Here is a 71,523-nt window from a genome sequence, read left to right as displayed (position 1 = left end):
GCACTGTGCCATGGTCTGCTCCTCTTCTTTTCGGGGCCTGTGGCTGTATGAGAGAGAATAAAAACAATGGGGCATGCATCCTGACTCACCACGGACCACCCCTCCCAGGTCTCTGCCACACTCTTGAATCTTTAACCTTGTGTCTCGGTCCTTTTCAAAGGTAGAGAATCGCTGTGATTCAAGATGGAGTTTGTCATGGTCTGGGCCTGCAACTGTAAGAGACAGGATAACAAACAGGAGGTCAGCCATGCTCACTCACCACCGGACCACCCTGCCCAGGTCTCCGCCACACTCTTAAATCCTTACGTTTGTAGCCGTGTTCTTGCAGAAGGTAGAGAATCTCTGGGTGCTTGAGGATGGCAGTGCACCCTGCTCTGCTCCGGTTCCATCTCTCCTTGCAGCTTTAAATGCAGGCAATTGGAAAAATAAAGGCAATAGAGACCATCCGTTCACGAAGGACACTCCTGCCCAGGTTTCGGCCACCCTCTTGAATCCTTAACTTTCTGTGTCTTCGTAGAAGGGAGAGAATCTCTGGATTTCTGGCTGAGGATGGCACTGTGCCATGGTCTGCTCCTCTCCTTTTCGGGGCCTGTGGCTGTATGAGAGAGAATAAAACCAATGGGGCATGCACCCTGACTCACCATGGCCACCCCTGCCCAGGTCTCTGCCACACTCTTGAATCCTTGCCTTTGTGTCCACGTTCTTGTAGAAGGTAGAGAATCTCTGGGTGCTTGAGGATGGCAGTGCACCCTGCTCTGCTCCGGTTCCCATCTCTCCTTGCAGCTCTAAATGGCAGGCAATTGGAAAAATAAAGGCATTAGAGACCATCCGTCACGAAGGACACCCCTGCCCAGGTTTGGCCACACTCTTGAATCCTTAACTTTCTGTGTCTTCGTAGAAGGTAGAGAATCTCTGGATTTCTGGCTGAGTATTGCACTGTGCCATGTCTGCTCCTCTCCTTTTCGGGGCCTGTGGCTGTATGAGAGAGAATAAAACCAATGGGGCATGCACCCTGACTCACCACGGACCACCCCTGCCCAGGTCTCTGCCATACTCTTGAATCCTTGCATTTGTGTCCATGTTCTTGTAGAAGGTAGAGAATCTCTGGGTGCTTGAGGATGGCAGTGCACCCTGCTCTGCTCCGGTTCCCATCTCTCCTTGCAGCTCTAAATGGCAGGCAATTGGGAAATAATAAAGGCATTAGAGACCATTGATCACGATAGATAGCCCTGCCAGGTTTCGGCCACACTCTTGAATCCTTAACTTTCTGTGTCTTCGTAGAAGGTAGAGAAGCTCTGGATTTCTGGCTGAGGATGGCACTGTGCCATGGTCTGCTCCTCTCCTTTTCGGGGCCTGTGGCTGTATGAGAGAGAATAAAACCAATGGGGCATGCACCCTGACTCACCACGGACCACCCCTGCCCAGGTCACTGCCACAATCTTGAATCCTTAACTTTGTGGCCGTGTTCTCGCACAAGGTAGAGAATCTCTGGGTGCTTGAGGATGGCAGTGCACCCTGCTCTGCTCCGGTTCCCATCTCTCCTTGCAGCTCTAAATGGCAGGCAATTGGGAAAAAATAAAGGCATTAGAGACCATCCGTCACGAAGGACACGCCTGCCCAGGTTTCGACCACCCTCTTGAATCCTTAACTTTCTGTGTCTTCGTAGAAGGTAGAGAATCTCTGGATTTCTGGCTGAGGATGGCACTGTGCCATGGTCTGCTCCTCTCCTTTTCGGGGCCTGTGGCTGTATGAGAGAGAATAAAACCAATGGGGCATGCACCCTGACTCACCACGGACCACCCCTGCCCAGGTCTCTGCCACACTCTTGAATCCTTGCATTTGTGTCTATGTTCTTGTAGAAGGTAGAGAATCTCTGGGTGCTTGAGGATGGCAGTGCACCCTGCTCTGCTCCGGTTCCCATCTCTCCTTGCAGCTCTAAATTGCAGGCAATTGGGAAAAAACATAGGCATTAGAGACCCTCCGTTCACGATGGACACTCCTGCCCAGGTTTCGGCCACACTCTTGAATCCTTAACTTTCTGTGTCTTCGTAGAAGGTAGAGAATCTCTGGATTTCTGGCTGAGGATGGCACTGTGCCATGGTCTGCTCCTCTCCTTTTCGGGGCCTGTGGCTGTATGAGAGAGAATAAAACCAATGGGGCATGCACCCTGACTCACCACGGACCACCCCTGCCCAGGTCTCTGCCACACTCTTGAATCCTTACGTTTGTGGCCGTGTGTTCTTGCAGAAGGTAGAGAATCTCTGGGTGCTTGAGGATGGCAGTGCACCCTGCTCTGCTCCGGTTCCCATCTCTCCTTGCAGCTCTAAATGGCAGGCAATTGGGAAAAAATAAAGGCATTAGAGACCATCCGTTCACGAAGGACACCCCTGCCCAGGTTTCGGCCACACTCTTGAATCCTTAACTTTCTGTGTCTTCGTAGAAGGTAGAGAATCTCTGGATTTCTGGCTGAGGATGGCACTGTGCCATGGTCTGCTCCTCTCCTTTTCGGGGCCTGTGGCTGTATGAGAGAGGATAAAACCAATGGGGCATGCACCCTGACTCACCACGGCCAACCATGCCCAGGTCTCTGCCACAATCTTGAATCCTTGCCTTTGTGTCCGCGTTCTCGCAGAAGGTAGACAATCTCTGGGTGCTTGAGGATGGCAGTGCACCCTGCTCTGCTCCGGTTCCCATCTCTCCTTGCAGCTCTAAATGGCAGGCAATTGGGAAAAAATAAAGGCATTAGAGACCATCCGTCACGAAGGACACGCCTGCCCAGGTTTCGGCCAACCTCTTGAATCCTTAACTTTCTGTGTCTTCGTAGAAGGTAGAGAAGCTCTGGATTTCTGGCTGAGTATTGCACTGTGCCATGGTCTGCTCCTCTCCTTTTCGGGGCCTGTGGCTGTATGAGAGAGAAGAAAAACAATGGGGCATGCACCCTGACTCACCACGGACCACCCCTGCCCAGGTCTCTGCCACACTCTTGAATCCTTGCATTTGTGTCCATGTTCTTGTAGAAGGTAGAGAATCTCTGGGTGCTTGAGGATGGCAGTGCACCCTGCTCTGCTCCGGTTCCCATCTCTCCTTGCAGCTCTAAATGGCAGGCAATTGGGAAAAAACTTAGGCATTAGAGACCATCCGTCACGAAGGACACGCCTGCCCAGGTTTCGACCACACTCTTGAATCCTTAACTTTCTGTGTCTTCGTAGAAGGTAGAGAATCTCTGGATTTCTGGCTGAGGATGGCACTGTGCCATGGTCTGCTCCTCTCCTTTTCGGGGCCTGTGGCTGTATGAGAGAGAATAAAACCAATGGGGCATGCACCCTGACTCACCACGGACCACCCCTGCCCAGGTCACTGCCACACTCTTGAATCCTTACCTTTGTGGCCGTGTTCTCGCACAAGGTAGACAATCTCTGGGTGCTTGAGGATGGCAGTGCACCCTGCTCTGCTCCGGTTCCCATCTCTCCTTGCAGCTCTAAATGGCAGGCAATTGGGAAAAAATAAAGGCATTAGAGACCATCCGTCTCGAAGGACACCCCTGCCCAGGTTTCTGCCACCCTCTTGAATCCTTAACTTTCTGTGTCTTCGTAGAAGGTAGAGAAGCTCGGGATTTCTGGCTGAGGATGGCACTGTGCCATGGTCTGCTCCTCTCCTTTTCGGGGCCTGTGGCTGTATGAGAGAGAATAAAACCAATGGGGCATGCACCCTGACTCACCACGGACCACCCCTCCCAGGTCTCTGCCACACTCTTCAATCTTTAACCTTGTGTCTCGGTCCTTTTCAAAGGTAGAGAAGCGCTGTGATTCAAGATGGGAGTTTGTCATGGTCTGGGCCTGCAACTGTAAGAGACAGGATAACAAACAGGAGGTCAGCCATGCTCACTCACCACGGACCACCCCTGCCCAGGTCTCTGCCACACTCTTGAATCCCTAACTTGGTGCCAGTGTTCTTATGGAAGGTAGAGAATCTCTGGGTGCTTGAGGATGGCAGTGCACCCTGCTCTGCTCCGGTTCCCATCTCTCCTTGCAGCTCTAAATGGCAGGCAATTGGGAAAAAATAAAGGCATTAGAGACCATCCGTTCACGAAGGATACCCCTGCCTAGGTTTTCGCCACACTCTTGAATCCTTAACTTTCTGCGTCTTCGTAGAAGGTAGAGAATCTCTGGATTTCTGGCTGAGGATGGCACTGTGCCATGGTCTGCTCCTCTTCTTTTCGGGGCCTGTGGCTGTATGAGAGAGAATAAAAACAATGGGGCATGCATCCTGACTCACCACGGACCACCCCTCCCAGGTCTCTGCCACACTCTTGAATCTTTAACCTTGTGTCTCGGTCCTTTTCAAAGGTAGAGAATCGCTGTGATTCAAGATGGGAGTTTGTCATGGTCTGGGCCTGCAACTGTAAGAGACAGGATAACAAACAGGAGGTCAGCCATGCTCACTCACCACGGACCACCCCTGCCCAGGTCTCCGCCACACTCTTAAATCCTTACGTTTGTAGCCGTGTTCTTGCAGAAGGTAGAGAATCTCTGGGTGCTTGAGGATGGCAGTGCACCCTGCTCTGCTCCGGTTCCCATCTCTCCTTGCAGCTTTAAATGGCAGGCAATTGGGAAAAATAAAGGCATTAGAGACCATCCGTTCACGAAGGACACTCCTGCCCAGGTTTCGGCCACCCTCTTGAATCCTTAACTTTCTGTGTCTTCGTAGAAGGGAGAGAATCTCTGGATTTCTGGCTGAGGATGGCACTGTGCCATGGTCTGCTCCTCTCCTTTTCGGGGCCTGTGGCTGTATGAGAGAGAATAAAACCAATGGGGCATGCACCCTGACTCACCATGGCCACCCCTGCCCAGGTCTCTGCCACACTCTTGAATCCTTGCCTTTGTGTCCACGTTCTTGTAGAAGGTAGAGAATCTCTGGGTGCTTGAGGATGGCAGTGCACCCTGCTCTGCTCCGGTTCCCATCTCTCCTTGCAGCTCTAAATGGCAGGCAATTGGGAAAAAATAAAGGCATTAGAGACCATCCGTCACGAAGGACACCCCTGCCCAGGTTTTGGCCACACTCTTGAATCCTTAACTTTCTGTGTCTTCGTAGAAGGTAGAGAATCTCTGGATTTCTGGCTGAGTATTGCACTGTGCCATGTCTGCTCCTCTCCTTTTCGGGGCCTGTGGCTGTATGAGAGAGAATAAAACCAATGGGGCATGCACCCTGACTCACCACGGACCACCCCTGCCCAGGTCTCTGCCATACTCTTGAATCCTTGCATTTGTGTCCATGTTCTTGTAGGAGGTAGAGAATCTCTGGGTGCTTGAGGATGGCAGTGCACCCTGCTCTGCTCCGGTTCCCATCTCTCCTTGCAGCTCTAAATGGCAGGCAATTGGGAAATAATAAAGGCATTAGAGACCATTGATCACGATAGATAGCCCTGCCCAGGTTTCGGCCACACTCTTGAATCCTTAACTTTCTGTGTCTTCGTAGAAGGTAGAGAAGCTCTGGATTTCTGGCTGAGGATGGCACTGTGCCATGGTCTGCTCCTCTCCTTTTCGGGGCCTGTGGCTGTATGAGAGAGAATAAAACCAATGGGGCATGCACCCTGACTCACCACGGACCACCCCTGCCCAGGTCACTGCCACAATCTTGAATCCTTAACTTTGTGGCCGTGTTCTCGCACAAGGTAGAGAATCTCTGGGTGCTTGAGGATGGCAGTGCACCCTGCTCTGCTCCGGTTCCCATCTCTCCTTGCAGCTCTAAATGGCAGGCAATTGGGAAAAAATAAAGGCATTAGAGACCATCCGTCACGAAGGACACGCCTGCCCAGGTTTCGACCACCCTCTTGAATCCTTAACTTTCTGTGTCTTCGTAGAAGGTAGAGAATCTCTGGATTTCTGGCTGAGGATGGCACTGTGCCATGGTCTGCTCCTCTCCTTTTCGGGGCCTGTGGCTGTATGAGAGAGAATAAAACCAATGGGGCATGCACCCTGACTCACCACGGACCACCCCTGCCCAGGTCTCTGCCACACTCTTGAATCCTTGCATTTGTGTCTATGTTCTTGTAGAAGGTAGAGAATCTCTGGGTGCTTGAGGATGGCAGTGCACCCTGCTCTGCTCCGGTTCCCATCTCTCCTTGCAGCTCTAAATTGCAGGCAATTGGGAAAAAACATAGGCATTAGAGACCCTCCGTTCACGATGGACACTCCTGCCCAGGTTTCGGCCACACTCTTGAATCCTTAACTTTCTGTGTCTTCGTAGAAGGTAGAGAATCTCTGGATTTCTGGCTGAGGATGGCACTGTGCCATGGTCTGCTCCTCTCCTTTTCGGGGCCTGTGGCTGTATGAGAGAGAATAAAACCAATGGGGCATGCACCCTGACTCACCACGGACCACCCCTGCCCAGGTCTCTGCCACACTCTTGAATCCTTACGTTTGTGGCCGTGTGTTCTTGCAGAAGGTAGAGAATCTCTGGGTGCTTGAGGATGGCAGTGCACCCTGCTCTGCTCCGGTTCCCATCTCTCCTTGCAGCTCTAAATGGCAGGCAATTGGGAAAAAATAAAGGCATTAGAGACCATCCGTTCACGAAGGACACCCCTGCCCAGGTTTCGGCCACCCTCTTGAATCCTTAACTTTCTGTGTCTTCGTAGAAGGTAGAGAATCTCTGGATTTCTGGCTGAGGATGGCACTGTGCCATGGTCTGCTCCTCTCCTTTTCGGGGCCTGTGGCTGTATGAGAGAGGATAAAACCAATGGGGCATGCACCCTGACTCACCACGGCCAACCATGCCCAGGTCTCTGCCACAATCTTGAATCCTTGCCTTTGTGTCCGCGTTCTCGCAGAAGGTAGACAATCTCTGGGTGCTTGAGGATGGCAGTGCACCCTGCTCTGCTCCGGTTCCCATCTCTCCTTGCAGCTCTAAATGGCAGGCAATTGGGAAAAAATAAAGGCATTAGAGACCATCCGTCACGAAGGACACGCCTGCCCAGGTTTCGGCCAACCTCTTGAATCCTTAACTTTCTGTGTCTTCGTAGAAGGTAGAGAAGCTCTGGATTTCTGGCTGAGTATTGCACTGTGCCATGGTCTGCTCCTCTCCTTTTCGGGGCCTGTGGCTGTATGAGAGAGAAGAAAAACAATGGGGCATGCACCCTGACTCACCACGGACCACCCCTGCCCAGGTCTCTGCCACACTCTTGAATCCTTGCATTTGTGTCCATGTTCTTGTAGAAGGTAGAGAATCTCTGGGTGCTTGAGGATGGCAGTGCACCCTGCTCTGCTCCGGTTCCCATCTCTCCTTGCAGCTCTAAATGGCAGGCAATTGGGAAAAAACTTAGGCATTAGAGACCATCCGTCACGAAGGACACGCCTGCCCAGGTTTCGACCACACTCTTGAATCCTTAACTTTCTGTGTCTTCGTAGAAGGTAGAGAATCTCTGGATTTCTGGCTGAGGATGGCACTGTGCCATGGTCTGCTCCTCTCCTTTTCGGGGCCTGTGGCTGTATGAGAGAGAATAAAACCAATGGGGCATGCACCCTGACTCACCACGGACCACCCCTGCCCAGGTCACTGCCACACTCTTGAATCCTTACCTTTGTGGCCGTGTTCTCGCACAAGGTAGACAATCTCTGGGTGCTTGAGGATGGCAGTGCACCCTGCTCTGCTCCGGTTCCCATCTCTCCTTGCAGCTCTAAATGGCAGGCAATTGGGAAAAAATAAAGGCATTAGAGACCATCCGTCTCGAAGGACACCCCTGCCCAGGTTTCTGCCACCCTCTTGAATCCTTAACTTTCTGTGTCTTCGTAGAAGGTAGAGAAGCTCGGGATTTCTGGCTGAGGATGGCACTGTGCCATGGTCTGCTCCTCTCCTTTTCGGGGCCTGTGGCTGTATGAGAGAGAATAAAACCAATGGGGCATGCACCCTGACTCACCACGGACCACCCCTCCCAGGTCTCTGCCACACTCTTCAATCTTTAACCTTGTGTCTCGGTCCTTTTCAAAGGTAGAGAAGCGCTGTGATTCAAGATGGGAGTTTGTCATGGTCTGGGCCTGCAACTGTAAGAGACAGGATAACAAACAGGAGGTCAGCCATGCTCACTCACCACGGACCACCCCTGCCCAGGTCTCTGCCACACTCTTGAATCCCTAACTTGGTGCCAGTGTTCTTATGGAAGGTAGAGAATCTCTGGGTGCTTGAGGATGGCAGTGCACCCTGCTCTGCTCCGGTTCCCATCTCTCCTTGCAGCTCTAAATGGCAGGCAATTGGGAAAAAATAAAGGCATTAGAGACCATCCGTTCACGAAGGATACCCCTGCCTAGGTTTTCGCCACACTCTTGAATCCTTAACTTTCTGCGTCTTCGTAGAAGGTAGAGAATCTCTGGATTTCTGGCTGAGGATGGCACTGTGCCATGGTCTGCTCCTCTTCTTTTCGGGGCCTGTGGCTGTATGAGAGAGAATAAAAACAATGGGGCATGCATCCTGACTCACCACGGACCACCCCTCCCAGGTCTCTGCCACACTCTTGAATCTTTAACCTTGTGTCTCGGTCCTTTTCAAAGGTAGAGAATCGCTGTGATTCAAGATGGGAGTTTGTCATGGTCTGGGCCTGCAACTGTAAGAGACAGGATAACAAACAGGAGGTCAGCCATGCTCACTCACCACGGACCACCCCTGCCCAGGTCTCCGCCACACTCTTAAATCCTTACGTTTGTAGCCGTGTTCTTGCAGAAGGTAGAGAATCTCTGGGTGCTTGAGGATGGCAGTGCACCCTGCTCTGCTCCGGTTCCCATCTCTCCTTGCAGCTTTAAATGGCAGGCAATTGGGAAAAATAAAGGCATTAGAGACCATCCGTTCACGAAGGACACTCCTGCCCAGGTTTCGGCCACCCTCTTGAATCCTTAACTTTCTGTGTCTTCGTAGAAGGGAGAGAATCTCTGGATTTCTGGCTGAGGATGGCACTGTGCCATGGTCTGCTCCTCTCCTTTTCGGGGCCTGTGGCTGTATGAGAGAGAATAAAACCAATGGGGCATGCACCCTGACTCACCATGGCCACCCCTGCCCAGGTCTCTGCCACACTCTTGAATCCTTGCCTTTGTGTCCACGTTCTTGTAGAAGGTAGAGAATCTCTGGGTGCTTGAGGATGGCAGTGCACCCTGCTCTGCTCCGGTTCCCATCTCTCCTTGCAGCTCTAAATGGCAGGCAATTGGGAAAAAATAAAGGCATTAGAGACCATCCGTCACGAAGGACACCCCTGCCCAGGTTTTGGCCACACTCTTGAATCCTTAACTTTCTGTGTCTTCGTAGAAGGTAGAGAATCTCTGGATTTCTGGCTGAGTATTGCACTGTGCCATGTCTGCTCCTCTCCTTTTCGGGGCCTGTGGCTGTATGAGAGAGAATAAAACCAATGGGGCATGCACCCTGACTCACCACGGACCACCCCTGCCCAGGTCTCTGCCATACTCTTGAATCCTTGCATTTGTGTCCATGTTCTTGTAGAAGGTAGAGAATCTCTGGGTGCTTGAGGATGGCAGTGCACCCTGCTCTGCTCCGGTTCCCATCTCTCCTTGCAGCTCTAAATGGCAGGCAATTGGGAAATAATAAAGGCATTAGAGACCATTGATCACGATAGATAGCCCTGCCCAGGTTTCGGCCACACTCTTGAATCCTTAACTTTCTGTGTCTTCGTAGAAGGTAGAGAAGCTCTGGATTTCTGGCTGAGGATGGCACTGTGCCATGGTCTGCTCCTCTCCTTTTCGGGGCCTGTGGCTGTATGAGAGAGAATAAAACCAATGGGGCATGCACCCTGACTCACCACGGACCACCCCTGCCCAGGTCACTGCCACAATCTTGAATCCTTAACTTTGTGGCCGTGTTCTCGCACAAGGTAGAGAATCTCTGGGTGCTTGAGGATGGCAGTGCACCCTGCTCTGCTCCGGTTCCCATCTCTCCTTGCAGCTCTAAATGGCAGGCAATTGGGAAAAAATAAAGGCATTAGAGACCATCCGTCACGAAGGACACGCCTGCCCAGGTTTCGACCACCCTCTTGAATCCTTAACTTTCTGTGTCTTCGTAGAAGGTAGAGAATCTCTGGATTTCTGGCTGAGGATGGCACTGTGCCATGGTCTGCTCCTCTCCTTTTCGGGGCCTGTGGCTGTATGAGAGAGAATAAAACCAATGGGGCATGCACCCTGACTCACCACGGACCACCCCTGCCCAGGTCTCTGCCACACTCTTGAATCCTTGCATTTGTGTCTATGTTCTTGTAGAAGGTAGAGAATCTCTGGGTGCTTGAGGATGGCAGTGCACCCTGCTCTGCTCCGGTTCCCATCTCTCCTTGCAGCTCTAAATTGCAGGCAATTGGGAAAAAACATAGGCATTAGAGACCCTCCGTTCACGATGGACACTCCTGCCCAGGTTTCGGCCACACTCTTGAATCCTTAACTTTCTGTGTCTTCGTAGAAGGTAGAGAATCTCTGGATTTCTGGCTGAGGATGGCACTGTGCCATGGTCTGCTCCTCTCCTTTTCGGGGCCTGTGGCTGTATGAGAGAGAATAAAACCAATGGGGCATGCACCCTGACTCACCACGGACCACCCCTGCCCAGGTCTCTGCCACACTCTTGAATCCTTACGTTTGTGGCCGTGTGTTCTTGCAGAAGGTAGAGAATCTCTGGGTGCTTGAGGATGGCAGTGCACCCTGCTCTGCTCCGGTTCCCATCTCTCCTTGCAGCTCTAAATGGCAGGCAATTGGGAAAAAATAAAGGCATTAGAGACCATCCGTTCACGAAGGACACCCCTGCCCAGGTTTCGGCCACCCTCTTGAATCCTTAACTTTCTGTGTCTTCGTAGAAGGTAGAGAATCTCTGGATTTCTGGCTGAGGATGGCACTGTGCCATGGTCTGCTCCTCTCCTTTTCGGGGCCTGTGGCTGTATGAGAGAGGATAAAACCAATGGGGCATGCACCCTGACTCACCACGGCCAACCATGCCCAGGTCTCTGCCACAATCTTGAATCCTTGCCTTTGTGTCCGCGTTCTCGCAGAAGGTAGACAATCTCTGGGTGCTTGAGGATGGCAGTGCACCCTGCTCTGCTCCGGTTCCCATCTCTCCTTGCAGCTCTAAATGGCAGGCAATTGGGAAAAAATAAAGGCATTAGAGACCATCCGTCACGAAGGACACGCCTGCCCAGGTTTCGGCCAACCTCTTGAATCCTTAACTTTCTGTGTCTTCGTAGAAGGTAGAGAAGCTCTGGATTTCTGGCTGAGTATTGCACTGTGCCATGGTCTGCTCCTCTCCTTTTCGGGGCCTGTGGCTGTATGAGAGAGAATAAAACCAATGGGGCATGCACCCTGACTCACCACGGACCACCCCTGCCCAGGTCTCTGCCACACTCTTGAATCCTTGCATTTGTGTCCATGTTCTTGTAGAAGGTAGAGAATCTCTGGGTGCTTGAGGATGGCAGTGCACCCTGCTCTGCTCCGGTTCCCATCTCTCCTTGCAGCTCTAAATTGCAGGCAATTGGGAAAAAACTTAGGCATTAGAGACCATCCGTCACGAAGGACACGCCTGCCCAGGTTTCGACCACACTCTTGAATCCTTAACTTTCTGTGTCTTCGTAGAAGGGAGAGAAGCTCTGGATTTCTGGCTGAGGATGGCACTGTGCCATGGTCTGCTCCTCTCCTTTTCGGGGCCTGTGGCTGTATGAGAGAGAATAAAACCAATGGGGCATGCACCCTGACTCACCACGGACCACCCCTGCCCAGGTCACTGCCACACTCTTGAATCCTTACCTTTGTGGCCGTGTTCTCGCACAAGGTAGACAATCTCTGGGTGCTTGAGGATGGCAGTGCACCCTGCTCTGCTCCGGTTCCCATCTCTCCTTGCAGCTCTAAATGGCAGGCAATTGGGAAAAAACATAGGCATTAGAGACCATCCGTTCACGACGGACACCCCTGCCCAGGTTTCTGCCACCCTCTTGAATCCTTAACTTTCTGTGTCTTCGTAGAAGGTAGAGAAGCTCGGGATTTCTGGCTGAGGATGGCACTGTGCCATGGTCTGCTCCTCTCCTTTTCGGGGCCTGTGGCTGTATGAGAGAGAATAAAACCAATGGGGCATGCACCCTGACTCACCACGGACCACCCCTGCCCAGGTCACTGCCACAATCTTGAATCCTTAACTTTGTGGCCGTGTTCTCGCACAAGGTAGAGAATCTCTGGGTGCTTGAGGATGGCAGTGCACCCTGCTCTGCTCCGGTACCCATCTCTCCTTGCAGCTCTAAATTGCAGGCAATTGGGAAAAAACATAGGCATTAGAGACCATCCGTCACGAAGGACACGCCTGCCCAGGTTTCGACCACACTCTTGAATCCTTAACTTTCTGTGTCTTCGTAGAAGGGAGAGAAGCTCTGGATTTCTGGCTGAGGATGGCACTGTGCCATGGTCTGCTCCTCTCCTTTTCGGGGCCTGTGGCTGTATGAGAGAGAATAAAAACAATGGGGCATGCACCCTGACTCACCACGGACCACCCCTGCCCAGGTCTCTGCCACACTCTTGAATCCTTACCTTTGTGGTCGTGTTCTCGCACAAGGTAGACAATCTCTGGGTGCTTGAGGATGGCAGTGCACCCTGCTCTGCTCCGGTTCCCATCTGTCCTTGCAGCTCTAAATGGCAGGCAATTGGGAAATAATAAAGGCATTAGAGACCATTGATCACGATAGATAGCCCTGCCCAGGTTTCGGCCACCCTCTTGAATCCTTAACTTTCTGTGTCTTCGTAGAAGGTAGAGAATCTCTGGATTTCTGGCTGAGGATGGCACTGTGCCATGGTCTGCTCCTCTCCTTTTCGGGGCCTGTGGCTGTATGAGAGAGAATAAAACCAATGGGGCATGCCCCCTGACTCACCACGGACCACCCCTCCCAGGTCTCTGCCACACTCTTGAATCTTTAACCTTGTGTCTCGGTCCTTTTCAAAGGTAGAGAATCGCTGTGATTCAAGATGGGAGTTTGTCATGGTCTGGGCCTGCAACTGTAAGAGACAGGATAACAAACAGGAGGTCAGCCATGCTCACTCACCACGGACCACCCCTGCCCAGGTCTCTGCCACACTCTTGAATCCCTAACTTGGTGCCAGTGTTCTTATTGAAGGTAGAGAATCTCTGGGTGCTTGAGGATGGCAGTGCACCCTGCTCTGCTCCGGTTCCCATCTCTCCTTGCAGCTCTAAATGGCAGGCAATTGGGAAAAAACATAGGCATTAGAGACCATCCGTCTCGAAGGACACCCCTGCCCAGGTTTCGGCCACACTCTTGAATCCTTAACTTTCTGTGTCTTCGTATAAGGGAGAGAATCTCTGGATTTCTGGCTGAGGATGGCACTGTGCATCGTCCGCTCCTCTCCTTTTCGGGGCCTGTGGCTGTATGAGAGAGGATAACAGCAATGGGGCATGCACCCTGACTCACCATGGCCACCCCTGCCCAGGTCTCTGCCACACTCTTGAATCCTTGCCTTTGTGTTCGTGTTCTTGTAGAAGGTAGAGAATCTCTGGGTGCTTGAGGATGGCAGTGCACCCTGCTCTGCTCCGGTTCCCATCTCTCCTTGCAGCTCTAAATGGCAGGCAATTGGGAAAAAATAAAGGCATTAGAGACCATCCGTTCACGAAGGACACGCCTGCCCAGGTTTCGACCACCCTCTTGAATCCTTAACTTTCTGTGTCTTCGTATAAGGTAGAGAATCTCTGGATTTCTGGCTGAGGATGGCACTGTGCCATGGTCTGCTCCTCTCCTTTTCGGGGCCTGTGGCTGTATGAGAGAGAAGAAAAACAATGGGGCATGCACCCTGACTCACCACGGACCACCCCTGCCCAGGTCTCTGCCACACTCTTGAATCCCTAACTTTTTGTCTGCGTCCTTTTCAAAGGTAGAGAATCGCTGTGATTCAAGATGGGAGTTTGTCATGGTCTGGGCCTGCAACTGTAAGAGACAGGATAACAAACAGGAGGTCAGCCATGCTCACTCACCACGGACCACCCCTGCCCAGGTCTCTGCCACCCTCTTGAATCCTTAACTTGGTGCCAGTGTTCTTATGGAAGGTAGAGAATCTCTGGGTGCTTGAGGATGGCAGTGCACCCTGCTCTGCTCCGGTTCCCATCTCTCCTTGCAGCTCTAAATGGCAGGCAATTGGGAAAAAATAAAGGCATTAGAGACCATCCGTTCACGAAGGACACCCCTGCCCAGCTTTCGGCCACACTCTTGAATCCTTAACTTTCTGTGTCTTCGTAGAAGGTAGAGAAGCTCTGGATTTCTGGCTGAGGATGGCACTGTGCCATGGTCTGCTCCTCTCCTTTTCGGGGCCTGTGGCTGTATGAGAGAGAATAAAACCAATGGGGCATGCACCCTGACTCACCATGGCCACCCCTGCCCAGGTCTCTGCCACACTCTTGAATCCTTGCCTTTGTGTCCGCGTTCTTGTAGAAGGTAGAGAATCTCTGGGTGCTTGAGGATGGCAGTGCACCCTGCTCTGCTCCGGTTCCCATCTCTCCTTGCAGCTCTAAATGGCAGGCAATTGGGAAATAATAAAGGCATTAGAGACCATTGATCACGATAGATAGCCCTGCCCAGGTTTCGGCCACACTCTTGAATCCTTAACTTTCTGTGTCTTCGTAGAAGGTAGAGAATCTCTGGATTTCTGGCTGAGGATGGCACTGTGCCATGGTCTGCTCCTCTCCTTTTCGGGGCCTGTGGCTGTATGAGAGAGAATAAAACCAATGGGGCATGCACCCTGACTCACCACGGACCACCCCTGCCCAGGTCTCTGCCATACTCTTGAATCCTTACCTTTGTGGCCATGTTCTCGCATAAGGTAGAGAATCTCTGGGTGCTTGAGGATGGCAGTGTACCCTGCTCTGCTCCGGTTCCCATCTCTCCTTGCAGCTCTAAATGGCAGGCAATTGGGAAAAAATAAAGGCATTAGAGACCATCCGTCTCAAAAGACACCCCTGCCCAGGTTTCGGCCACACTCTTGAATCCTTAACTTTCTGTGTCTTCGTAGAAGGTAGAGAAGCTCTGGATTTCTGGCTGAGGATGGCACTGTGCCATGGTCTGCTCCTCTCCTTTTCGGGGCCTGTGGCTGTATGAGAGAGAATAAAACCAATGGGGCATGCACCCTGACTCACCACGGACCACCCCTGCCCAGGTCTCTGCCACACTCTTGAATCCTTGCCTTTGTGTCCGCGTTCTTCTGGAAGGTAGACAATCTCTGCGTGCTTGAGGATGGCAGTGCACCCTGCTCTGCTCCGGTTCCCATCTCTCCTTGCAGCTCTAAATGGCAGGCAATTGGGAAAAAATAAAGGCATTAGGGACCATCCGTTCACGAAGGACACGCCTGCCCAGGTTTCGGCCACCCTCTTGAATCCTTAACTTTCTGTGTCTTCGTAGAAGGTAGAGAATTTCTGGATTTCTGGCTGACGATGGCACTGTGCCATGGTCTGCTCCTCTCCTTTTCGGGGCCTGTGGCTGTATGAGAGAGAATAAAACCAATGGGGCATGCACCCTGACTCACCACGGACCACCCCTGCCCAGGTCTCTGCCACACTCTTGAATCCTTGCATTTGTGTCCATGTTCTTGTAGAAGGTAGAGAATCTCTGGGTGCTTGAGGATGGCAGTGCACCCTGCTCTGCTCCGGTTCCCATCTCTCCTTGCAGCTCTAAATGGCAGGCAATTGGGAAAAAATAAACGCATTACAGACCATCATTCATGAAGGACACGTGTGACCAGGTTTCGGCCACCCTCTTGAATCCTTAACTTTCTGTGTCTTCGTAGAAGGTAGAGAATCTCTGGATTTCTGGCTGAGGATGGCACTGTGCCATGGTCTGCTCCTCTCCTTTTCGGGGCCTGTGGCTGTATGAGAGAGAATAAAACCAATGGGGCATGCACCCTGACTCACCACGGACCACCCCTGCCCAGGTCTCTGCCACACTCTTGAATCCTTACCTTTGTGTCCATGTTCTCGCACAAGGTAGAGAATCTCTGGGTGCTTGAGGATGGCAGTGCACCCTGCTCTGCTCCGGTTCCCATCTCTCCTTGCAGCTCTAAATGGCAGGCAATTGGGAAATAATAAAGGCATTAGAGACCATTGATCACGATAGATAGCCCTGCCCAGGTTTCGGCCACACTCTTGAATCCTTAACTTTCTGTGTCTTCGTAGAAGGGAGAGAAGCTCTGGATTTCTGGCTGAGGATGGCACTGTGCCATGGTCTGCTCCTCTCCTTTTCGGGGCCTGTGGCTGTATGAGAGAGGATAAAACCAATGGGGCATGCACCCTGACTCACCACGGCCAACCATGTCCAGGTCTCTGCCACAATCTTGAATCCTTGCATTTGTGTCCGCGTTCTTGTAGAATGTAGAGAATCTCTGGGTGCTTGAGGATGGCAGTGCACCCTGCTCTGCTCCGGTTCCCATCTCTCCTTGCAGCTCTAAATGGCAGGCAATTGGGAAAAAATAAAGGCATTAGAGACCATCCGTCACGAAGGACACCCCTGCCCAGGTTTTGGCCACACTCTTGAATCCTTAACTTTCTGTGTCTTCGTAGAAGGTAGAGAAGCTCTGGATTTCTGGCTGAGTATTGCACTGTGCCATGTCTGCTCCTCTCCTTTTCGGGGCCTGTGGCTGTATGAGAGAGAATAAAACCAATGGGGCATGCACCCTGACTCACCACGGACCACCCCTGCCCAGGTCTCTGCCATACTCTTGAATCCTTGCATTTGTGTCCATGTTCTTGTAGAAGGTAGAGAATCTCTGGGTGCTTGAGGATGGCAGTGCACCCTGCTCTGCTCCGGTTCCCATCTCTCCTTGCAGCTCTAAATGGCAGGCAATTGGGAAATAATAAAGGCATTAGAGACCATTGATCACGATAGATAGCCCTGCCCAGGTTTCGGCCACACTCTTGAATCCTTAACTTTCTGTGTCTTCGTAGAAGGTAGAGAAGCTCTGGATTTCTGGCTGAGGATGGCACTGTGCCATGGTCTGCTCCTCTCCTTTTCGGGGCCTGTGGCTGTATGAGAGAGAATAAAACCAATGGGGCATGCACCCTGACTCACCACGGACCACCCCTGCCCAGGTCTCCGCCACACTCTTGAATCCTTACCTTTGTGGCCGTGTTCTCGCACAAGGTAGAGAATCTCTGGGTGCTTGAGGATGGCAGTGCACCCTGCTCTGCTCCGGTTCCCATCTCTCCTTGCAGCTCTAAATGGCAGGCAATTGGGAAAAAATAAAGGCATTAGAGACCATCCGTCACGAAGGACACGCCTGCCCAGGTTTCGACCACCCTCTTGAATCCTTAACTTTCTGTGTCTTCGTAGAAGGTAGAGAAGCTCGGAATTTCTGGCTGAGGATGGCACTGTGCCATGGTCTGCTCCTCTCCTTTTCGGGGCCTGTGGCTGTATGAGAGAGAATAAAACCAATGGGGCATGCACCCTGACTCACCACGGACCACCCCTGCCCAGGTCTCTGCCACACTCTTGAATCCTTGCATTTGTGTCTATGTTCTTGTAGAAGGTAGAGAATCTCTGGGTGCTTGAGGATGGCAGTGCACCCTGCTCTGCTCCGGTTCCCATCTCTCCTTGCAGCTCTAAATTGCAGGCAATTGGGAAAAAACATAGGCATTAGAGACCCTCCGTTCACGATGGACACTCCTGCCCAGGTTTCGGCCACCCTCTTGAATCCTTAACTTTCTGTGTCTTCGTAGAAGGTAGAGAATCTCTGGATTTCTGGCTGACGATGGCACTGTGCCATGGTCTGCTCCTCTCCTTTTCGGGGCCTGTGGCTGTATGAGAGAGAATAAAACCAATGGGGCATGCACCCTGACTCACCACGGACCACCCCTGCCCAGGTCTCTGCCACACTCTTGAATCCTTACGTTTGTGGCCGTGTTCTTGCAGAAGGTAGAGAATCTCTGGGTGCTTGAGGATGGCAGTGCACCCTGCTCTGCTCCGGTTCCCATCTGTCCTTGCAGCTCTAAATTGCAGGCAATTGGGAAAAAACATAGGCATTAGAGACCATTGATCACGAAGGACACCCCTGCCCAGGTTTCGGCCACACTCTTGAATCCTTAACTTTCTGTGTCTTCGTAGAAGGGAGAGAAGCTCTGGATTTCTGGCTGAGGATGGCACTGTGCCATGGTCTGCTCCTCTCCTTTTCGGGGCCTGTGGCTGTATGAGAGAGAATAAAAACAATGGGGCATGCACCCTGACTCACCACGGACCACCCCTGCCCAGGTCTCTGCCACACTCTTGAATCCTTACCTTTGTGTCCATGTTCTTGTAGAAGGCATAGAATCTCTGGGTGCTTGAGGATGGCAGTGCACCCTGCTCTGCTCCGGTTCCCATCTCTCCTTGCAGCTCTAAATGGCAGGCAATTGGGAAAAAACATAGGCATTAGAGACCATCCGTCACGATGGACACCCCGGCCGAGGTTTCGGCCACACTCTTGAATCCTTAACTTTCTGTGTCTTCGTAGAAGGTAGAGAATCTCTGGATTTCTGGCTGAGGATGGCACTGTGCCATGGTCTGCTCCTCTCCTTTTCGGGGCCTGTGGCTGTATGAGAGAGAATAAAACCAATGGGGCATGCCCCCTGACTCACCACGGACCACCCCTGCCCAGGTCTCTGCCACACTCTTGAATCCTTGCATTTGTGTCCATGTTCTTGTAGAAGGTAGAGAATCTCTGGGTGCTTGAGGATGGCAGTGCACCCTGCTCTGCTCCGGTTCCCATCTCTCCTTGCAGCTCTAAATGGCAGGCAATTGGGAAAAAACATAGGCATTAGAGACCATCCGTCACGAAGGACACCCCTGCCGAGGTTTCGGCCACCCTCTTGAATCCTTAACTTTCTGTGTCTTCGTAGAAGGTAGAGAATCTCTGGATTTCTGGCTGAGTATTGCACTGTGCCATGGTCTGCTCCTCTCCTTTTCGGGGCCTGTGGCTGTATGAGAGAGAATAAAACCAATGGGGCATGCACCCTGACTCACCACGGACCACCCCTCCCAGGTCTCTGCCACACTCTTCAATCTTTAACCTTGTGTCTCGGTCCTTTTCAAAGGTAGAGAATCGCTGTGATTCAAGATGGGAGTTTGTCATGGTCTGGGCCTGCAACTGTAAGAGACAGGATAACAAACAGGAGGTCAGCCATGCTCACTCACCACGGACCACCCCTGCCCAGGTCTCTGCCACACTCTTGAATCCCTAACTTGGTGCCAGTGTTCTTATGGAAGGTAGAGAATCTCTGGGTGCTTGAGGATGGCAGTGCACCCTGCTCTGCTCCGGTTCCGATCTCTCCTTGCAGCTCTAAATGGCAGGCAATTGGGAAAAAATAAAGGCATTAGAGACCATCCGTTCACGAAGGATACCCCTGCCTAGGTTTTCGCCACACTCTTGAATCCTTAACTTTCTGCGTCTTCGTAGAAGGTAGAGAATCTCTGGATTTCTGGCTGAAGATGGCACTGTGCCATGGTCTGCTCCTCTTCTTTTCGGGGCCTGTGGCTGTATGAGAGAGAATAAAAACAATGGGGCATGCATCCTGACTCACCACGGACCACCCCTCCCAGGTCTCTGCCACACTCTTGAATCTTTAACCTTGTGTCTCGGTCCTTTTCAAAGGTAGAGAATCGCTGTGATTCAAGATGGGAGTTTGTCATGGTCTGGGCCTGCAACTGTAAGAGACAGGATAACAAACAGGAGGTCAGCCATGCTCACTCACCACGGACCACCCCTGCCCAGGTCTCCGCCACACTCTTAAATCCTTACGTTTGTAGCCGTGTTCTTGCAGAAGGTAGAGAATCTCTGGGTGCTTGAGGATGGCAGTGCACCCTGCTCTGCTCCGGTTCCCATCTCTCCTTGCAGCTCTAAATGGCAGGCAATTGGGAAAAAATGAAGGCATTAGAGGCCATCCGTTCACGAAGGACACCCCTGCCCAGGTTTCGACCACCCTCTTGCATCCTTAACTTTCTGTGTCTTCGTAGAAGGGAGAGAAGCTCTGGATTTCTGGCTGAGGATGGCACTGTGCCATGGTCTGCTCCTCTCCTTTTCGGGGCCTGTGGCTGTATGAGAGAGGATAAAACCAATGGGGCATGCACCCTGACTCACCACGGCCAACCATGTCCAGGTCTCTGCCACAATCTTGAATCCTTGCATTTGTGTCCGCGTTCTTGTAGAATGTAGAGAATCTCTGGGTGCTTGAGGATGGCAGTGCACCCTGCTCTGCTCCGGTTCCCATCTCTCCTTGCAGCTCTAAATGGCAGGCAATTGGGAAAAAATAAAGGCATTAGAGACCATCCGTCACGAAGGACACCCCTGCCCAGGTTTTGGCCACACTCTTGAATCCTTAACTTTCTGTGTCTTCGTAGAAGGTAGAGAAGCTCTGGATTTCTGGCTGAGTATTGCACTGTGCCATGTCTGCTCCTCTCCTTTTCGGGGCCTGTGGCTGTATGAGGGAGAATAAAACCAATGGGGCATGCACCCTGACTCACCACGGACCACCCCTGCCCAGGTCTCTGCCATACTCTTGAATCCTTGCATTTGTGTCCATGTTCTTGTAGAAGGTAGAGAATCTCTGGGTGCTTGAGGATGGCAGTGCACCCTGCTCTGCTCCGGTTCCCATCTCTCCTTGCAGCTCTAAATGGCAGGCAATTGGGAAATAATAAAGGCATTAGAGACCATTGATCACGATAGATAGCCCTGCCCAGGTTTCGGCCACACTCTTGAATCCTTAACTTTCTGTGTCTTCGTAGAAGGTAGAGAAGCTCTGGATTTCTGGCTGAGGATGGCACTGTGCCATGGTCTGCTCCTCTCCTTTTCGGGGCCTGTGGCTGTATGAGAGAGAATAAAACCAATGGGGCATGCACCCTGACTCACCACGGACCACCCCTGCCCAGGTCTCTGCCACCCTCTTGAATCCTTAACTTGGTGCCAGTGTTCTTATGGAAGGTAGAGAATCTCTGGGTGCTTGAGGATGGCAGTGCACCCTGCTCTGCTCCGGTTCCCATCTCTCCTTGCAGCTCTAAATGGCAGGCAATTGGGAAAAAATAAAGGCATTAGAGACCATCCGTCACGAAGGACACGCCTGCCCAGGTTTCGACCACCCTCTTGAATCCTTAACTTTCTGTGTCTTCGTAGAAGGTAGAGAATCTCTGGATTTCTGGCTGAGGATGGCACTGTGCCATGGTCTGCTCCTCTCCTTTTCGGGGCCTGTGGCTGTATGAGAGAGAATAAAACCAATGGGGCATGCACCCTGACTCACCACGGACCACCCCTGCCCAGGTCTCTGCCACACTCTTGAATCCTTGCATTTGTGTCTATGTTCTTGTAGAAGGTAGAGAATCTCTGGGTGCTTGAGGATGGCAGTGCACCCTGCTCTGCTCCGGTTCCCATCTCTCCTTGCAGCTCTAAATTGCAGGCAATTGGGAAAAAACATAGGCATTAGAGACCCTCCGTTCACGATGGACACTCCTGCCCAGGTTTCGGCCACCCTCTTGAATCCTTAACTTTCTGTGTCTTCGTAGAAGGTAGAGAATCTCTGGATTTCTGGCTGAGGATGGCACTGTGCCATGGTCTGCTCCTCTCCTTTTCGGGGCCTGTGGCTGTATGAGAGAGAATAAAAACAATGGGGCATGCACCCTGACTCACCACGGACCACCCCTGCCCAGGTCTCTGCCACACTCTTGAATCCTTACGTTTGTGGCCGTGTTCTTGCAGAAGGTAGAGAATCTCTGGGTGCTTGAGGATGGCAGTGCACCCTGCTCTGCTCCGGTTCCCATCTCTCCTTGCAGCTCTAAATGGCAGGCAATTGGGAAAAAATAAAGGCATTAGAGACCATCCGTTCACGAAGGACACCCCTGCCCAGGTTTCGGCCACCCTCTTGAATCCTTAACTTTCTGTGTCTTCGTAGAAGGTAGAGAATCTCTGGATTTCTGGCTGAGGATGGCACTGTGCCATGGTCTGCTCCTCTCCTTTTCGGGGCCTGTGGCTGTATGAGAGAGGATAAAACCAATGGGGCATGCACCCTGACTCACCACGGCCAACCATGCCCAGGTCTCTGCCACAATCTTGAATCCTTGCCTTTGTGTCCGCGTTCTTGTAGAAGGTAGAGAATCTCTGGGTGCTTGAGGATGGCAGTGCACCCTGCTCTGCTCCGGTTCCCATCTCTCCTTGCAGCTCTAAATGGCAGGCAATTGGGAAAAAATAAAGGCATTAGAGACCATCCGTCACGAAGGACACCCCTGCCGAGGTTTCGGCCACACTCTTGAATCCTTAACTTTCTGTGTCTTCGTAGAAGGTAGAGAATCTCTGGATTTCTGGCTGAGTATTGCACTGTGCCATGGTCTGCTCCTCTCCTTTTCGGGGCCTGTGGCTGTATGAGAGAGAATAAAACCAATGGGGCATGCACCCTGACTCACCACGGACCACCCCTCCCAGGTCTCTGCCACACTCTTGAATCTTTAACCTTGTGTCTCGGTCCTTTTCAAAGGTAGAGAATCGCTGTGATTCAAGATGGGAGTTTGTCATGGTCTGGGCCTGCAACTGTAAGAGACAGGATAACAAACAGGAGGTCAGCCATGCTCACTCACCACGGACCACCCCTGCCCAGGTCTCTGCCACACTCTTGAATCCCTAACTTGGTGCCAGTGTTCTTATGGAAGGTAGAGAATCTCTGGGTGCTTGAGGATGGCAGTGCACCCTGCTCTGCTCCGGTTCCCATCTCTCCTTGCAGCTCTAAATGGCAGGCAATTGGGAAAAAATAAAGGCATTAGAGACCATCCGTTCACGAAGGATACCCCTGCCTAGGTTTTCGCCACACTCTTGAATCCTTAACTTTCTGCGTCTTCGTAGAAGGTAGAGAATCTCTGGATTTCTGGCTGAGGATGGCACTGTGCCATGGTCTGCTCCTCTTCTTTTCGGGGCCTGTGGCTGTATGAGAGAGGATAAAACCAATGGGGCATGCACCCTGACTCACCACGGCCAACCATGCCCAGGTCTCTGCCACACTCTTGAATCTTTAACCTTGTGTCTCGGTCCTTTTCAAAGGTAGAGAATCGCTGTGATTCAAGATGGGAGTTTGTCATGGTCTGGGCCTGCAACTGTAAGAGACAGGATAACAAACAGGAGGTCAGCCATGCTCACTCACCACGGACCAACCCTGCCCAGGTCTCCGCCACAATCTTAAATCCTTACGTTTGTAGCCGTGTTCTTGCAGAAGGTAGAGAATCTCTGGGTGCTTGAGGATGGCAGTGCACCCTGCTCTGCTCCGGTTCCCATCTCTCCTTGCAGCTTTAAATGGCAGGCAATTGGGAAAAATAAAGGCATTAGAGACCATCCGTTCACGAAGGACACTCCTGCCCAGGTTTCGGCCACCCTCTTGAATCCTTAACTTTCTGTGTCTTCGTAGAAGGGAGAGAATCTCTGGATTTCTGGCTGAGGATGGCACTGTGCCATGGTCTGCTCCTCTCCTTTTCGGGGCCTGTGGCTGTATGAGAGAGAATAAAACCAATGGGGCATGCACCCTAAATCACCATAGCCACCCCTGCCCAGGTCTCTGCCACACTCTTGAATCCTTGCCTTTGTGTCCACGTTCTTGTAGAAGGTAGAGAATCTCTGGGTGCTTGAGGATGGCAGTGCACCCTGCTCTGCTCCGGTTCCCATCTCTCCTTGCAGCTCTAAATGGCAGGCAATTGGGAAAAAATGAAGGCATTAGAGGCCATCCGTTCACGAAGGACACCCCTGCCCAGGTTTCGACCACCCTCTTGCATCCTTAACTTTCTGTGTCTTCGTAGAAGGTAGAGAAGCTCTGGATTTCTGGCTGAGGATGGCACTGTGCCATGGTCTGCTCCTCTCCTTTTCGGGGCCTGTGGCTGTATGAGAGAGGATAAAACCAATGGGGCATGCACCCTGACTCACCACGGACCACCCCTGCCCAGGTCTCTGCCATACTCTTGAATCCTTGCATTTGTGTCCATGTTCTTGTAGAAGGTAGAGAATCTCTGGGTGCTTGAGGATGGCAGTGCACCCTGCTCTGCTCCGGTTCCCATCTCTCCTTGCAGCTCTAAATGGCAGGCAATTGGGAAATAATAAAGGCATTAGAGACCATTGATCACGATAGATAGCCCTGCCCAGGTTTCGGCCACACTCTTGAATCCTTAACTTTCTGTGTCTTCGTAGAAGGTAGAGAAGCTCTGGATTTCTGGCTGAGGATGGCACTGTGCCATGGTCTGCTCCTCTCCTTTTCGGGGCCTGTGGCTGTATGAGAGAGAATAAAACCAATGGGGCATGCACCCTGACTCACCACGGACCACCCCTGCCCAGGTCTCTGCCACCCTCTTGAATCCTTAACTTGGTGCCAGTGTTCTTATGGAAGGTAGAGAATCTCTGGGTGCTTGAGGATGGCAGTGCACCCTGCTCTGCTCCGGTTCCCATCTCTCCTTGCAGCTCTAAATGGCAGGCAATTGGGAAAAAATAAAGGCATTAGAGACCATCCGTCACGAAGGACACGCCTGCCCAGGTTTCGACCACCCTCTTGAATCCTTAACTTTCTGTGTCTTCGTAGAAGGTAGAGAATCTCTGGATTTCTGGCTGAGGATGGCACTGTGCCATGGTCTGCTCCTCTCCTTTTCGGGGCCTGTGGCTATATGAGAGAGAATAAAACCAATGGGGCATGCACCCTGACTCACCACGGACCACCCCTGCCCAGGTCTCTGCCACACTCTTGAATCCTTGCATTTGTGTCTATGTTCTTGTAGAAGGTAGAGAATCTCTGGGTGCTTGAGGATGGCAGTGCACCCTGCTCTGCTCCGGTTCCCATCTCTCCTTGCAGCTCTAAATTGCAGGCAATTGGGAAAAAACATAGGCATTAGAGACCCTCCGTTCACGATGGACACTCCTGCCCAGGTTTCGGCCACCCTCTTGAATCCTTAACTTTCTGTGTCTTCGTAGAAGGTAGAGAATCTCTGGATTTCTGGCTGAGGATGGCACTGTGCCATGGTCTGCTCCTCTCCTTTTCGGGGCCTGTGGCTGTATGAGAGAGAATAAAACCAATGGGGCATGCACCCTGACTCACCACGGACCACCCCTGCCCAGGTCTCTGCCACACTCTTGAATCCTTACGTTTGTGGCCGTGTTCTTGCAGAAGGTAGAGAATCTCTGGGTGCTTGAGGATGGCAGTGCACCCTGCTCTGCTCCGGTTCCCATCTCTCCTTGCAGCTCTAAATGGCAGGCAATTGGGAAAAAATAAAGGCATTAGAGACCATCCGTTCACGAAGGACACCCCTGCCCAGGTTTCGGCCACCCTCTTGAATCCTTAACTTTCTGTGTCTTCGTAGAAGGTAGAGAATCTCTGGATTTCTGGCTGAGGATGGCACTGTGCCATGGTCTGCTCCTCTCCTTTTCGGGGCCTGTGGCTGTATGAGAGAGGATAAAACCAATGGGGCATGCACCCTGACTCACCACGGCCAACCATGCCCAGGTCTCTGCCACAATCTTGAATCCTTGCCTTTGTGTCCGCGTTCTTGTAGAAGGTAGAGAATCTCTGGGTGCTTGAGGATGGCAGTGCACCCTGCTCTGCTCCGGTTCCCATCTCTCCTTGCAGCTCTAAATGGCAGGCAATTGGGAAAAAATAAAGGCATTAGAGACCATCCGTCACGAAGGACACCCCTGCCGAGGTTTCGGCCACACTCTTGAATCCTTAACTTTCTGTGTCTTCGTAGAAGGTAGAGAATCTCTGGATTTCTGGCTGAGTATTGCACTGTGCCATGGTCTGCTCCTCTCCTTTTCGGGGCCTGTGGCTGTATGAGAGAGAATAAAACAATGGGGCATGCACCCTGACTCACCACGGACCACCCCTCCCAGGTCTCTGCCACACTCTTCAATCTTTAACCTTGTGTCTCGGTCCTTTTCAAAGGTAGAGAATCGCTGTGATTCAAGATGGGAGTTTGTCATGGTCTGGGCCTGCAACTGTAAGAGACAGGATAACAAACAGGAGGTCAGCCATGCTCACTCACCACGGACCACCCCTGCCCAGGTCTCTGCCACACTCTTGAATCCCTAACTTGGTGCCAGTGTTCTTATGGAAGATAGAGAATCTCTGGGTGCTTGAGGATGGCAGTGCACCCTGCTCTGCTCCGGTTCCCATCTCTCCTTGCAGCTCTAAATGGCAGGCAATTGGGAAATAATAAAGGCATTAGAGACCATCCGTTCACGAAGGATACCCCTGCCTAGGTTTTCGCCACACTCTTGAATCCTTAACTTTCTGCGTCTTCGTAGAAGGTAGAGAATCTCTGGATTTCTGGCTGAGGATGGCACTGTGCCATGGTCTGCTCCTCTTCTTTTCGGGGCCTGTGGCTGTATGAGAGAGAATAAAACCAATGGGGCATGCACCCTGACTCACCACGGCCAACCATGCCCAGGTCTCTGCCACACTCTTGAATCTTTAACCTTGTGTCTCGGTCCTTTTCAAAGGTAGAGAATCGCTGTGATTCAAGATGGGAGTTTGTCATGGTCTGGGCCTGCAACTGTAAAAGACAGGATAACAAACAGGAGGTCAGCCATGCTCACTCACCACGGACCAACCCTGCCCAGGTCTCCGCCACACTCTTAAATCCTTACGTTTGTAGCCGTGTTCTTGCAGAAGGTAGAGAATCTCTGGGTGCTTGAGGATGGCAGTGCACCCTGCTCTGCTCCGGTTCCCATCTCTCCTTGCAGCTTTAAATGGCAGGCAATTGGGAAAAATAAAGGCATTAGAGACCATCCGTTCACGAAGGACACTCCTGCCCAGGTTTCGGCCACCCTCTTGAATCCTTAACTTTCTGTGTCTTCGTAGAAGGGAGAGAATCTCTGGATTTCTGGCTGAGGATGGCACTGTGCCATGGTCTGCTCCTCTCCTTTTCGGGGCCTGTGGCTGTATGAGAGAGAATAAAACCAATGGGGCATGCACCCTAAATCACCATGGCCACCCCTGCCCAGGTCTCTGCCACACTCTTGAATCCTTGCCTTTGTGTCCACGTTCTTGTAGAAGGTAGAGAATCTCTGGGTGCTTGAGGATGGCAGTGCACCCTGCTCTGCTCCGGTTCCCATCTCTCCTTGCAGCTCTAAATGGCAGGCAATTGGGAAAAAATGAAGGCATTAGAGGCCATCCGTTCACGAAGGACACCCCTGCCCAGGTTTCGACCACCCTCTTGCATCCTTAACTTTCTGTGTCTTCGTAGAAGGGAGAGAAGCTCTGGATTTCTGGCTGAGGATGGCACTGTGCCATGGTCTGCTCCTCTCCTTTTCGGGGCCTGTGGCTGTATGAGAGAGGATAAAACCAATGGGGCATGCACCCTGACTCACCACGGCCAACCATGTCCAGGTCTCTGCCACAATCTTGAATCCTTGCCTTTGTGTCCGCGTTCTTGTAGAATGTAGAGAATCTCTGGGTGCTTGAGGATGGCAGTGCACCCTGCTCTGCTCCGGTTCCCATCTCTCCTTGCAGCTCTAAATGGCAGGCAATTGGGAAAAAATAAAGGCATTAGAGACCATCCGTCACGAAGGACACCCCTGCCCAGGTTTTGGCCACACTCTTGAATCCTTAACTTTCTGTGTCTTCGTAGAAGGTAGAGAATCTCTGGATTTCTGGCTGAGGATGGCACTGTGCCATGGTCTGCTCCTCTCCTTTTCGGGGCCTGTGGCTGTATGAGAGAGAATAAAACCAATGGGGCATGCACCCTGACTCACCACGGACCACCCCTGCCCAGGTCTCTGCCATACTCTTGAATCCTTGCATTTGTGTCCATGTTCTTGTAGAAGGTAGAGAATCTCTGGGTGCTTGAGGATGGCAGTGCACCCTGCTCTGCTCCGGTTCCCATCTCTCCTTGCAGCTCTAAATGGCAGGCAATTGGGAAAAAATAAAGGCATTAGAGACCATCCGTCACGAAGGACACGCCTGCCCAGGTTTCGACCACCCTCTTGAATCCTTAACTTTCTGTGTCTTCGTAGAAGGTAGAGAAGCTCTGGATTTCTGGCTGAGGATGGCACTGTGCCATGGTCTGCTCCTCTCCTTTTCGGGGCCTGTGGCTGTATGAGAGAGAATAAAACCAATGGGGCATGCACCCTGACTCACCACGGACCACCCCTGCCCAGGTCTCTGCCACACTCTTGAATCCTTGCATTTGTGTCTATGTTCTTGTAGAAGGTAGAGAATCTCTGGGTGCTTGAGGATGGCAGTGCACCCTGCTCTGCTCCGGTTCCCATCTCTCCTTGCAGCTCTAAATTGCAGGCAATTGGGAAAAAACATAGGCATTAGAGACCCTCCGTTCACGATGGACACTCCTGCCCAGGTTTCGGCCACACTCTTGAATCCTTAACTTTCTGTGTCTTCGTAGAAGGTAGAGAATCTCTGGATTTCTGGCTGAGGATGGCACTGTGCCATGGTCTGCTCCTCTCCTTTTCGGGGCCTGTGGCTGTATGAGAGAGAAGAAAAACAATGGGGCATGCACCCTGACTCACCACGGACCACCCCTGCCCAGGTCTCTGCCACACTCTTGAATCCTTACGTTTGTGGCCGTGTTCTTGCAGAAGGTAGAGAATCTCTGGGTGCTTGAGGATGGCAGTGCACCCTGCTCTGCTCCGGTTCCCATCTCTCCTTGCAGCTCTAAATGGCAGGCAATTGGGAAAAAATAAAGGCATTAGAGACCATCCGTTCACGAAGGATACCCCTGCCTAGGTTTTCGCCACACTCTTGAATCCTTAACTTTCTGCGTCTTCGTAGAAGGTAGAGAATCTCTGGATTTCTGGCTGAGGATGGCACTGTGCCATGGTCTGCTCCTCTTCTTTTCGGGGCCTGTGGCTGTATGAGAGAGGATAAAACCAATGGGGCATGCACCCTGACTCACCACGGCCAACCATGCCCAGGTCTCTGCCACACTCTTGAATCTTTAACCTTGTGTCTCGGTCCTTTTCAAAGGTAGAGAATCGCTGTGATTCAAGATGGGAGTTTGTCATGGTCTGGGCCTGCAACTGTAAGAGACAGGATAACAAACAGGAGGTCAGCCATGCTCACTCACCACGGACCAACCCTGCCCAGGTCTCCGCCACACTCTTAAATCCTTACGTTTGTAGCCGTGTTCTTGCAGAAGGTAGAGAATCTCTGGGTGCTTGAGGATGGCAGTGCACCCTGCTCTGCTCCGGTTCCCATCTCTCCTTGCAGCTTTAAATGGCAGGCAATTGGGAAAAATAAAGGCATTAGAGACCATCCGTTCACGAAGGACACTCCTGCCCAGGTTTCGGCCACCCTCTTGAATCCTTAACTTTCTGTGTCTTCGTAGAAGGGAGAGAATCTCTGGATTTCTGGCTGAGGATGGCACTGTGCCATGGTCTGCTCCTCTCCTTTTCGGGGCCTGTGGCTGTATGAGAGAGAATAAAACCAATGGGGCATGCACCCTAAATCACCATAGCCACCCCTGCCCAGGTCTCTGCCACACTCTTGAATCCTTGCCTTTGTGTCCACGTTCTTGTAGAAGGTAGAGAATCTCTGGGTGCTTGAGGATGGCAGTGCACCCTGCTCTGCTCCGGTTCCCATCTCTCCTTGCAGCTCTAAATGGCAGGCAATTGGGAAAAAATGAAGGCATTAGAGGCCATCCGTTCACGAAGGACACCCCTGCCCAGGTTTCGACCACCCTCTTGCATCCTTAACTTTCTGTGTCTTCGTAGAAGGTAGAGAAGCTCTGGATTTCTGGCTGAGGATGGCACTGTGCCATGGTCTGCTCCTCTCCTTTTCGGGGCCTGTGGCTGTATGAGAGAGGATAAAACCAATGGGGCATGCACCCTGACTCACCACGGACCACCCCTGCCCAGGTCTCTGCCATACTCTTGAATCCTTGCATTTGTGTCCATGTTCTTGTAGAAGGTAGAGAATCTCTGGGTGCTTGAGGATGGCAGTGCACCCTGCTCTGCTCCGGTTCCCATCTCTCCTTGCAGCTCTAAATGGCAGGCAATTGGGAAATAATAAAGGCATTAGAGACCATTGATCACGATAGATAGCCCTGCCCAGGTTTCGGCCACACTCTTGAATCCTTAACTTTCTGTGTCTTCGTAGAAGGTAGAGAAGCTCTGGATTTCTGGCTGAGGATGGCACTGTGCCATGGTCTGCTCCTCTCCTTTTCGGGGCCTGTGGCTGTATGAGAGAGAATAAAACCAATGGGGCATGCACCCTGACTCACCACGGACCACCCCTGCCCAGGTCTCTGCCACCCTCTTGAATCCTTAACTTGGTGCCAGTGTTCTTATGGAAGGTAGAGAATCTCTGGGTGCTTGAGGATGGCAGTGCACCCTGCTCTGCTCCGGTTCCCATCTCTCCTTGCAGCTCTAAATGGCAGGCAATTGGGAAAAAATAAAGGCATTAGAGACCATCCGTCACGAAGGACACGCCTGCCCAGGTTTCGACCACCCTCTTGAATCCTTAACTTTCTGTGTCTTCGTAGAAGGTAGAGAATCTCTGGATTTCTGGCTGAGGATGGCACTGTGCCATGGTCTGCTCCTCTCCTTTTCGGGGCCTGTGGCTATATGAGAGAGAATAAAACCAATGGGGCATGCACCCTGACTCACCACGGACCACCCCTGCCCAGGTCTCTGCCACACTCTTGAATCCTTGCATTTGTGTCTATGTTCTTGTAGAAGGTAGAGAATCTCTGGGTGCTTGAGGATGGCAGTGCACCCTGCTCTGCTCCGGTTCCCATCTCTCCTTGCAGCTCTAAATTGCAGGCAATTGGGAAAAAACATAGGCATTAGAGACCCTCCGTTCACGATGGACACTCCTGCCCAGGTTTCGGCCACCCTCTTGAATCCTTAACTTTCTGTGTCTTCGAGGAAGGTAGAGAATCTCTGGATTTCTGGCTGAGGATGGCACTGTGCCATGGTCTGCTCCTCTCCTTTTCGGGGCCTGTGGCTGTATGAGAGAGAATAAAACCAATGGGGCATGCACCCTGACTCACCACGGACCACCCCTGCCCAGGTCTCTGCCACACTCTTGAATCCTTACGTTTGTGGCCGTGTTCTTGCAGAAGGTAGAGAATCTCTGGGTGCTTGAGGATGGCAGTGCACCCTGCTCTGCTCCGGTTCCCATCTCTCCTTGCAGCTCTAAATGGCAGGCAATTGGGAAAAAATAAAGGCATTAGAGACCATCCGTTCACGAAGGACACCCCTGCCCAGGTTTCGGCCACCCTCTTGAATCCTTAACTTTCTGTGTCTTCGTAGAAGGTAGAGAATCTCTGGATTTCTGGCTGAGGATGGCACTGTGCCATGGTCTGCTCCTCTCCTTTTCGGGGCCTGTGGCTGTATGAGAGAGGATAAAACCAATGGGGCATGCACCCTGACTCACCACGGCCAACCATGCCCAGGTCTCTGCCACAATCTTGAATCCTTGCCTTTGTGTCCGCGTTCTTGTAGAAGGTAGAGAATCTCTGGGTGCTTGAGGATGGCAGTGCACCCTGCTCTGCTCCGGTTCCCATCTCTCCTTGCAGCTCTAAATGGCAGGCAATTGGGAAAAAATAAAGGCATTAGAGACCATCCGTCACGAAGGACACCCCTGCCGAGGTTTCGGCCACACTCTTGAATCCTTAACTTTCTGTGTCTTCGTAGAAGGTAGAGAATCTCTGGATTTCTGGCTGAGTATTGCACTGTGCCATGGTCTGCTCCTCTCCTTTTCGGGGCCTGTGGCTGTATGAGAGAGAATAAAACCAATGGGGCATGCACCCTGACTCACCACGGACCACCCCTCCCAGGTCTCTGCCACACTCTTCAATCTTTAACCTTGTGTCTCGGTCCTTTTCAAAGGTAGAGAATCGCTGTGATTCAAGATGGGAGTTTGTCATGGTCTGGGCCTGCAACTGTAAGAGACAGGATAACAAACAGGAGGTCAGCCATGCTCACTCACCACGGACCACCCCTGCCCAGGTCTCTGCCACACTCTTGAATCCCTAACTTGGTGCCAGTGTTCTTATGGAAGGTAGAGAATCTCTGGGTGCTTGAGGATGGCAGTGCACCCTGCTCTGCTCCGGTTCCCATCTCTCCTTGCAGCTCTAAATGGCAGGCAATTGGGAAAAAATAAAGGCATTAGAGACCATCCGTTCACGAAGGATACCCCTGCCTAGGTTTTCGCCACACTCTTGAATCCTTAACTTTCTGCGTCTTCGTAGAAGGTAGAGAATCTCTGGATTTCTGGCTGAGGATGGCACTGTGCCATGGTCTGCTCCTCTTCTTTTCGGGGCCTGTGGCTGTATGAGAGAGGATAAAACCAATGGGGCATGCACCCTGACTCACCACGGCCAACCATGCCCAGGTCTCTGCCACACTCTTGAATCTTTAACCTTGTGTCTCGGTCCTTTTCAAAGGTAGAGAATCGCTGTGATTCAAGATGGGAGTTTGTCATGGTCTGGGCCTGCAACTGTAAAAGACAGGATAACAAACAGGAGGTCAGCCATGCTCACTCACCACGGACCAACCCTGCCCAGGTCTCCGCCACACTCTTAAATCCTTACGTTTGTAGCCGTGTTCTTGCAGAAGGTAGAGAATCTCTGGGTGCTTGAGGATGGCAGTGCACCCTGCTCTGCTCCGGTTCCCATCTCTCCTTGCAGCTTTAAATGGCAGGCAATTGGGAAAAATAAAGGCATTAGAGACCATCCGTTCACGAAGGACACTCCTGCCCAGGTTTCGGCCACCCTCTTGAATCCTTAACTTTCTGTGTCTTCGTAGAAGGGAGAGAATCTCTGGATTTCTGGCTGAGGATGGCACTGTGCCATGGTCTGCTCCTCTCCTTTTCGGGGCCTGTGGCTGTATGAGAGAGAATAAAACCAATGGGGCATGCACCCTAAATCACCATGGCCACCCCTGCCCAGGTCTCTGCCACACTCTTGAATCCTTGCCTTTGTGTCCACGTTCTTGTAGAAGGTAGAGAATCTCTGGGTGCTTGAGGATGGCAGTGCACCCTGCTCTGCTCCGGTTCCCATCTCTCCTTGCAGCTCTAAATGGCAGGCAATTGGGAAAAAATGAAGGCATTAGAGGCCATCCGTTCACGAAGGACACCCCTGCCCAGGTTTCGACCACCCTCTTGCATCCTTAACTTTCTGTGTCTTCGTAGAAGGGAGAGAAGCTCTGGATTTCTGGCTGAGGATGGCACTGTGCCATGGTCTGCTCCTCTCCTTTTCGGGGCCTGTGGCTGTATGAGAGAGGATAAAACCAATGGGGCATGCACCCTGACTCACCACGGCCAACCATGTCCAGGTCTCTGCCACAATCTTGAATCCTTGCCTTTGTGTCCGCGTTCTTGTAGAATGTAGAGAATCTCTGGGTGCTTGAGGATGGCAGTGCACCCTGCTCTGCTCCGGTTCCCATCTCTCCTTGCAGCTCTAAATGGCAGGCAATTGGGAAAAAATAAAGGCATTAGAGACCATCCGTCACGAAGGACACGCCTGCCCAGGTTTCGACCACCCTCTTGAATCCTTAACTTTCTGTGTCTTCGTAGAAGGTAGAGAAGCTCTGGATTTCTGGCTGAGGATGGCACTGTGCCATGGTCTGCTCCTCTCCTTTTCGGGGCCTGTGGCTGTATGAGAGAGAATAAAACCAATGGGGCATGCACCCTGACTCACCACGGACCACCCCTGCCCAGGTCTCTGCCACACTCTTGAATCCTTGCATTTGTGTCTATGTTCTTGTAGAAGGTAGAGAATCTCTGGGTGCTTGAGGATGGCAGTGCACCCTGCTCTGCTCCGGTTCCCATCTCTCCTTGCAGCTCTAAATTGCAGGCAATTGGGAAAAAACATAGGCATTAGAGACCCTCCGTTCACGATGGACACTCCTGCCCAGGTTTCGGCCACACTCTTGAATCCTTAACTTTCTGTGTCTTCGTAGAAGGTAGAGAATCTCTGGATTTCTGGCTGAGGATGGCACTGTGCCATGGTCTGCTCCTCTCCTTTTCGGGGCCTGTGGCTGTATGAGAGAGAATAAAACCAATGGGGCATGCACCCTGACTCACCACGGACCACCCCTGCCCAGGTCTCTGCCACACTCTTGAATCCTTACGTTTGTGGCCGTGTTCTTGCAGAAGGTAGAGAATCTCTGGGTGCTTGAGGATGGCAGTGCACCCTGCTCTGCTCCGGTTCCCATCTCTCCTTGCAGCTCTAAATGGCAGGCAATTGGGAAAAAATAAAGGCATTAGAGACCATCCGTTCACGAAGGACACCCCTGCCCAGGTTTCGGCCACCCTCTTGAATCCTTAACTTTCTGTGTCTTCGTAGAAGGTAGAGAATCTCTGGATTTCTGGCTGAGGATGGCACTGTGCCATGGTCTGCTCCTCTCCTTTTCGGGGCCTGTGGCTGTATGAGAGAGGATAAAACCAATGGGGCATGCACCCTGACTCACCACGGCCAACCATGCCCAGGTCTCTGCCACAATCTTGAATCCTTGCCTTTGTGTCCGCGTTCTTGTAGAAGGTAGAGAATCTCTGGGTGCTTGAGGATGGCAGTGCACCCTGCTCTGCTCCGGTTCCCATCTCTCCTTGCAGCTCTAAATGGCAGGCAATTGGGAAAAAATAAAGGCATTAGAGACCATCCGTCACGAAGGACACGCCTGCCCAGGTTTCGGCCAACCTCTTGAATCCTTAACTTTCTGTGTCTTCGTAGAAGGTAGAGAAGCTCTGGATTTCTGGCTGAGTATTGCACTGTGCCATGGTCTGCTCCTCTCCTTTTCGGGGCCTGTGGCTGTATGAGAGAGAATAAAACCAATGGGGCATGCACCCTGACTCACCACGGACCACCCCTGCCCAGGTCTCTGCCACACTCTTGAATCCTTGCATTTGTGTCCATGTTCTTGTAGAAGGTAGAGAATCTCTGGGTGCTTGAGGATGGCAGTGCACCCTGCTCTGCTCCGGTTCCCATCTCTCCTTGCAGCTCTAAATTGCAGGCAATTGGGAAAAAACTTAGGCATTAGAGACCATCCGTCACGAAGGACACGCCTGCCCAGGTTTCGACCACACTCTTGAATCCTTAACTTTCTGTGTCTTCGTAGAAGGGAGAGAAGCTCTGGATTTCTGGCTGAGGATGGCACTGTGCCATGGTCTGCTCCTCTCCTTTTCGGGGCCTGTGGCTGTATGAGAGAGAATAAAACCAATGGGGCATGCACCCTGACTCACCACGGACCACCCCTGCCCAGGTCACTGCCACACTCTTGAATCCTTACCTTTGTGGCCGTGTTCTCGCACAAGGTAGACAATCTCTGGGTGCTTGAGGATGGCAGTGCACCCTGCTCTGCTCCGGTTCCCATCTGTCCTTGCATCTCTAAATGGCAGGCAATTGGGAAATAATAAAGGCATTAGAGACCATTGATCACGATAGATAGCCCTGCCCAGGTTTCGGCCACACTCTTGAATCCTTAACTTTCTGTGTCTTCGTAGAAGGTAGAGAATCTCTGGATTTCTGGCTGAGGATGGCACTGTGCCATGGTCTGCTCCTCTCCTTTTCGGGACCTGTGGCTGTATGAGAGAGAATAAAAACAATGGGGCATGCCCCCTGACTCACCACGGACCACCCCTCCCAGGTCTCTGCCACACTCTTGAATCTTTAACCTTGTGTCTCGGTCCTTTTCAAAGGTAGAGAATCGCTGTGATTCAAGATGGGAGTTTGTCATGGTCTGGGCCTGCAACTGTAAGAGACAGGATAACAAACAGGAGGTCAGCCATGCTCACTCACCACGGACCACCCCTGCCCAGGTCTCCGCCACACTCTTAAATCCTTACGTTTGTAGCCGTGTTCTTGCAGAAGGTAGAGAATCTCTGGGTGCTTGAGGATGGCAGTGCACCCTGCTCTGCTCCGGTTCCCATCTCTCCTTGCAGCTCTAAATGGCAGGCAATTGGGAAAAAATGAAGGCATTAGAGGCCATCTGTTCACGAAGGACACCCCTGCCCAGGTTTCGACCACCCTCTTGCATCCTTAACTTTCTGTGTCTTCGTAGAAGGGAGAGAAGCTCTGGATTTCTGGCTGAGGATGGCACTGTGCCATGGTCTGCTCCTCTCCTTTTCGGGGCCTGTGGCTGTATGAGAGAGGATAAAACCAATGGGGCATGCACCCTGACTCACCACGGCCAACCATGTCCAGGTCTCTGCCACAATCTTGAATCCTTGCATTTGTGTCCGCGTTCTTGTAGAATGTAGAGAATCTCTGGGTGCTTGAGGATGGCAGTGCACCCTGCTCTGCTCCGGTTCCCATCTCTCCTTGCAGCTCTAAATGGCAGGCAATTGGGAAAAAATAAAGGCATTAGAGACCATCCGTCACGAAGGACACCCCTGCCCAGGTTTTGGCCACACTCTTGAATCCTTAACTTTCTGTGTCTTCGTAGAAGGTAGAGAAGCTCTGGATTTCTGGCTGAGGATGGCACTGTGCCATGGTCTGCTCCTCTCCTTTTCGGGGCCTGTGGCTGTATGAGAGAGAATAAAACCAATGGGGCATGCACCCTGACTCACCACGGACCACCCCTGCCCAGGTCTCTGCCACACTCTTGAATCCTTGCATTTGTGTCCATGTTCTTGTAGAAGGTAGAGAATCTCTGGGTGCTTGAGGATGGCAGTGCACCCTGCTCTGCTCCGGTTCCCATCTCTCCTTGCAGCTCTAAATGGCAGGCAATTGGGAAATAATAAAGGCATTAGAGACCATTGATCACGATAGATAGCCCTGCCCAGGTTTCGGCCACACTCTTGAATCCTTAACTTTCTGTGTCTTCGTAGAAGGTAGAGAAGCTCTGGATTTCTGGCTGAGGATGGCACTGTGCCATGGTCTGCTCCTCTCCTTTTCGGGGCCTGTGGCTGTATGAGAGAGAATAAAACCAATGGGGCATGCACCCTGACTCACCACGGACCACCCCTGCCCAGGTCACTGCCACAATCTTGAATCCTTAACTTTGTGGCCGTGTTCTCGCACAAGGTAGAGAATCTCTGGGTGCTTGAGGATGGCAGTGCACCCTGCTCTGCTCCGGTTCCCATCTCTCCTTGCAGCTCTAAATGGCAGGCAATTGGGAAAAAATAAAGGCATTAGAGACCATCCGTCACGAAGGACACGCCTGCCCAGGTTTCGACCACCCTCTTGAATCCTTAACTTTCTGTGTCTTCGTAGAAGGTAGAGAATCTCTGGATTTCTGGCTGAGGATGGCACTGTGCCATGGTCTGCTCCTCTCCTTTTCGGGGCCTGTGGCTGTATGAGAGAGAATAAAACCAATGGGGCATGCACCCTGACTCACCACGGACCACCCCTGCCCAGGTCTCTGCCACACTCTTGAATCCTTGCATTTGTGTCTATGTTCTTGTAGAAGGTAGAGAATCTCTGGGTGCTTGAGGATGGCAGTGCACCCTGCTCTGCTCCGGTTCCCATCTCTCCTTGCAGCTCTAAATTGCAGGCAATTGGGAAAAAACATAGGCATTAGAGACCCTCCGTTCACGATGGACACTCCTGCCCAGGTTTCGGCCACCCTCTTGAATCCTTAACTTTCTGTGTCTTCGTAGAAGGTAGAGAATCTCTGGATTTCTGGCTGAGGATGGCACTGTGCCATGGTCTGCTCCTCTCCTTTTCGGGGCCTGTGGCTGTATGAGAGAGAATAAAACCAATGGGGCATGCACCCTGACTCACCACGGACCACCCCTGCCCAGGTCTCTGCCACACTCTTGAATCCTTGCATTTGTGTCCATGTTCTTGTAGAAGGTAGAGAATCTCTGGGTGCTTGAGGATGGCAGTGCACCCTGCTCTGCTCCGGTTCCCATCTCTCCTTGCAGCTCTAAATGGCAGGCAATTGGGAAAAAACATAGGCATTAGAGACCATCCGTCACGAAGGACACCCCTGCCGAGGTTTCGGCCACCCTCTTGAATCCTTAACTTTCTGTGTCTTCGTAGAAGGTAGAGAATCTCTGGATTTCTGGCTGAGTATTGCACTGTGCCATGGTCTGCTCCTCTCCTTTTCGGGGCCTGTGGCTGTATGAGAGAGAATAAAACCAATGGGGCATGCACCCTGACTCACCACGGACCACCCCTCCCAGGTCTCTGCCACACTCTTGAATCTTTAACCTTGTGTCTCGGTCCTTTTCAAAGGTAGAGAATCGCTGTGATTCAAGATGGGAGTTTGTCATGGTCTGGGCCTGCAGCTGTAAGAGACAGGATAACAAACAGGAGGTCAGCCATGCTCACTCACCACGGACCACCCCTGCCCAGGTCTCTGCCACACTCTTGAATCCCTAACTTGGTGCCAGTGTTCTTATGGAAGGTAGAGAATCTCTGGGTGCTTGAGGATGGCAGTGCACCCTGCTCTGCTCCGGTTCCCATCTCTCCTTGCAGCTCTAAATGGCAGGCAATTGGGAAAAAATAAAGGCATTAGAGACCATCCGTTCACGAAGGATACCCCTGCCTAGGTTTTCGCCACACTCTTGAATCCTTAACTTTCTGCGTCTTCGTAGAAGGTAGAGAATCTCTGGATTTCTGGCTGAGGATGGCACTGTGCCATGGTCTGCTCCTCTTCTTTTCGGGGCCTGTGGCTGTATGAGAGAGAATAAAAACAATGGGGCATGCATCCTGACTCACCACGGACCACCCCTCCCAGGTCTCTGCCACACTCTTGAATCTTTAACCTTGTGTCTCGGTCCTTTTCAAAGGTAGAGAATCGCTGTGATTCAAGATGGGAGTTTGTCATGGTCTGGGCCTGCAACTGTAAGAGACAGGATAACAAACAGGAGGTCAGCCATGCTCACTCACCACGGACCACCCCTGCCCAGGTCTCCGCCACACTCTTAAATCCTTACGTTTGTAGCCGTGTTCTTGCAGAAGGTAGAGAATCTCTGGGTGCTTGAGGATGGCAGTGCACCCTGCTCTGCTCCGGTTCCCATCTCTCCTTGCAGCTCTAAATGGCAGGCAATTGGGAAAAAATGAAGGCATTAGAGGCCATCCGTTCACGAAGGACACCCCTGCCCAGGTTTCGACCACCCTCTTGCATCCTTAACTTTCTGTGTCTTCGTAGAAGGGAGAGAAGCTCTGGATTTCTGGCTGAGGATGGCACTGTGCCATGGTCTGCTCCTCTCCTTTTCGGGGCCTGTGGCTGTATGAGAGAGGATAAAACCAATGGGGCATGCACCCTGACTCACCACGGCCAACCATGTCCAGGTCTCTGCCACAATCTTGAATCCTTGCATTTGTGTCCGCGTTCTTGTAGAATGTAGAGAATCTCTGGGTGCTTGAGGATGGCAGTGCACCCTGCTCTGCTCCGGTTCCCATCTCTCCTTGCAGCTCTAAATGGCAGGCAATTGGGAAAAAATAAAGGCATTAGAGACCATCCGTCACGAAGGACACCCCTGCCCAGGTTTTGGCCACACTCTTGAATCCTTAACTTTCTGTGTCTTCGTAGAAGGTAGAGAAGCTCTGGATTTCTGGCTGAGTATTGCACTGTGCCATGTCTGCTCCTCTCCTTTTCGGGGCCTGTGGCTGTATGAGAGAGAATAAAACCAATGGGGCATGCACCCTGACTCACCACGGACCACCCCTGCCCAGGTCTCTGCCATACTCTTGAATCCTTGCATTTGTGTCCATGTTCTTGTAGAAGGTAGAGAATCTCTGGGTGCTTGAGGATGGCAGTGCACCCTGCTCTGCTCCGGTTCCCATCTCTCCTTGCAGCTCTAAATGGCAGGCAATTGGGAAATAATAAAGGCATTAGAGACCATTGATCACGATAGATAGCCCTGCCCAGGTTTCGGCCACACTCTTGAATCCTTAACTTTCTGTGTCTTCGTAGAAGGTAGAGAAGCTCTGGATTTCTGGCTGAGGATGGCACTGTGCCATGGTCTGCTCCTCTCCTTTTCGGGGCCTGTGGCTGTATGAGAGAGAATAAAACCAATGGGGCATGCACCCTGACTCACCACGGACCACCCCTGCCCAGGTCTCTGCCACCCTCTTGAATCCTTAACTTGGTGCCAGTGTTCTTAAGGAAGGTAGAGAATCTCTGGGTGCTTGAGGATGGCAGTGCACCCTGCTCTGCTCCGGTTCCCATCTCTCCTTGCAGCTCTAAATGGCAGGCAATTGGGAAAAAATAAAGGCATTAGAGACCATCCGTCACGAAGGACACGCCTGCCCAGGTTTCGACCACCCTCTTGAATCCTTAACTTTCTGTGTCTTCGTAGAAGGTAGAGAATCTCTGGATTTCTGGCTGAGGATGGCACTGTGCCATGGTCTGCTCCTCTCCTTTTCGGGGCCTGTGGCTGTATGAGAGAGAATAAAACCAATGGGGCATGCACCCTGACTCACCACGGACCACCCCTGCCCAGGTCTCTGCCACACTCTTGAATCCTTGCATTTGTGTCTATGTTCTTGTAGAAGGTAGAGAATCTCTGGGTGCTTGAGGATGGCAGTGCACCCTGCTCTGCTCCGGTTCCCATCTCTCCTTGCAGCTCTAAATTGCAGGCAATTGGGAAAAAACATAGGCATTAGAGACCCTCCGTTCACGATGGACACTCCTGCCCAGGTTTCGGCCACCCTCTTGAATCCTTAACTTTCTGTGTCTTCGTAGAAGGTAGAGAATCTCTGGATTTCTGGCTGAGGATGGCACTGTGCCATGGTCTGCTCCTCTCCTTTTCGGGGCCTGTGGCTGTATGAGAGAGAATAAAACCAATGGGGCATGCACCCTGACTCACCACGGACCACCCCTGCCCAGGTCTCTGCCACACTCTTGAATCCTTACGTTTGTGGCCGTGTTCTTGCAGAAGGTAGAGAATCTCTGGGTGCTTGAGGATGGCAGTGCACCCTGCTCTGCTCCGGTTCCCATCTCTCCTTGCAGCTCTAAATGGCAGGCAATTGGGAAAAAATAAAGGCATTAGAGACCATCCGTTCACGAAGGACACCCCTGCCCAGGTTTCGGCCACCCTCTTGAATCCTTAACTTTCTGTGTCTTCGTAGAAGGTAGAGAATCTCTGGATTTCTGGCTGAGGATGGCACTGTGCCATGGTCTGCTCCTCTCCTTTTCGGGGCCTGTGGCTGTATGAGAGAGGATAAAACCAATGGGGCATGCACCCTGACTCACCACGGCCAACCATGCCCAGGTCTCTGCCACAATCTTGAATCCTTGCCTTTGTGTCCGCGTTCTTGTAGAAGGTAGAGAATCTCTGGGTGCTTGAGGATGGCAGTGCACCCTGCTCTGCTCCGGTTCCCATCTCTCCTTGCATCTCTAAATGGCAGGCAATTGGGAAAAAATAAAGGCATTAGAGACCATCCGTCACGAAGGACACCCCTGCCGAGGTTTCGGCCACACTCTTGAATCCTTAACTTTCTGTGTCTTCGTAGAAGGTAGAGAATCTCTGGATTTCTGGCTGAGTATTGCACTGTGCCATGGTCTGCTCCTCTCCTTTTCGGGGCCTGTGGCTGTATGAGAGAGAATAAAACCAATGGGGCATGCACCCTGACTCACCACGGACCACCCCTCCCAGGTCTCTGCCACACTCTTCAATCTTTAACCTTGTGTCTCGGTCCTTTTCAAAGGTAGAGAATCGCTGTGATTCAAGATGGGAGTTTGTCATGGTCTGGGCCTGCAACTGTAAGAGACAGGATAACAAACAGGAGGTCAGCCATGCTCACTCACCACGGACCACCCCTGCCCAGGTCTCTGCCACACTCTTGAATCCCTAACTTGGTGCCAGTGTTCTTATGGAAGGTAGAGAATCTCTGGGTGCTTGAGGATGGCAGTGCACCCTGCTCTGCTCCGGTTCCCATCTCTCCTTGCAGCTCTAAATGGCAGGCAATTGGGAAAAAATAAAGGCATTAGAGACCATCCGTTCACGAAGGATACCCCTGCCTAGGTTTTCGCCACACTCTTGAATCCTTAACTTTCTGCGTCTTCGTAGAAGGTAGAGAATCTCTGGATTTCTGGCTGAGGATGGCACTGTGCCATGGTCTGCTCCTCTTCTTTTCGGGGCCTGTGGCTGTATGAGAGAGGATAAAACCAATGGGGCATGCACCCTGACTCACCACGGCCAACCATGCCCAGGTCTCTGCCACACTCTTGAATCTTTAACCTTGTGTCTCGGTCCTTTTCAAAGGTAGAGAATCGCTGTGATTCAAGATGGGAGTTTGTCATGGTCTGGGCCTGCAACTGTAAGAGACAGGATAACAAACAGGAGGTCAGCCATGCTCACTCACCACGGACCACCCCTGCCCAGGTCTCCGCCACACTCTTAAATCCTTACGTTTGTAGCCGTGTTCTTGCAGAAGGTAGAGAATCTCTGGGTGCTTGAGGATGGCAGTGCACCCTGCTCTGCTCCGGTTCCCATCTCTCCTTGCAGCTTTAAATGGCAGGCAATTGGGAAAAATAAAGGCATTAGAGACCATCCGTTCACGAAGGACACTCCTGCCCAGGTTTCGACCACCCTCTTGAATCCTTAACTTTCTGTGTCTTCGTAGAAGGGAGAGAATCTCTGGATTTCTGGCTGAGGATGGCACTGTGCCATGGTCTGCTCCTCTCCTTTTCGGGGCCTGTGGCTGTATGAGAGAGAATAAAACCAATGGGGCATGCACCCTAAATCACCATGGCCACCCCTGCCCAGGTCTCTGCCACACTCTTGAATCCTTGCCTTTGTGTCCACGTTCTTGTAGAAGGTAGAGAATCTCTGGGTGCTTGAGGATGGCAGTGCACCCTGCTCTGCTCCGGTTCCCATCTCTCCTTGCAGCTCTAAATGGCAGGCAATTGGGAAAAAATGAAGGCATTAGAGGCCATCCGTTCACGAAGGACACCCCTGCCCAGGTTTCGACCACCCTCTTGCATCCTTAACTTTCTGTGTCTTCGTAGAAGGGAGAGAAGCTCTGGATTTCTGGCTGAGGATGGCACTGTGCCATGGTCTGCTCCTCTCCTTTTCGGGGCCTGTGGCTGTATGAGAGAGGATAAAACCAATGGGGCATGCACCCTGACTCACCACGGCCAACCATGTCCAGGTCTCTGCCACAATCTTGAATCCTTGCCTTTGTGTCCGCGTTCTTGTAGAATGTAGAGAATCTCTGGGTGCTTGAGGATGGCAGTGCACCCTGCTCTGCTCCGGTTCCCATCTCTCCTTGCAGCTCTAAATGGCAGGCAATTGGGAAAAAATAAAGGCATTAGAGACCATCCGTCACGAAGGACACCCCTGCCCAGGTTTTGGCCACACTCTTGAATCCTTAACTTTCTGTGTCTTCGTAGAAGGTAGAGAATCTCTGGATTTCTGGCTGAGGATGGCACTGTGCCATGGTCTGCTCCTCTCCTTTTCGGGGCCTGTGGCTGTATGAGAGAGAATAAAACCAATGGGGCATGCACCCTGACTCACCACGGACCACCCCTGCCCAGGTCTCTGCCATACTCTTGAATCCTTGCATTTGTGTCCATGTTCTTGTAGAAGGTAGAGAATCTCTGGGTGCTTGAGGATGGCAGTGCACCCTGCTCTGCTCCGGTTCCCATCTCTCCTTGCAGCTCTAAATGGCAGGCAATTGGGAAAAAATAAAGGCATTAGAGACCATCCGTCACGAAGGACACGCCTGCCCAGGTTTCGACCACCCTCTTGAATCCTTAACTTTCTGTGTCTTCGTAGAAGGTAGAGAAGCTCTGGATTTCTGGCTGAGGATGGCACTGTGCCATGGTCTGCTCCTCTCCTTTTCGGGGCCTGTGGCTGTATGAGAGAGAATAAAACCAATGGGGCATGCACCCTGACTCACCACGGACCACCCCTGCCCAGGTCTCTGCCACACTCTTGAATCCTTGCATTTGTGTCTATGTTCTTGTAGAAGGTAGAGAATCTCTGGGTGCTTGAGGATGGCAGTGCACCCTGCTCTGCTCCGGTTCCCATCTCTCCTTGCAGCTCTAAATTGCAGGCAATTGGGAAAAAACATAGGCATTAGAGACCCTCCGTTCACGATGGACACTCCTGCCCAGGTTTCGGCCACACTCTTGAATCCTTAACTTTCTGTGTCTTCGTAGAAGGTAGAGAATCTCTGGATTTCTGGCTGAGGATGGCACTGTGCCATGGTCTGCTCCTCTCCTTTTCGGGGCCTGTGGCTGTATGAGAGAGAATAAAACCAATGGGGCATGCACCCTGACTCACCACGGACCACCCCTGCCCAGGTCTCTGCCACACTCTTGAATCCTTACGTTTGTGGCCGTGTTCTTGCAGAAGGTAGAGAATCTCTGGGTGCTTGAGGATGGCAGTGCACCCTGCTCTGCTCCGGTTCCCATCTCTCCTTGCAGCTCTAAATGGCAGGCAATTGGGAAAAAATAAAGGCATTAGAGACCATCCGTTCACGAAGGACACCCCTGCCCAGGTTTCGGCCACCCTCTTGAATCCTTAACTTTCTGTGTCTTCGTAGAAGGTAGAGAATCTCTGGATTTCTGGCTGAGGATGGCACTGTGCCATGGTCTGCTCCTCTCCTTTTCGGGGCCTGTGGCTGTATGAGAGAGGATAAAACCAATGGGGCATGCACCCTGACTCACCACGGCCAACCATGCCCAGGTCTCTGCCACAATCTTGAATCCTTGCCTTTGTGTCCGCGTTCTTGTAGAAGGTAGAGAATCTCTGGGTGCTTGAGGATGGCAGTGCACCCTGCTCTGCTCCGGTTCCCATCTGTCCTTGCATCTCTAAATTGCAGGCAATTGGGAAATAATAAAGGCATTAGAGACCATTGATCACGATAGATAGCCCTGCCCAGGTTTCGGCCACACTCTTGAATCCTTAACTTTCTGTGTCTTCGTAGAAGGTAGAGAATCTCTGGATTTCTGGCTGAGGATGGCACTGTGCCATGGTCTGCTCCTCTCCTTTTCGGGGCCTGTGGCTGTATGAGAGAGAATAAAAACAATGGGGCATGCCCCCTGACTCACCACGGACCACCCCTCCCAGGTCTCTGCCACACTCTTGAATCTTTAACCTTGTGTCTCGGTCCTTTTCAAAGGTAGAGAATCGCTGTGATTCAAGATGGGAGTTTGTCATGGTCTGGGCCTGCAACTGTAAGAGACAGGATAACAAACAGGAGGTCAGCCATGCTCACTCACCACGGACCACCCCTGCCCAGGTCTCTGCCACACTCTTGAATCCCTAACTTGGTGCCAGTGTTCTTATGGAAGGTAGAGAATCTCTGGGTGCTTGAGGATGGCAGTGCACCCTGCTCTGCTCCGGTTCCCATCTCTCCTTGCATCTCTAAATGGCAGGCAATTGGGAAAAAATAAAGGCATTAGAGACCATCCGTCTCGAAGGACACCCCTGCCCAGGTTTCGGCCACCCTCTTGAATCCTTAACTTTCTGTGTCTTCGTAGAAGGTAGAGAATCTCTGGATTTCTGGCTGAGGATGGCACTGTGCCATGGTCTGCTCCTCTCCTTTTCGGGGCCTGTGGCTGTATGAGAGAGAAGAAAAACAATGGGGCATGCCCCCTGACTCACCACGGACCACCCCTCCCAGGTCTCTGCCACACTCTTGAATCTTTAACCTTGTGTCTCGGTCCTTTTCAAAGGTAGAGAATCGCTGTGATTCAAGATGGGAGTTTGTCATGGTCTGGGCCTGCAACTGTAAGAGACAGGATAACAAACAGGAGGTCAGCCATGCTCACTCACCACGGACCACCCCTGCCCAGGTCTCTGCCACACTCTTGAATCCCTAACTTGGTGCCAGTGTTCTTATGGAAGGTAGAGAATCTCTGGGTGCTTGAGGATGGCAGTGCACCCTGCTCTGCTCCGGTTCCCATCTCTCCTTGCAGCTCTAAATGGCAGGCAATTGGGAAAAAATAAAGGCATTAGAGACCATCCGTCACGATGGACACCCGTGCCCAGGTTTCGGCCACCCTCTTGAATCCTTAACTTTCTGTGTCTTCGTAGAAGGTAGAGAATCTCTGGATTTCTGGCTGAGGATGGACTGTGCCATGGTCTGCTCCTCTCCTTTTCAGGGTCTGTGGCTGTATGAGAGAGAATAAAACCAATGGGGCATGCACCCTGACTCACCACGGCCAACCATGCCCAGGTCTCTGCCACAATCTTGAATCCTTGCCTTTGTGTCCGCGTTCTTGTAGAAGGTAGAGAATCTCTGGGTGCTTGAGGATGGCAGTGCACCCTGCTCTGCTCCGGTTCCCATCTCTCCTTGCAGCTCTAAATGGCAGGCAATTGGGAAAAAATAAAGGCATTAGAGACCATCCGTCACGAAGGACACGCCTGCCCAGGTTTCGGCCAACCTCTTGAATCCTTAACTTTCTGTGTCTTCGTAGAAGGTAGAGAAGCTCTGGATTTCTGGCTGAGTATTGCACTGTGCCATGGTCTGCTCCTCTCCTTTTCGGGGCCTGTGGCTGTATGAGAGAGAATAAAACCAATGGGGCATGCCCCCTGACTCACCACGGACCACCCCTGCCCAGGTCTCTGCCACACTCTTGAATCCTTGCATTTGTGTCCATGTTCTTGTAGAAGGTAGAGAATCTCTGGGTGCTTGAGGATGGCAGTGCACCCTGCTCTGCTCCGGTTCCCATCTCTCCTTGCAGCTCTAAATTGCAGGCAATTGGGAAAAAACTTAGGCATTAGAGACCATCCGTCACGAAGGACACGCCTGCCCAGGTTTCGACCACACTCTTGAATCCTTAACTTTCTGTGTCTTCGTAGAAGGGAGAGAAGCTCTGGATTTCTGGCTGAGGATGGCACTGTGCCATGGTCTGCTCCTCTCCTTTTCGGGGCCTGTGGCTGTATGAGAGAGGATAAAACCAATGGGGCATGCACCCTGACTCACCACGGACCACCCCTGCCCAGGTCACTGCCACACTCTTGAATCCTTACCTTTGTGGCCGTGTTCTCGCACAAGGTAGACAATCTCTGGGTGCTTGAGGATGGCAGTGCACCCTGCTCTGCTCCGGTTCCCATCTGTCCTTGCATCTCTAAATGGCAGGCAATTGGGAAATAATAAAGGCATTAGAGACCATTGATCACGATAGATAGCCCTGCCCAGGTTTCGGCCACACTCTTGAATCCTTAACTTTCTGTGTCTTCGTAGAAGGTAGAGAATCTCTGGATTTCTGGCTGAGGATGGCACTGTGCCATGGTCTGCTCCTCTCCTTTTCGGGGCCTGTGGCTGTATGAGAGAGAATAAAAACAATGGGGCATGCCCCCTGACTCACCACGGACCACCCCTCCCAGGTCTCTGCCACACTCTTGAATCTTTAACCTTGTGTCTCGGTCCTTTTCAAAGGTAGAGAATCGCTGTGATTCAAGATGGGAGTTTGTCATGGTCTGGGCCTGCAACTGTAAGAGACAGGATAACAAACAGGAGGTCAGCCATGCTCACTCACCACGGACCACCCCTGCCCAGGTCTCTGCCACACTCTTGAATCCTTACCTTTGTGGCCGTGTTCTCGCACAAGGTAGAGAATCTCTGGGTGCTTGAGGATGGCAGTGCACCCTGCTCTGCTCCGGTTCCCATCTCTCCTTGCATCTCTAAATGGCAGGCAATTGGGAAAAAATAAAGGCATTAGAGACCATCCGTCTCGAAGGACACCCCTGCCCAGGTTTCGGCCACCCTCTTGAATCCTTAACTTTCTGTGTCTTCGTAGAAGGTAGAGAATCTCTGGATTTCTGGCTGAGGATGGCACTGTGCCATGGTCTGCTCCTCTCCTTTTCGGGGCCTGTGGCTGTATGAGAGAGAAGAAAAACAATGGGGCATGCCCCCTGACTCACCACGGACCACCCCTCCCAGGTCTCTGCCACACTCTTGAATCTTTAACCTTGTGTCTCGGTCCTTTTCAAAGGTAGAGAATCGCTGTGATTCAAGATGGGAGTTTGTCATGGTCTGGGCCTGCAACTGTAAGAGACAGGATAACAAACAGGAGGTCAGCCATGCTCACTCACCACGGACCACCCCTGCCCAGGTCTCCGCCACACTCTTAAATCCTTACGTTTGTAGCCGTGTTCTTGCAGAAGGTAGAGAATCTCTGGGTGCTTGAGGATGGCAGTGCACCCTGCTCTGCTCCGGTTCCCATCTCTCCTTGCAGCTCTAAATGGCAGGCAATTGGGAAAAAATGAAGGCATTAGAGGCCATCCGTTCACGAAGGACACCCCTGCCCAGGTTTCGACCACCCTCTTGCATCCTTAACTTTCTGTGTCTTCGTAGAAGGGAGAGAAGCTCTGGATTTCTGGCTGAGGATGGCACTGTGCCATGGTCTGCTCCTCTCCTTTTCGGGGCCTGTGGCTGTATGAGAGAGGATAAAACCAATGGGGCATGCACCCTGACTCACCACGGCCAACCATGTCCAGGTCTCTGCCACAATCTTGAATCCTTGCATTTGTGTCCGCGTTCTTGTAGAATGTAGAGAATCTCTGGGTGCTTGAGGATGGCAGTGCACCCTGCTCTGCTCCGGTTCCCATCTCTCCTTGCAGCTCTAAATGGCAGGCAATTGGGAAAAAATAAAGGCATTAGAGACCATCCGTCACGAAGGACACCCCTGCCCAGGTTTTGGCCACACTCTTGAATCCTTAACTTTCTGTGTCTTCGTAGAAGGTAGAGAAGCTCTGGATTTCTGGCTGAGTATTGCACTGTGCCATGTCTGCTCCTCTCCTTTTCGGGGCCTGTGGCTGTATGAGAGAGAATAAAACCAATGGGGCATGCACCCTGACTCACCACGGACCACCCCTGCCCAGGTCTCTGCCATACTCTTGAATCCTTGCATTTGTGTCCATGTTCTTGTAGAAGGTAGAGAATCTCTGGGTGCTTGAGGATGGCAGTGCACCCTGCTCTGCTCCGGTTCCCATCTCTCCTTGCAGCTCTAAATGGCAGGCAATTGGGAAATAATAAAGGCATTAGAGACCATTGATCACGATAGATAGCCCTGCCCAGGTTTCGGCCACACTCTTGAATCCTTAACTTTCTGTGTCTTCGTAGAAGGTAGAGAAGCTCTGGATTTCTGGCTGAGGATGGCACTGTGCCATGGTCTGCTCCTCTCCTTTTCGGGGCCTGTGGCTGTATGAGAGAGAATAAAACCAATGGGGCATGCACCCTGACTCACCACGGACCACCCCTGCCCAGGTCTCTGCCACCCTCTTGAATCCTTAACTTGGTGCCAGTGTTCTTAAGGAACGTAGAGAATCTCTGGGTGCTTGAGGATGGCAGTGCACCCTGCTCTGCTCCGGTTCCCATCTCTCCTTGCAGCTCTAAATGGCAGGCAATTGGGAAAAAATAAAGGCATTAGAGACCATCCGTCACGAAGGACACGCCTGCCCAGGTTTCGACCACCCTCTTGAATCCTTAACTTTCTGTGTCTTCGTAGAAGGTAGAGAATCTCTGGATTTCTGGCTGAGGATGGCACTGTGCCATGGTCTGCTCCTCTCCTTTTCGGGGCCTGTGGCTGTATGAGAGAGAATAAAACCAATGGGGCATGCACCCTGACTCACCACGGACCACCCCTGCCCAGGTCTCTGCCACACTCTTGAATCCTTGCATTTGTGTCTATGTTCTTGTAGAAGGTAGAGAATCTCTGGGTGCTTGAGGATGGCAGTGCACCCTGCTCTGCTCCGGTTCCCATCTCTCCTTGCAGCTCTAAATTGCAGGCAATTGGGAAAAAACATAGGCATTAGAGACCCTCCGTTCACGATGGACACTCCTGCCCAGGTTTCGGCCACCCTCTTGAATCCTTAACTTTCTGTGTCTTCGTAGAAGGTAGAGAATCTCTGGATTTCTGGCTGAGGATGGCACTGTGCCATGGTCTGCTCCTCTCCTTTTCGGGGCCTGTGGCTGTATGAGAGAGAATAAAACCAATGGGGCATGCACCCTGACTCACCACGGACCACCCCTGCCCAGGTCTCTGCCACACTCTTGAATCCTTACGTTTGTGGCCGTGTTCTTGCAGAAGGTAGAGAATCTCTGGGTGCTTGAGGATGGCAGTGCACCCTGCTCTGCTCCGGTTCCCATCTCTCCTTGCAGCTCTAAATGGCAGGCAATTGGGAAAAAATAAAGGCATTAGAGACCATCCGTTCACGAAGGATACCCCTGCCTAGGTTTTCGCCACACTCTTGAATCCTTAACTTTCTGCGTCTTCGTAGAAGGTAGAGAATCTCTGGATTTCTGGCTGAGGATGGCACTGTGCCATGGTCTGCTCCTCTTCTTTTCGGGGCCTGTGGCTGTATGAGAGAGGATAAAACCAATGGGGCATGCACCCTGACTCACCACGGCCAACCATGCCCAGGTCTCTGCCACACTCTTGAATCTTTAACCTTGTGTCTCGGTCCTTTTCAAAGGTAGAGAATCGCTGTGATTCAAGATGGGAGTTTGTCATGGTCTGGGCCTGCAACTGTAAGAGACAGGATAACAAACAGGAGGTCAGCCATGCTCACTCACCACGGACCACCCCTGCCCAGGTCTCCGCCACACTCTTAAATCCTTACGTTTGTAGCCGTGTTCTTGCAGAAGGTAGAGAATCTCTGGGTGCTTGAGGATGGCAGTGCACCCTGCTCTGCTCCGGTTCCCATCTCTCCTTGCAGCTCTAAATGGCAGGCAATTGGGAAAAAATGAAGGCATTAGAGGCCATCCGTTCACGAAGGACACCCCTGCCCAGGTTTCGACCACCCTCTTGCATCCTTAACTTTCTGTGTCTTCGTAGAAGGGAGAGAAGCTCTGGATTTCTGGCTGAGGATGGCACTGTGCCATGGTCTGCTCCTCTCCTTTTCGGGGCCTGTGGCTGTATGAGAGAGGATAAAACCAATGGGGCATGCACCCTGACTCACCACGGCCAACCATGTCCAGGTCTCTGCCACAATCTTGAATCCTTGCCTTTGTGTCCGCGTTCTTGTAGAATGTAGAGAATCTCTGGGTGCTTGAGGATGGCAGTGCACCCTGCTCTGCTCCGGTTCCCATCTCTCCTTGCAGCTCTAAATGGCAGGCAATTGGGAAAAAATAAAGGCATTAGAGACCATCCGTCACGAAGGACACCCCTGCCCAGGTTTTGGCCACACTCTTGAATCCTTAACTTTCTGTGTCTTCGTAGAAGGTAGAGAATCTCTGGATTTCTGGCTGAGGATGGCACTGTGCCATGGTCTGCTCCTCTCCTTTTCGGGGCCTGTGGCTGTATGAGAGAGAATAAAACCAATGGGGCATGCACCCTGACTCACCACGGACCACCCCTGCCCAGGTCTCTGCCATACTCTTGAATCCTTGCATTTGTGTCCATGTTCTTGTAGAAGGTAGAGAATCTCTGGGTGCTTGAGGATGGCAGTGCACCCTGCTCTGCTCCGGTTCCCATCTCTCCTTGCAGCTCTAAATGGCAGGCAATTGGGAAAAAATAAAGGCATTAGAGACCATCCGTCACGAAGGACACGCCTGCCCAGGTTTCGACCACCCTCTTGAATCCTTAACTTTCTGTGTCTTCGTAGAAGGTAGAGAAGCTCTGGATTTCTGGCTGAGGATGGCACTGTGCCATGGTCTGCTCCTCTCCTTTTCGGGGCCTGTGGCTGTATGAGAGAGAATAAAACCAATGGGGCATGCACCCTGACTCACCACGGACCACCCCTGCCCAGGTCTCTGCCACACTCTTGAATCCTTGCATTTGTGTCTATGTTCTTGTAGAAGGTAGAGAATCTCTGGGTGCTTGAGGATGGCAGTGCACCCTGCTCTGCTCCGGTTCCCATCTCTCCTTGCAGCTCTAAATTGCAGGCAATTGGGAAAAAACATAGGCATTAGAGACCCTCCGTTCACGATGGACACTCCTGCCCAGGTTTCGGCCACACTCTTGAATCCTTAACTTTCTGTGTCTTCGTAGAAGGTAGAGAATCTCTGGATTTCTGGCTGAGGATGGCACTGTGCCATGGTCTGCTCCTCTCCTTTTCGGGGCCTGTGGCTGTATGAGAGAGAATAAAACCAATGGGGCATGCACCCTGACTCACCACGGACCACCCCTGCCCAGGTCTCTGCCACACTCTTGAATCCTTACGTTTGTGGCCGTGTTCTTGCAGAAGGTAGAGAATCTCTGGGTGCTTGAGGATGGCAGTGCACCCTGCTCTGCTCCGGTTCCCATCTCTCCTTGCAGCTCTAAATGGCAGGCAATTGGGAAAAAATAAAGGCATTAGAGACCATCCGTTCACGAAGGACACCCCTGCCCAGGTTTCGGCCACCCTCTTGAATCCTTAACTTTCTGTGTCTTCGTAGAAGGTAGAGAATCTCTGGATTTCTGGCTGAGGATGGCACTGTGCCATGGTCTGCTCCTCTCCTTTTCGGGGCCTGTGGCTGTATGAGAGAGGATAAAACCAATGGGGCATGCACCCTGACTCACCACGGCCAACCATGCCCAGGTCTCTGCCACAATCTTGAATCCTTGCCTTTGTGTCCGCGTTCTTGTAGAAGGTAGAGAATCTCTGGGTGCTTGAGGATGGCAGTGCACCCTGCTCTGCTCCGGTTCCCATCTCTCCTTGCAGCTCTAAATGGCAGGCAATTGGGAAAAAATAAAGGCATTAGAGACCATCCGTCACGAAGGACACGCCTGCCCAGGTTTCGGCCAACCTCTTGAATCCTTAACTTTCTGTGTCTTCGTAGAAGGTAGAGAAGCTCTGGATTTCTGGCTGAGTATTGCACTGTGCCATGGTCTGCTCCTCTCCTTTTCGGGGCCTGTGGCTGTATGAGAGAGAATAAAACCAATGGGGCATGCCCCCTGACTCACCACGGACCACCCCTGCCCAGGTCTCTGCCACACTCTTGAATCCTTGCATTTGTGTCCATGTTCTTGTAGAAGGTAGAGAATCTCTGGGTGCTTGAGGATGGCAGTGCACCCTGCTCTGCTCCGGTTCCCATCTCTCCTTGCAGCTCTAAATTGCAGGCAATTGGGAAAAAACTTAGGCATTAGAGACCATCCGTCACGAAGGACACGCCTGCCCAGGTTTCGACCACACTCTTGAATCCTTAACTTTCTGTGTCTTCGTAGAAGGGAGAGAAGCTCTGGATTTCTGGCTGAGGATGGCACTGTGCCATGGTCTGCTCCTCTCCTTTTCGGGGCCTGTGGCTGTATGAGAGAGGATAAAACCAATGGGGCATGCACCCTGACTCACCACGGACCACCCCTGCCCAGGTCACTGCCACACTCTTGAATCCTTACCTTTGTGGCCGTGTTCTCGCACAAGGTAGACAATCTCTGGGTGCTTGAGGATGGCAGTGCACCCTGCTCTGCTCCGGTTCCCATCTGTCCTTGCATCTCTAAATGGCAGGCAATTGGGAAATAATAAAGGCATTAGAGACCATTGATCACGATAGATAGCCCTGCCCAGGTTTCGGCCACACTCTTGAATCCTTAACTTTCTGTGTCTTCGTAGAAGGTAGAGAATCTCTGGATTTCTGGCTGAGGATGGCACTGTGCCATGGTCTGCTCCTCTCCTTTTCGGGGCCTGTGGCTGTATGAGAGAGAATAAAAACAATGGGGCATGCCCCCTGACTCACCACGGACCACCCCTCCCAGGTCTCTGCCACACTCTTGAATCTTTAACCTTGTGTCTCGGTCCTTTTCAAAGGTAGAGAATCGCTGTGATTCAAGATGGGAGTTTGTCATGGTCTGGGCCTGCAACTGTAAGAGACAGGATAACAAACAGGAGGTCAGCCATGCTCACTCACCACGGACCACCCCTGCCCAGGTCTCTGCCACACTCTTGAATCCCTAACTTGGTGCCAGTGTTCTTATGGAAGGTAGAGAATCTCTGGGTGCTTGAGGATGGCAGTGCACCCTGCTCTGCTCCGGTTCCCATCTCTCCTTGCAGCTCTAAATGGCAGGCAATTGGGAAAAAATAAAGGCATTAGAGACCATCCGTCTCGAAGGACACCCCTGCCCAGGTTTCGGCCACCCTCTTGAATCCTTAACTTTCTGTGTCTTCGTAGAAGGTAGAGAATCTCTGGATTTCTGGCTGAGGATGGCACTGTGCCATGGTCTGCTCCTCTCCTTTTCGGGGCCTGTGGCTGTATGAGAGAGAAGAAAAACAATGGGGCATGCCCCCTGACTCACCACGGACCACCCCTCCCAGGTCTCTGCCACACTCTTGAATCTTTAACCTTGTGTCTCGGTCCTTTTCAAAGGTAGAGAATCGCTGTGATTCAAGATGGGAGTTTGTCATGGTCTGGGCCTGCAACTGTAAGAGACAGGATAACAAACAGGAGGTCAGCCATGCTCACTCACCACGGACCACCCCTGCCCAGGTCTCTGCCACACTCTTGAATCCCTAACTTGGTGCCAGTGTTCTTATGGAAGGTAGAGAATCTCTGGGTGCTTGAGGATGGCAGTGCACCCTGCTCTGCTCCGGTTCCCATCTCTCCTTGCAGCTCTAAATGGCAGGCAATTGGGAAAAAATAAAGGCATTAGAGACCATCCGTCACGAAGGACACGCCTGCCCAGGTTTCGGCCAACCTCTTGAATCCTTAACTTTCTGTGTCTTCGTAGAAGGTAGAGAAGCTCTGGATTTCTGGCTGAGTATTGCACTGTGCCATGGTCTGCTCCTCTCCTTTTCGGGGCCTGTGGCTGTATGAGAGAGAATAAAACCAATGGGGCATGCCCCCTGACTCACCACGGACCACCCCTGCCCAGGTCTCTGCCACACTCTTGAATCCTTGCATTTGTGTCCATGTTCTTGTAGAAGGTAGAGAATCTCTGGGTGCTTGAGGATGGCAGTGCACCCTGCTCTGCTCCGGTTCCCATCTCTCCTTGCAGCTCTAAATTGCAGGCAATTGGGAAAAAACTTAGGCATTAGAGACCATCCGTCACGAAGGACACGCCTGCCCAGGTTTCGACCACACTCTTGAATCCTTAACTTTCTGTGTCTTCGTAGAAGGGAGAGAAGCTCTGGATTTCTGGCTGAGGATGGCACTGTGCCATGGTCTGCTCCTCTCCTTTTCGGGGCCTGTGGCTGTATGAGAGAGAATAAAACCAATGGGGCATGCACCCTGACTCACCACGGACCACCCCTGCCCAGGTCACTGCCACACTCTTGAATCCTTACCTTTGTGGCCGTGTTCTCGCACAAGGTAGACAATCTCTGGGTGCTTGAGGATGGCAGTGCACCCTGCTCTGCTCCGGTTCCCATCTGTCCTTGCATCTCTAAATGGCAGGCAATTGGGAAATAATAAAGGCATTAGAGACCATTGATCACGATAGATAGCCCTGCCCAGGTTTCGGCCACACTCTTGAATCCTTAACTTTCTGTGTCTTCGTAGAAGGTAGAGAATCTCTGGATTTCTGGCTGAGGATGGCACTGTGCCATGGTCTGCTCCTCTCCTTTTCGGGGCCTGTGGCTGTATGAGAGAGAATAAAAACAATGGGGCATGCCCCCTGACTCACCACGGACCACCCCTCCCAGGTCTCTGCCACACTCTTGAATCTTTAACCTTGTGTCTCGGTCCTTTTCAAAGGTAGAGAATCGCTGTGATTCAAGATGGGAGTTTGTCATGGTCTGGGCCTGCAACTGTAAGAGACAGGATAACAAACAGGAGGTCAGCCATGCTCACTCACCACGGACCACCCCTGCCCAGGTCTCTGCCACACTCTTGAATCCCTAACTTGGTGCCAGTGTTCTTATGGAAGGTAGAGAATCTCTGGGTGCTTGAGGATGGCAGTGCACCCTGCTCTGCTCCGGTTCCCATCTCTCCTTGCATCTCTAAATGGCAGGCAATTGGGAAAAAATAAAGGCATTAGAGACCATCCGTCTCGAAGGACACCCCTGCCCAGGTTTCGGCCACCCTCTTGAATCCTTAACTTTCTGTGTCTTCGTAGAAGGTAGAGAATCTCTGGATTTCTGGCTGAGGATGGCACTGTGCCATGGTCTGCTCCTCTCCTTTTCGGGGCCTGTGGCTGTATGAGAGAGAAGAAAAACAATGGGGCATGCCCCCTGACTCACCACGGACCACCCCTCCCAGGTCTCTGCCACACTCTTGAATCTTTAACCTTGTGTCTCGGTCCTTTTCAAAGGTAGAGAATCGCTGTGATTCAAGATGGGAGTTTGTCATGGTCTGGGCCTGCAACTGTAAGAGACAGGATAACAAACAGGAGGTCAGCCATGCTCACTCACCACGGACCACCCCTGCCCAGGTCTCTGCCACACTCTTGAATCCCTAACTTGGTGCCAGTGTTCTTATGGAAGGTAGAGAATCTCTGGGTGCTTGAGGATGGCAGTGCACCCTGCTCTGCTCCGGTTCCCATCTCTCCTTGCAGCTCTAAATGGCAGGCAATTGGGAAAAAATAAAGGCATTAGAGACCATCCGTCACGAAGGACACGCCTGCCCAGGTTTCGGCCAACCTCTTGAATCCTTAACTTTCTGTGTCTTCGTAGAAGGTAGAGAAGCTCTGGATTTCTGGCTGAGTATTGCACTGTGCCATGGTCTGCTCCTCTCCTTTTTGGGGCCTGTGGCTGTATGAGAGAGAATAAAACCAATGGGGCATGCCCCCTGACTCACCACGGACCACCCCTGCCCAGGTCTCTGCCACACTCTTGAATCCTTGCATTTGTGTCCATGTTCTTGTAGAAGGTAGAGAATCTCTGGGTGCTTGAGGATGGCAGTGCACCCTGCTCTGCTCCGGTTCCCATCTCTCCTTGCAGCTCTAAATTGCAGGCAATTGGGAAAAAACTTAGGCATTAGAGACCATCCGTCACGAAGGACACGCCTGCCCAGGTTTCGACCACACTCTTGAATCCTTAACTTTCTGTGTCTTCGTAGAAGGGAGAGAAGCTCTGGATTTCTGGCTGAGGATGGCACTGTGCCATGGTCTGCTCCTCTCCTTTTCGGGGCCTGTGGCTGTATGAGAGAGGATAAAACCAATGGGGCATGCACCCTGACTCACCACGGACCACCCCTGCCCAGGTCACTGCCACACTCTTGAATCCTTACCTTTGTGGCCGTGTTCTCGCACAAGGTAGACAATCTCTGGGTGCTTGAGGATGGCAGTGCACCCTGCTCTGCTCCGGTTCCCATCTGTCCTTGCATCTCTAAATGGCAGGCAATTGGGAAAAAATAAAGGCATTAGAGACCATCCGTCTCGAAGGACACCCCTGCCCAGGTTTCGGCCACCCTCTTGAATCCTTAACTTTCTGTGTCTTCGTAGAAGGTAGAGAATCTCTGGATTTCTGGCTGAGGATGGCACTGTGCCATGGTCTGCTCCTCTCCTTTTCGGGGCCTGTGGCTGTATGAGAGAGAAGAAAAACAATGGGGCATGCCCCCTGACTCACCACGGACCACCCCTCCCAGGTCTCTGCCACACTCTTGAATCTTTAACCTTGTGTCTCGGTCCTTTTCAAAGGTAGAGAATCGCTGTGATTCAAGATGGGAGTTTGTCATGGTCTGGGCCTGCAACTGTAAGAGACAGGATAACAAACAGGAGGTCAGCCATGCTCACTCACCACGGACCACCCCTGCCCAGGTCTCTGCCACACTCTTGAATCCCTAACTTGGTGCCAGTGTTCTTATGGAAGGTAGAGAATCTCTGGGTGCTTGAGGATGGCAGTGCACCCTGCTCTGCTCCGGTTCCCATCTCTCCTTGCAGCTCTAAATGGCAGGCAATTGGGAAAAAATAAAGGCATTAGAGACCATCCGTCACGAAGGACACGCCTGCCCAGGTTTCGGCCAACCTCTTGAATCCTTAACTTTCTGTGTCTTCGTAGAAGGTAGAGAAGCTCTGGATTTCTGGCTGAGTATTGCACTGTGCCATGGTCTGCTCCTCTCCTTTTCGGGGCCTGTGGCTGTATGAGAGAGAATAAAACCAATGGGGCATGCCCCCTGACTCACCACGGACCACCCCTGCCCAGGTCTCTGCCACACTCTTGAATCCTTGCATTTGTGTCCATGTTCTTGTAGAAGGTAGAGAATCTCTGGGTGCTTGAGGATGGCAGTGCACCCTGCTCTGCTCCGGTTCCCATCTCTCCTTGCAGCTCTAAATTGCAGGCAATTGGGAAAAAACTTAGGCATTAGAGACCATCCGTCACGAAGGACACGCCTGCCCAGGTTTCGACCACACTCTTGAATCCTTAACTTTCTGTGTCTTCGTAGAAGGGAGAGAAGCTCTGGATTTCTGGCTGAGGATGGCACTGTGCCATGGTCTGCTCCTCTCCTTTTCGGGGCCTGTGGCTGTATGAGAGAGGATAAAACCAATGGGGCATGCACCCTGACTCACCACGGACCACCCCTGCCCAGGTCACTGCCACACTCTTGAATCCTTACCTTTGTGGCCGTGTTCTCGCACAAGGTAGACAATCTCTGGGTGCTTGAGGATGGCAGTGCACCCTGCTCTGCTCCGGTTCCCATCTGTCCTTGCATCTCTAAATGGCAGGCAATTGGGAAATAATAAAGGCATTAGAGACCATTGATCACGATAGATAGCCCTGCCGAGGTTTCGGCCACACTCTTGAATCCTTAACTTTCTGTGTCTTCGTAGAAGGTAGAGAATCTCTGGATTTCTGGCTGAGGATGGCACTGTGCCATGGTCTGCTCCTCTCCTTTTCGGGGCCTGTGGCTGTATGAGAGAGAATAAAAACAATGGGGCATGCCCCCTGACTCACCACGGACCACCCCTCCCAGGTCTCTGCCACACTCTTGAATCTTTAACCTTGTGTCTCGGTCCTTTTCAAAGGTAGAGAATCGCTGTGATTCAAGATGGGAGTTTGTCATGGTCTGGGCCTGCAACTGTAAGAGACAGGATAACAAACAGGACGTCAGCCATGCTCACTCACCACGGACCACCCCTGCCCAGGTCTCTGCCACACTCTTGAATCCCTAACTTGGTGCCAGTGTTCTTATGGAAGGTAGAGAATCTCTGGGTGCTTGAGGATGGCAGTGCACCCTGCTCTGCTCCGGTTCCCATCTCTCCTTGCATCTCTAAATGGCAGGCAATTGGGAAAAAATAAAGGCATTAGAGACCATCCGTCTCGAAGGACACCCCTGCCCAGGTTTCGGCCACCCTCTTGAATCCTTAACTTTCTGTGTCTTCGTAGAAGGTAGAGAATCTCTGGATTTCTGGCTGAGGATGGCACTGTGCCATGGTCTGCTCCTCTCCTTTTCGGGGCCTGTGGCTGTATGAGAGAGAAGAAAAACAATGGGGCATGCCCCCTGACTCACCACGGACCACCCCTCCCAGGTCTCTGCCACACTCTTGAATCTTTAACCTTGTGTCTCGGTCCTTTTCAAAGGTAGAGAATCGCTGTGATTCAAGATGGGAGTTTGTCATGGTCTGGGCCTGCAACTGTAAGAGACAGGATAACAAACAGGAGGTCAGCCATGCTCACTCACCACGGACCACCCCTGCCCAGGTCTCTGCCACACTCTTGAATCCCTAACTTGGTGCCAGTGTTCTTATGGAAGGTAGAGAATCTCTGGGTGCTTGAGGATGGCAGTGCACCCTGCTCTGCTCCGGTTCCCATCTCTCCTTGCAGCTCTAAATGGCAGGCAATTGGGAAAAAATAAAGGCATTAGAGACCATCCGTTCACGAAGGACACCCCTGCCCAGGTTTCGGCCACCCTCTTGAATCCTTAACTTTCTGTGTCTTCGTAGAAGGTAGAGAATCTCTGGATTTCTGGCTGAGGATGGCACTGTGCCATGGTCTGCTCCTCTCCTTTTCGGGGCCTGTGGCTGTATGAGAGAGAATAAAACCAATGGGGCATGCACCCTGACTCACCACGGACCACCCCTGCCCAGGTCTCTGCCACACTCTTGAATCCTTGCATTTGTGTCTATGTTCTTGTAGAAGGTAGAGAATCTCTGGGTGCTTGAGGATGGCAGTGCACCCTGCTCTGCTCCGGTTCCCATCTCTCCTTGCAGCTCTAAATGGCAGGCAATTGGGAAAAAACATAGGCATTAGAGACCCTCCGTTCACGATGGACACTCCTGCCCAGGTTTCGGCCACACTCTTGAATCCTTAACTTTCTGTGTCTTCGTAGAAGGTAGAGAATCTCTGGATTTCTGGCTGAGGATGGCACTGTGCCATGGTCTGCTCCTCTCCTTTTCGGGGCCTGTGGCTGTATGAGAGAGAATAAAACCAATGGGGCATGCACCCTGACTCACCACGGACCACCCCTGCCCAGGTCTCTGCCACACTCTTGAATCCTTACGTTTGTGGCCGTGTTCTTGCAGAAGGTAGAGAATCTCTGGGTGCTTGAGGATGGCAGTGCACCCTGCTCTGCTCCGGTTCCCATCTCTCCTTGCAGCTCTAAATGGCAGGCAATTGGGAAAAAATAAAGGCATTAGAGACCATCCGTTCACGAAGGACACCCCTGCCCAGGTTTCGGCCACCCTCTTGAATCCTTAACTTTCTGTGTCTTCGTAGAAGGTAGAGAATCTCTGGATTTCTGGCTGAGGATGGCACTGTGCCATGGTCTGCTCCTCTCCTTTTCGGGGCCTGTGGCTGTATGAGAGAGGATAAAACCAATGGGGCATGCACCCTGACTCACCACGGCCAACCATGCCCAGGTCTCTGCCACAATCTTGAATCCTTGCCTTTGTGTCCGCGTTCTTGTAGAAGGTAGAGAATCTCTGGGTGCTTGAGGATGGCAGTGCACCCTGCTCTGCTCCGGTTCCCATCTCTCCTTGCAGCTCTAAATGGCAGGCAATTGGGAAAAAATAAAGGCATTAGAGACCATCCGTCACGAAGGACACGCCTGCCCAGGTTTCGGCCACACTCTTGAATCCTTAACTTTCTGTGTCTTCGTAGAAGGTAGAGAAGCTCTGGATTTCTGGCTGAGTATTGCACTGTGCCATGGTCTGCTCCTCTCCTTTTCGGGGCCTGTGGCTGTATGAGAGAGAATAAAACCAATGGGGCATGCACCCTGACTCACCACGGACCACCCCTGCCCAGGTCTCTGCCACACTCTTGAATCCTTGCATTTGTGTCCATGTTCTTGTAGAAGGTAGAGAATCTCTGGGTGCTTGAGGATGGCAGTGCACCCTGCTCTGCTCCGGTTCCCATCTCTCCTTGCAGCTCTAAATTGCAGGCAATTGGGAAAAAACTTAGGCATTAGAGACCATCCGTCACGAAGGACACGCCTGCCCAGGTTTCGACCACACTCTTGAATCCTTAACTTTCTGTGTCTTCGTAGAAGGGAGAGAAGCTCTGGATTTCTGGCTGAGGATGGCACTGTGCCATGGTCTGCTCCTCTCCTTTTCGGGGCCTGTGGCTGTATGAGAGAGAATAAAACCAATGGGGCATGCACCCTGACTCACCACGGACCACCCCTGCCCAGGTCACTGCCACACTCTTGAATCCTTACCTTTGTGGCCGTGTTCTCGCACAAGGTAGACAATCTCTGGGTGCTTGAGGATGGCAGTGCACCCTGCTCTGCTCCGGTTCCCATCTGTCCTTGCATCTCTAAATGGCAGGCAATTGGGAAATAATAAAGGCATTAGAGACCATTGATCACGATAGATAGCCCTGCCCAGGTTTCGGCCACACTCTTGAATCCTTAACTTTCTGTGTCTTCGTAGAAGGTAGAGAATCTCTGGATTTCTGGCTGAGGATGGCACTGTGCCATGGTCTGCTCCTCTCCTTTTCGGGGCCTGTGGCTGTATGAGAGAGAATAAAAACAATGGGGCATGCCCCCTGACTCACCACGGACCACCCCTCCCAGGTCTCTGCCACACTCTTCAATCTTTAACCTTGTGTCTCGGTCCTTTTCAAAGGTAGAGAATCGCTGTGATTCAAGATGGGAGTTTGTCATGGTCTGGGCCTGCAACTGTAAGAGACAGGATAACAAACAGGAGGTCAGCCATGCTCACTCACCACGGACCACCCCTGCCCAGGTCTCTGCCACACTCTTGAATCCCTAACTTGGTGCCAGTGTTCTTATGGAAGGTAGAGAATCTCTGGGTGCTTGAGGATGGCAGTGCACCCTGCTCTGCTCCGGTTCCCATCTCTCCTTGCATCTCTAAATGGCAGGCAATTGGGAAAAAATAAAGGCATTAGAGACCATCCGTCTCGAAGGACACCCCTGCCCAGGTTTCGGCCACCCTCTTGAATCCTTAACTTTCTGTGTCTTCGTAGAAGGTAGAGAATCTCTGGATTTCTGGCTGAGGATGGCACTGTGCCATGGTCTGCTCCTCTCCTTTTCGGGGCCTGTGGCTGTATGAGAGAGAAGAAAAACAATGGGGCATGCCCCCTGACTCACCACGGACCACCCCTCCCAGGTCTCTGCCACACTCTTGAATCTTTAACCTTGTGTCTCGGTCCTTTTCAAAGGTAGAGAATCGCTGTGATTCAAGATGGGAGTTTGTCATGGTCTGGGCCTGCAACTGTAAGAGACAGGATAACAAACAGGAGGTCAGCCATGCTCACTCACCACGGACCACCCCTGCCCAGGTCTCTGCCACACTCTTGAATCCCTAACTTGGTGCCAGTGTTCTTATGGAAGGTAGAGAATCTCTGGGTGCTTGAGGATGGCAGTGCACCCTGCTCTGCTCCGGTTCCCATCTCTCCTTGCAGCTCTAAATGGCAGGCAATTGGGAAAAAATGAAGGCATTAGAGACCATCCGTTCACGAAGGACACCCCTGCCCAGGTTTCGGCCACCCTCTTGAATCCTTAACTTTCTGTGTCTTCGTAGAAGGTAGAGAATCTCTGGATTTCTGGCTGAGGATGGCACTGTGCCATGGTCTGCTCCTCTCCTTTTCGGGGCCTGTGGCTGTATGAGAGAGAATAAAACCAATGGGGCATGCACCCTGACTCACCACGGACCACCCCTGCCCAGGTCTCTGCCACACTCTTGAATCCTTGCCTTTGTGTCCGCGTTCTTGTAGAAGGTAGAGAATCTCTGGGTGCTTGAGGATGGCAGTGCACCCTGCTCTGCTCCGGTTCCCATCTCTCCTTGCAGCTCTAAATGGCAGGCAATTGGGAAAAAATAAAGGCATTAGAGACCATCCGTCACGAAGGACACGCCTGCCCAGGTTTCGACCACACTCTTGAATCCTTAACTTTCTGTGTCTTCGTAGAAGGTAGAGAATCTCTGGATTTCTGGCTGAGGATGGCACTGTGCCATGGTCTGCTCCTCTCCTTTTCGGGGCCTGTGGCTGTATGAGAGAGAATAAAACCAATGGGGCATGCACCCTGACTCACCACGGACCACCCCTGCCCAGGTCTCTGCCACACTCTTGAATCCTTGCATTTGTGTCCATGTTCTTGTAGAAGGTAGAGAATCTCTGGGTGCTTGAGGATGGCAGTGCACCCTGCTCTGCTCCGGTTCCCATCTCTCCTTGCAGCTCTAAATTGCAGGCAATTGGGAAAAAACATAGGCATTAGAGACCATCCGTTCACGACGGACACCCCTGCCCAGGTTTCTGCCACCCTCTTGAATCCTTAACTTTCTGTGTCTTCGTAGAAGGTAGAGAAGCTCGGGATTTCTGGCTGAGGATGGCACTGTGCCATGGTCTGCTCCTCTCCTTTTCGGGGCCTGTGGCTGTATGAGAGAGAATAAAACCAATGGGGCATGCACCCTGACTCACCACGGACCACCCCTGCCCAGGTCACTGCCACAATCTTGAATCCTTAACTTTGTGGCCGTGTTCTCGCACAAGGTAGAGAATCTCTGGGTGCTTGAGGATGGCAGTGCACCCTGCTCTGCTCCGGTACCCATCTCTCCTTGCAGCTCTAAATTGCAGGCAATTGGGAAAAAACATAGGCATTAGAGACCATCCGTCACGAAGGACATGCCTGCCCAGGTTTCGACCACACTCTTGAATCCTTAACTTTCTGTGTCTTCGTAGAAGGTAGAGAATCTCTGGATTTCTGGCTGAGGATGGCACTGTGCCATGGTCTGCTCCTCTCCTTTTCGGGGCCTGTGGCTGTATGAGAGAGAAGAAAAACAATGGGGCATGCCCCCTGACTCACCACGGACCACCCCTCCCAGGTCTCTGCCACACTCTTGAATCTTTAACCTTGTGTCTCGGTCCTTTTCAAAGGTAGAGAATCGCTGTGATTCAAGATGGGAGTTTGTCATGGTCTGGGCCTGCAACTGTAAGAGACAGGATAACAAACAGGAGGTCAGCCATGCTCACTCACCACGGACCACCCCTGCCCAGGTCTCTGCCACACTCTTGAATCCCTAACTTGGTGCCAGTGTTCTTATGGAAGGTAGAGAATCTCTGGGTGCTTGAGGATGGCAGTGCACCCTGCTCTGCTCCGGTTCCCATCTCTCCTTGCAGCTCTAAATGGCAGGCAATTGGGAAAAAATAAAGGCATTAGAGACCATCCGTCACGAAGGACACGCCTGCCCAGGTTTCGACCACACTCTTGAATCCTTAACTTTCTGTGTCTTCGTAGAAGGTAGAGAATCTCTGGATTTCTGGCTGAGGATGGCACTGTGCCATGGTCTGCTCCTCTCCTTTTCGGGGCCTGTGGCTGTATGAGAGAGAATAAAACCAATGGGGCATGCACCCTGACTGACCACGGACCACCCCTGCCCAGGTCTCTGCCACACTCTTGAATCCTTGCATTTGTGTCCATGTTCTTGTAGAAGGTAGAGAATCTCTGGGTGCTTGAGGATGGCAGTGCACCCTGCTCTGCTCCGGTTCCCATCTCTCCTTGCAGCTCTAAATTGCAGGCAATTGGGAAAAAACATAGGCATTAGAGACCATCCGTTCACGAAGGACACCCCTGCCCAGGTTTCGGCCACCCTCTTGAATCCTTAACTTTCTGTGTCTTCGTAGAAGGTAGAGAAGCTCGGGATTTCTGGCTGAGGATGGCACTGTGCCATGGTCTGCTCCTCTCCTTTTCGGGGCCTGTGGCTGTATGAGAGAGAATAAAACCAATGGGGCATGCACCCTGACTCACCACGGACCACCCCTGCCCAGGTCTCTGCCACACTCTTGAATCCTTGCATTTGTGTCCATGTTCTTGTAGAAGGTAGAGAATCTCTGGGTGCTTGAGGATGGCAGTGCACCCTGCTCTGCTCCGGTTCCCATCTCTCCTTGCAGCTCTAAATGGCAGGCAATTGGGAAAAAATAAAGGCATTAGAGACCATCCTTCACGAAGGACACCCCTGCCCAGGTTTCGACCACACTCTTGAATCCTTAACTTTCTGTGTCTTCGTAGAAGGTAGAGAATCTCTGGATTTCTGGCTGAGGATGGCACTGTGCCATGGTCTGCTCCTCTCCTTTTCGGGGCCTGTGGCTGTATGAGAGAGAATAAAACCAATGGGGCATGCACCCTGACTCACCACGGACCACCCCTGCCCAGGTCTCTGCCACACTCTTGAATCCTTGCATTTGTGTCCATGTTCTTGTAGAAGGTAGAGAATCTCTGGGTGCTTGAGGATGGCAGTGCACCCTGCTCTGCTCCGGTTCCCATCTCTCCTTGCAGCTCTAAATTGCAGGCAATTGGGAAAAAACATAGGCATTAGAGACCATCCGTTCACGAAGGACACCCCTGCCCAGGTTTCGGCCACCCTCTTGAATCCTTAACTTTCTGTGTCTTCGTAGAAGGTAGAGAAGCTCGGGATTTCTGGCTGAGGATGGCACTGTGCCATGGTCTGCTCCTCTCCTTTTCGGGGCCTGTGGCTGTATGAGAGAGAATAAAACCAATGGGGCATGCACCCTGACTCACCACGGACCACCCCTGCCCAGGTCACTGCCACAATCTTGAATCCTTAACTTTGTGGCCGTGTTCTCGCACAAGGTAGAGAATCTCTGGGTGCTTGAGGATGGCAGTGCACCCTGCTCTGCTCCGGTACCCATCTCTCCTTGCAGCTCTAAATTGCAGGCAATTGGGAAAAAACATAGGCATTAGAGACCATCCGTCACGAAGGACACGCCTGCCCAGGTTTCGACCACACTCTTGAATCCTTAACTTTCTGTGTCTTCGTAGAAGGGAGAGAAGCTCTGGATTTCTGGCTGAGGATGGCACTGTGCCATGGTCTGCTCCTCTCCTTTTCGGGGCCTGTGGCTGTATGAGAGAGAATAAAACCAATGGGGCATGCACCCTGACTCACCACGGACCACCCCTGCCCAGGTCACTGCCACACTCTTGAATCCTTAACTTTGTGGCCGTGTTCTCGCACAAGGTAGACAATCTCTGGGTGCTTGAGGATGGCAGTGCACCCTGCTCTGCTCCGGTTCCCATCTGTCCTTGCATCTCTAAATGGCAGGCAATTGGGAAATAATAAAGGCATTAGAGACCATTGATCACGATAGATAGCCCTGCCCAGGTTTCGGCCACACTCTTGAATCCTTAACTTTCTGTGTCTTCGTAGAAGGTAGAGAAGCTCTGGATTTCTGGCTGAGGATGGCACTGTGCCATGGTCTGCTCCTCTCCTTTTCGGGGCCTGTGGCTGTATGAGAGAGAATAAAACCAATGGGGCATGCACCCTGACTCACCACGGACCACCCCTGCCCAGGTCACTGCCACACTCTTGAATCCTTGCCTTTGTGTTCGTGTTCTCGCACAAGGTAGAGAATCTCTGGGTGCTTGAGGATGGCAGTGCACCCTGCTCTGCTCCGGTTCCCATCTCTCCTTGCAGCTCTAAATGGCAGGCAATTGGGAAAAAATAAAGGCATTAGAGACCATCCGTCTCGAAGGACACCCCTGCCCAGGTTTCGGCCACCCTCTTGAATCCTTAACTTTCTGTGTCTTCGTAGAAGGTAGAGAATCTCTGGATTTCTGGCTGAGGATGGCACTGTGCCATGGTCTGCTCCTCTCCTTTTCGGGGCCTGTGGCTGTATGAGAGAGAATAAAAACAATGGGGCATGCCCCCTGACTCACCACGGACCACCCCTGCCCAGGTCTCTGCCACACTCTTGAATCTTTAACCTTGTGTCTCGGTCCTTTTCAAAGGTAGAGAATCGCTGTGATTCAAGATGGGAGTTTGTCATGGTCTGGGCCTGCAACTGTAAGAGACAGGATAACAAACAGGAGGTCAGCCATGCTCACTCACCACGGACCACCCCTGCCCAGGTCTCTGCCACACTCTTGAATCCCTAACTTGGTGCCAGTGTTCTTATGGAAGGTAGAGAATCTCTGGGTGCTTGAGGATGGCAGTGCACCCTGCTCTGCTCCGGTTCCCATCTCTCCTTGCAGCTCTAAATGGCAGGCAATTGGGAAAAAATGAAGGCATTAGAGACCATCCGTTCACGAAGGACACCCCTGCCCAGGTTTCGGCCACCCTCTTGAATCCTTAACTTTCTGTGTCTTCGTAGAAGGTAGAGAATCTCTGGATTTCTGGCTGAGGATGGCACTGTGCCATGGTCTGCTCCTCTCCTTTTCGGGGCCTGTGGCTGTATGAGAGAGGATAAAACCAATGGGGCATGCACCCTGACTCACCACGGCCAACCATGCCCAGGTCTCTGCCACAATCTTGAATCCTTGCCTTTGTGTCCGCGTTCTTGTAGAAGGTAGAGAATCTCTGGGTGCTTGAGGATGGCAGTGCACCCTGCTCTGCTCCGGTTCCCATCTCTCCTTGCAGCTCTAAATGGCAGGCAATTGGGAAAAAATAAAGGCATTAGAGACCATCCGTCACGAAGGACACGCCTGCCCAGGTTTCGACCACACTCTTGAATCCTTAACTTTCTGTGTCTTCGTAGAAGGTAGAGAATCTCTGGATTTCTGGCTGAGGATGGCACTGTGCCATGGTCTGCTCCTCTCCTTTTCGGGGCCTGTGGCTGTATGAGAGAGAATAAAACCAATGGGGCATGCACCCTGACTCACCACGGACCACCCCTGCCCAGGTCTCTGCCACACTCTTGAATCCTTGCATTTGTGTCCATGTTCTTGTAGAAGGTAGAGAATCTCTGGGTGCTTGAGGATGGCAGTGCACCCTGCTCTGCTCCGGTTCCCATCTGTCCTTGCAGCTCTAAATTGCAGGCAATTGGGAAAAAACATAGGCATTAGAGACCATTGATCACGATAGATAGCCCTGCCCAGGTTTCGGCCACACTCTTGAATCCTTAACTTTCTGTGTCTTCGTAGAAGGTAGAGAAGCTCGGGATTTCTGGCTGAGGATGGCACTGTGCCATGGTCTGCTCCTCTCCTTTTCGGGGCCTGTGGCTGTATGAGAGAGAATAAAACCAATGGGGCATGCACCCTGACTCACCACGGACCACCCCTGCCCAGGTCTCTGCCACACTCTTGAATCCTTGCCTTTGTGTTCGTGTTCTTGTAGAAGGTAGAGAATCTCTGGGTGCTTGAGGATGGCAGTGCACCCTGCTCTGCTCCGGTTCCCATCTCTCCTTGCAGCTCTAAATGGCAGGCAATTGGGAAAAAATAAAGGCATTAGAGACCATCCGTCTCGAAGGACACCCCTGCCCAGGTTTCGGCCACCCTCTTGAATCCTTAACTTTCTGTGTCTTCGTAGAAGGTAGAGAATCTCTGGATTTCTGGCTGAGGATGGCACTGTGCCATGGTCTGCTCCTCTCCTTTTCGGGGCCTGTGGCTGTATGAGAGAGAATAAAAACAATGGGGCATGCCCCCTGACTCACCACGGACCACCCCTGCCCAGGTCTCTGCCACACTCTTGAATCTTTAACCTTGTGTCTCGGTCCTTTTCAAAGGTAGAGAATCGCTGTGATTCAAGATGGGAGTTTGTCATGGTCTGGGCCTGCAACTGTAAGAGACAGGATAACAAACAGGAGGTCAGCCATGCTCACTCACCACGGACCACCCCTGCCCAGGTCTCTGCCACACTCTTGAATCCCTAACTTGGTGCCAGTGTTCTTATGGAAGGTAGAGAATCTCTGGGTGCTTGAGGATGGCAGTGCACCCTGCTCTGCTCCGGTTCCCATCTCTCCTTGCAGCTCTAAATGGCAGGCAATTGGGAAAAAATGAAGGCATTAGAGACCATCCGTTCACGAAGGACACCCCTGCCCAGGTTTCGGCCACCCTCTTGAATCCTTAACTTTCTGTGTCTTCGTAGAAGGTAGAGAATCTCTGGATTTCTGGCTGAGGATGGCACTGTGCCATGGTCTGCTCCTCTCCTTTTCGGGGCCTGTGGCTGTATGAGAGAGGATAAAACCAATGGGGCATGCACCCTGACTCACCACGGCCAACCATGCCCAGGTCTCTGCCACAATCTTGAATCCTTGCCTTTGTGTCCGCGTTCTTGTAGAAGGTAGAGAATCTCTGGGTGCTTGAGGATGGCAGTGCACCCTGCTCTGCTCCGGTTCCCATCTCTCCTTGCATCTCTAAATGGCAGGCAATTGGGAAAAAATAAAGGCATTAGAGACCATCCGTCACGAAGGACACGCCTGCCCAGGTTTCGGCCACACTCTTGAATCCTTAACTTTCTGTGTCTTCGTAGAAGGTAGAGAAGCTCTGGATTTCTGGCTGAGTATTGCACTGTGCCATGGTCTGCTCCTCTCCTTTTCGGGGCCTGTGGCTGTATGAGAGAGAATAAAACCAATGGGGCATGCACCCTGACTCACCACGGACCACCCCTGCCCAGGTCTCTGCCACACTCTTGAATCCTTGCATTTGTGTCCATGTTCTTGTAGAAGGTAGAGAATCTCTGGGTGCTTGAGGATGGCAGTGCACCCTGCTCTGCTCCGGTTCCCATCTGTCCTTGCAGCTCTAAATTGCAGGCAATTGGGAAAAAACATAGGCATTAGAGACCCTCCGTCATGAAGGACACGCCTGCCCAGGTTTCGACCACACTCTTGAATCCTTAACTTTCTGTGTCTTCGTAGAAGGGAGAGAAGCTCTGGATTTCTGGCTGAGGATGGCACTGTGCCATGGTCTGCTCCTCTCCTTTTCGGGGCCTGTGGCTGTATGAGAGAGAATAAAACCAATGGGGCATGCACCCTGACTCACCACGGACCACCCCTGCCCAGGTCACTGCCACACTCTTGAATCCTTACCTTTGTGGCCGTGTTCTCGCACAAGGTAGACAATCTCTGGGTGCTTGAGGATGGCAGTGCACCCTGCTCTGCTCCGGTTCCCATCTCTCCTTGCAGCTCTAAATGGCAGGCAATTGGGAAATAATAAAGGCATTAGAGACCATTGATCACGATAGATAGCCCTGCCCAGGTTTTGGCCACACTCTTGAATCCTTAACTTTCTGTGTCTTCGTAGAAGGTAGAGAAGCTCGGGATTTCTGGCTGAGGATGGCACTGTGCCATGGTCTGCTCCTCTCCTTTTCGGGGCCTGTGGCTGTATGAGAGAGAATAAAACCAATGGGGCATGCACCCTGACTCACCACGGACCACCCCTGCCCAGGTCACTGCCACAATCTTGAATCCTTAACTTTGTGGTCGTGTTCTCTCACAAGGTAGAGAATCTCTGGGTGCTTGAGGATGGCAGTGCACCCTGCTCTGCTCCGGTTCCCATCTCTCCTTGCAGCTCTAAATGGCAGGCAATTGGGAAAAAATAAAGGCATTAGAGACCATCCGTCTCGAAGGACACCCCTGCCCAGGTTTCGGCCACCCTCTTGAATCCTTAACTTTCTGTGTCTTCGTAGAAGGTAGAGAATCTCTGGATTTCTGGCTGAGGATGGCACTGTGCCATGGTCTGCTCCTCTCCTTTTCGGGGCCTGTGGCTGTATGAGAGAGAATAAAACCAATGGGGCATGCCCCCTGACTCACCACGGACCACCCCTCCCAGGTCTCTGCCACACTCTTGAATCTTTAACCTTGTGTCTCGGTCCTTTTCAAAGGTAGAGAATCGCTGTGATTCAAGATGGGAGTTTGTCATGGTCTGGGCCTGCAACTGTAAGAGACAGGATAACAAACAGGAGGTCAGCCATGCTCACTCACCACGGACCACCCCTGCCCAGGTCTCTGCCACACTCTTGAATCCCTAACTTGGTGCCAGTGTTCTTATGGAAGGTAGAGAATCTCTGGGTGCTTGAGGATGGCAGTGCACCCTGCTCTGCTCCGGTTCCCATCTCTCCTTGCAGCTCTAAATGGCAGGCAATTGGGAAAAAATGAAGGCATTAGAGACCATCCGTTCACGAAGGACACCCCTGCCCAGGTTTCGGCCACCCTCTTGAATCCTTAACTTTCTGTGTCTTCGTAGAAGGTAGAGAATCTCTGGATTTCTGGCTGAGGATGGCACTGTGCCATGGTCTGCTCCTCTCCTTTTCGGGGCCTGTGGCTGTATGAGAGAGGATAAAACCAATGGGGCATGCACCCTGACTCACCACGGCCAACCATGCCCAGGTCTCTGCCACAATCTTGAATCCTTGCCTTTGTGTCCGCGTTCTTGTAGAAGGTAGAGAATCTCTGGGTGCTTGAGGATGGCAGTGCACCCTGCTCTGCTCCGGTTCCCATCTCTCCTTGCAGCTCTAAATGGCAGGCAATTGGGAAAAAATAAAGGCATTAGAGACCATCCGTCACGAAGGACACGCCTGCCCAGGTTTCGGCCACACTCTTGAATCCTTAACTTTCTGTGTCTTCGTAGAAGGGAGAGAAGCTCTGGATTTCTGGCTGAGGATGGCACTGTGCCATGGTCTGCTCCTCTCCTTTTCGGGGCCTGTGGCTGTATGAGAGAGAATAAAACCAATGGGGCATGCACCCTGACTCACCACGGACCACCCCTGCCCAGGTCACTGCCAGACTCTTGAATCCTTGCATTTGTGTCCATGTTCTTGTAGA

Source organism: Numenius arquata, chromosome Z (genome assembly GCF_964106895.1).
Source record: "Numenius arquata chromosome Z, bNumArq3.hap1.1, whole genome shotgun sequence".
Classification (NCBI taxonomy): domain Eukaryota; kingdom Metazoa; phylum Chordata; class Aves; order Charadriiformes; family Scolopacidae; genus Numenius; species Numenius arquata.
This window is presented reverse-complemented; position numbering follows the sequence as displayed.